Source organism: Pelodiscus sinensis, chromosome 2 (genome assembly GCF_049634645.1).
Source record: "Pelodiscus sinensis isolate JC-2024 chromosome 2, ASM4963464v1, whole genome shotgun sequence".
NCBI lineage: Eukaryota > Metazoa > Chordata > Testudines > Trionychidae > Pelodiscus > Pelodiscus sinensis.
The window spans coordinates 150,430,499-150,502,587 of record NC_134712.1 but is presented as its reverse complement, the minus strand read 5'-3'; the positions used below and the strand labels follow the sequence as shown (position 1 = coordinate 150,502,587).

General features: G+C 45.0%; 1 protein-coding gene and 1 long non-coding RNA gene across 3 annotated transcripts; both read left to right on the top strand.

The window, feature by feature from the left end:
* The first annotated feature begins 25,145 nt into the window (after positions 1-25,145).
* LOC142826795 (uncharacterized) lies at positions 25,146-44,477 on the top strand. 2 transcript variants are annotated; one of them, XR_012901045.1, is made up of 4 exons: positions 25,146-25,957; positions 26,872-27,007; positions 43,013-43,121; positions 43,709-43,932. It is a non-coding gene; the product is annotated as an uncharacterized LOC142826795 (long non-coding RNA). The 2 variants fall into 2 exon arrangements; XR_012901046.1 differs by lacking the exons at positions 43,013-43,121; positions 43,709-43,932 and adding an exon at positions 44,402-44,477 and having other exon boundaries at positions 25,155-25,957.
* A 180-nt stretch (positions 44,478-44,657) lies between these two features.
* On the top strand, positions 44,658-71,688 carry LOC142826880 (succinate dehydrogenase [ubiquinone] flavoprotein subunit, mitochondrial-like). The gene is made up of 11 exons (XM_075919829.1): positions 44,658-44,666; positions 46,823-46,971; positions 48,783-48,907; positions 54,263-54,431; positions 55,351-55,546; positions 57,186-57,357; positions 61,648-61,766; positions 67,571-67,682; positions 69,186-69,316; positions 69,972-70,085; positions 71,280-71,688. The coding sequence occupies exons 1-11, from the start codon at positions 44,658-44,660 to the stop codon at positions 71,364-71,366; spliced, it is 1,383 nt and encodes a 460-aa protein (XP_075775944.1). The 3' UTR covers positions 71,367-71,688.
* The last annotated feature ends 401 nt before the right edge of the window (positions 71,689-72,089 follow it).

Here is a 72,089-nt window from a genome sequence, read left to right as displayed (position 1 = left end):
TGTGCTTTTCTTGGTCTTCCCTCATCCTTGGGGCTAAGACCAAAGGGGGCCTTTTCCTTTGATTTTATGGATGTCAAATCTAGCTGCAATGGGTCTTCTCTCTTTCCACAGGCTCATATTTTAAAATTTTAGCATTTTGGAGATTACTATAAATGCACCATAACACAACTGTGACGGGGCGAACAGGCCCCGCACTGCAGGGCTGGGAGTAGCCCAGGCCCAGCTGGCTGAGAGGGCCCCGCCCTTCCGGCCCTGCTGGGCATGCTCCCAGCAGAGGCCAGGTATAAAGGCAGAGGGAGCCCAGCAGGCAGGAAGACAGCTGGGGGAAGGAGGAGACCAAGCCAGGCCAGTGTTTGTGCAGCCGCTGGGACTAGAGCTGCTGCCAGTGCTGGACCCAGACACCGAAGAAGCAGACCCCGACTCCAGGAGACCGGAACCTGCCCACAACCCCAGCAGGTCCTGCCTCGGAGGACAAGGGGCCCCGGGGGAACCAGGGCGCGGTAGGAAGCAGCCCAGGGCAGGGGATACAAAATTTGGCTCGGCCTGTATCGGCCGGATTCCCCGCCGAGCTGGCAGGAGCCACAGACCCTGCCTAAAAGGGCCCTGGGCTGGGGCCCGGTGGAGAGGGAGGGCCCGGGTCCCCCTACCACGCAGCCCCCCCCCCCCCCCGGATAACCAGGCCTGAGGCCGGGAGAGGCTCCTCAGAGGGACTAGGCCTTGATACCGTATATCCCCTGATAGAGGAGCCGGGACTTTGTGTTGGGACATTGATACCGTATATCCCCTGATAGAGGGGCCGGGACTTTGTGTTGGGACATTGATACCGTATATCCCCTGATAGAGGGGCCTGAACTTTTGGAGACTTTGGGGTGCGGTATGGGCCCGGAATGAGACGCGGGTCAGTATAAGGGGTTCAGCAGCCCCCGTCAGGGGCGTACCCCCTGACAACAACCCTCCCCTGTCTGTTAGAACCAAGCTGTTAGGAGAGTTCTCTTTATCATATTTCAAGCATAGTTTCCTCGCAAAGCTTGGCTTGTTCAATGTTGCATTTTTTATTTATTTTTTTAAGCATTTGAACCAATTGTTGTCCAGGACTGGTTCCTTTTGCTTTGCTCTTTACTCAATTGACTAAACACGTAAGAAATTATTAACTAAGCTAAACTAACTTTAAACCTTCTATTTTAAAACGATCCTGTAAAAGTAAACTTAGTGCATGAGATTGTCAATTAAATATTCAATGCATTAAAAGCAAGACTTCTATAAATAAAAGCACTCCAACGGTCACAGATCTGACTTAACGTATATAGCTTTATTATGAGGAACCAACAGTGAAGGATTGCAGAAAACAAGACAGTTGATTTCTCTTGCAGATTGTATTTGGGGAGCTGGTGGGGCAAACTCAGGGAAGTCTCTGCTTGGACTGTGAGTTCTGACACATGATACCTCTGTCGTTATTGCACCAAATTGTGTGTTTGCAATACCATCTGCCTACGTTAGCATAACATCGTAAGTAGCCTTCATCTTACTGCATCTTTAACACATTAATATTACCGCAATTACATAATTTAAAATAAGGTTACTTTGCAAGCATTTTGTAAATTTGTTTTTATGAAAGCAATCGTGTTCAATGAGAGATCGATCAGTACATACGTGGTAATGAAAGAATTGCCACCAAAGAATTGAGGGGATCTATTCCTTCTGAGATATGGGTCTGTTGCGGAATGGGAGAGCAAGATTCTGAAGTGTGCATGTCAGAGTAGACTAAAAGATCATGGCCATCCTTTCTGGCTTTAAAGCCTGCTTTGTGGCACTGATCATCCTGACTGATCTGTTGCAGTGACCAAGAATTAAGTACTGGTTCTCTAGTGCCTTAAAGGCATCTTTTAGCTTTCACATTACGTCTAGACTGCAAACCTTTTTCGAAAGATGCTCTTTTTCTAAAGTATCTAGACTATAACCAGTACTTTCAAAAAAGCAAACCGCTTTTTCAAAGAGAGCACTCAGGCAGTCTGGATGCTGTCTTTTGAAAAAGCACAGTTTACATTACATAGCGCCTTTTTTCGAAAGGTGTTATTCCTCATAAAACGAGGTCTTCCGCGGTCAAAAAACCTGCCATAGTCTTTTGATTTACTTTCGAAAGAACACGGCAGCTGTCTAGATGGAGGGGAAGAAAGGCCACTTTAAAAAAAAAAAATCCCGTAGTCTAGACCCACCCTAAAATACTTAATTTTTAAATCCATGTGATTCACCTTGTGCTGCATTAATTTGAGGTACCGGATTAGTGGCAAAAATTGTGGGCAGAGACTGAAAATTAAGCTGATTTCCTTCTCACTCTCGTTCTACAATACAAGCTGTGATCAAGAATTTTTCTATTGCTTCCTTTTCTCCTGCATTCATGACACTGCTATTTTTTCAGCATAACAGAACCGCCTATGACACTGTACCATTAGTATTGGTTGCCCAATTTAACCGGAGACAGATTCACACGTTAAACAAAATAAGCCATTTCTGTATAGTGCAGGTGATTATTTTGAAAGTATTATTTTTTCTTAAACACCAAAGAAGTTTGAAAGAAATAGTACCTCTTCAATTTGGAAATGTTAACATTAGAAGCACAGAAAGGAAACAAGTTATATTTATCTAGTGATTGGGGGAGAGGGATAGCTCAGCTGACTGAGCCTTGGCCTGCTAAACCACAGGATTGTGAGCTCAATCCTGGAGAGGGCCATTTTGGGATCTGGGGCAAATCTGTCAGGGGTGGTACTTGGCCCTGCTGTGAGGGCAGGGGACTGGACTCGATGACCTCTCAAAGTCCCTTCCAGTTCTACGAGATGATGGCATATCTCCATATTAAAAATTATCCTTACAGGACCAATTCTCTGCTATCCAGTTCTACATCTTAATTATTTTATGGGAAAAATAAGATGGAGAAGGTAGCTGTGGTCTACGGTAGTGTTTACAAAACACATTACACAAACATCTTCTCAGAGAGGGCTGCAGTGCTTTTTGGGGGACGGAGGCAAAAAACCTAGCTAATCGTGTTTCCATTTAGCCAACACATTTTGTGGGACTGGGTATCAATCCTTAAAAGACTTAGTGAATGTCATCACACCAAGCATTGCATTCCTTTACTACTTTTAATGTCTTCTCTAAACATGTATTGTGGCAGGTTTGTGCATGATTGCATTAAGCCACTTACTATTTACGACTATTCCAATGAAGAGGTAAATTAGGTTGCTGCTTCTTTGCAGGAATAAGAAGTTACTGTGGTATTTATGAATTAGGTTTGCGTAAATAACTTCAAAGCCTTACAATTAACAGAATAGACCCTGGTAACAAACAAAAAGTGAACACTGTTGCTTCCATTTCTTGGGGAAGGAAAAAATGTACTTCTCTCTAATTGTTGCATATAGACTATGCAAACAGATAGATGGCGTTTATAAGCAGAACGTAGAAAATATCAACCAGAACACACAGATTGGCTTTAACTGTAGAGAGAAGTTCTGCAACTGGTTTTCATGCTAGGTTTTAAAATTTTGCCTAATCATTTCTATATGCAGAAGAACTCGGATGCCTACTGATGAATAAGAAGCCTAATATTTTCCATCATTACATCGCTTTGATAACTTTTTTATTCTTCATGTAATATTGATTAGGAAAGTGTTTTGGAAAAACAATGCAGGCAAAATGGTCCTTGTAACCTGATTAAATGCGTCAGGTGTTTTAGTACTAAATATTGGCAAGTGGTTGCAGCAGTTACTCTCAACTGTCATCTCGTTTGACCAGGGGGATATTCTGGGAGGACATTTTAAAATGTGCATCGTAAACTAGGGCTCTGATAGTGTACAGTTAACCTTCACAGTTTTATGCAAGCCACCCCGCCCCCCAGCCTCTGTATCAGAGGCAGCAGAACGGTGGGGTGGTTCCCTGCACAAACCTGCTCCTGTAGAGCCTCCTCCTTCCCCCTGACATATAAATGTGCAACCGCTGAAAAATTCAGCAGTTACATATTAACCCCCTAATCATTTTTGTTGCCCTCCGCTAGACACTTTCCAATGCATCCACATCCTTTCTGTAGTAGGGAGGGCCCCCGAACTGGATGCAATACTCCATATGTGGCCTCACCAGTACCGAACAAAGGAGAACAACAACTTCTGTAGAGCTGCTGGAAATGCTCCTCCTAATGCAGCCTAATATGCCATTAGCCTTCTCAGCTACAAGGGCATGCTGTTGACTCTCATCTCCCTTCTCTTCCACTGTAATCCCCCGGTCCTTTTCTGGGCAACTACTGCTTAGACAGTCGGTCTCCAGCCTGGAACAGTGCTTAGGATTCTTCCATCCCACATGGAGGACTCTGCACTTATTCTTGTTGAACCTCAGATTTCTCATGACCCAAACCTCTAATTTGCCTAGGTCAATCTGGACCCTATCCCTGCCCTCCAGCATATCTACCTCTCCCCTTGGCTTAGTGTCATCTGCAAACTTGCTGAGGGTGCAACCCATCCCCTCATCCACGTCATTAATAAAGGTGATGGGGAAAAAATGACCTTAGCACTGATCCCTGAGGCACGCCACTTGAAACTGACGGCAAACCAGACATCAAGCTGTTGATCGCTAGCTGTTGGGCCTGACAATCTAGGCAGCTTTCCAGCCACCTTGTAGTCCATTTATCCAATCCATACTTCCTTAACTGGCTGCCGCGGATCCTGTGCTAGACCGTATCAAAGGTTTTGCTAAAAGCAAAGTCTCTCAGCCACCAACCTCCCCGTGTCCAGACAGCAAGTTACCTCATCATAGAAGCTAATCATTTTGGTTAGGCATGACTTGCCCTCCTTGGTGTATCCATGTCAACTAGTCCTGATTGGTTCTTTCTCTTCCAAGTGCTTCAAAATGGATTCTTCAGGACCCTCTCCATTATTTTTCCCGGGACTGAGGTGAGGCTGACTGGTCTGTAATTCCCTGGATTGTCCTCCCCCCTCTCATTACCCTTCACATCCCTAGCCAGCTGCAATTCCAATTGAGCTTTGGCTGTCCTAATTACACCCCCTGTATAAGAATGGCCGTACTGGGTCAGACCAAAGGTCCATCTAGCCCAGTATCCTGTCTGCTGACAGTGGCCAACACCAGGTGCCCCAGAGAGGGTGGATCGAAGACAATGATCAAGCGATTTGTCTCCTGCCATCCCTCTCCAGCCTCTGACAGACAGAGGCCAAGGACACCATTTTATCCCCTGGCTAATAGCCTTTTATGGAGCTAATGTCCATGAAATTATCTAGCTTCTCTTTAAACTCTATTATAGTCCTAGCCTTCACAGCCTCCTCTGGCAAGGAGTTCCACAAGTTGACTACACGCTGTGTGGAGAAGAACTTTCTTTTATTAGTTTTAAACCTGTTACTCATTAATTTCATTTGGTGTCCTCTAGTTTTTCTATTTTGGGAACTAATAAATAACTTTTCTTTATCGGCCCTCTCCACACCACTCATGATTTTATATACCTCTATCATATTCCCCCTCAGTCTCCTCTTTTCTAAACTGAAAAGCCTCAATCTCTTGAACCTCTCTGTTCCAAACCCCTAATCATTTTAATTGCCCTTTTCTGAACCCTTTCCAAGGCCAAAATATCTTTTTTGTGGTGAGGAGACCACATCTGTACACAGATGTGGGCGTACCATAGTTTTATACAGGGGCAGTAAGATATTATGGGTCTTATTTTCTATCCCTTTCTTAATAATTCCTTGTATCCTGTTTGCCTTTTTGACCGCTGCTGCACACTGTGTGGAAGTTTTCAGAGAACTGTCCACGATAACTCCAAGATCTCTTTCCTGATTTGTCGTAGCCAAATTAGCCCCCATCATACTGTACGTATAGTTGGGGTTATTTTTCCTGATGTGCATTACTTTACACTTATCCACATTAAATTTCATTTGCCATTTTGTTGCCCAATCACTCAGTTTGGTGAGATCTTCTTGGAGTCCCGCACAGTCTGCTTCTGTCTTGACTATCCTAAACGGTTTGGTATCATCTGCAAACTTTACCACTTCACTGCTTACCCCTTTCTCCAGATCACTTATGAATAAGTTGAAAAGGATTGGTCCCAGAACTGACCCTTGGGGGACACCACTAGTTACCCCTCTCCGTTCTGAAAATTCACCATTTATTCCTACCCTTTGTTTCTTGTCTTTTAACCAGTTCTCAATCCAAGAAAAGACCTTCCTTCTTATCCCATGGCCATGTAATTTACACAAGAGTCTTTGGTGAGGGACCTTGTCAAAGGCTTTCTGAAAATCTAAGTATACTATATCTACTGGATCCCCCTTGTCCGCATGTTTGTTAACCCCTTCAAAGAACTCTAAGGGTACGTCTAGACTACATGCCTCTGGCGACAGACGCATGTAGATTAGGGTACCGGACATAGTAAAATGAAGCGGCGATTTAAATAATCGCCGCTTCATTTAAATTTACATGGCTGCCGCGCTGAGCCGACAAACAGCTGATCAGCTGTTTGTCGGCTCAGCGTGACAGTCTGGACGCTCCCCTGCCGACATCAAAGGTATTTGTCGACCACCCAGGTATGCCTCCTGGGATGAGGCATACCTGGGTGGTCGACAAATACCTTTGATGTCGGCAGGGGAGCATCCAGACTATGGTGCTGAGCCGACAAACAGCTGATCAGCTGTTTGTCGGCTCAGCGCGGCAGCCATGTAAATTTAAATGAAGCGGCGATTATTTAAATTGCCGCTTCATTTTACTATGTCCGGTACCCTAATCTACATGCCTCTGTCGCCAGAGGCATGTACTCTAGACGTACCCTAATAGATTAGTAAGACAGGATTTCCCTTTACAACAGAGTTTCCCAAACAATGGGCCTCAGCATGGCTCGTGGTTGCCGGAAGGGCCGGCCTTAGGGCTATTCGAGCCCCACGCTCCTGAACCCGGAAGTGCCGGCGAGTTACAGAGCTGGGGGTCCTGTTCCACCGATATGAGGAGCTAGGTCTCTCCCCCGGCTCTGCCTGGCGCGGGTCCCCCCGCTCGTCCTCCCACCCCACCCCCAGAGTATCCCTGCCATGCGTGGCTCCTCCTCACCGCCTGCTGCTGCCCATGTGCGGCGTTGCACGTGGGTGGGGAGGACGCCCGGGCGTGACGCGAAGTCACGGCCTGGGATTTTAAAAGTCTTCGGAGGCATGTGGCGGGGCCACGCTGACTCTGGCAGCCTCCGGCCCCACAATGTGGGAGGCAGAAGGTAGGGAACAGGCTTGGGTGGAGGCAGCAGCGGCAGTGGAGGCGGGCTTGCGTGGAGGGGGAGGAGTGGAAGGAGAAGGGGCTTGGGCAGGGGGAGGGGAAGGCACCAAGGAACAGGGTGCAGGAAAGAGAGACAAATGCCAGGGGGCCAAGTGCAGACAACGAGGGAAAGGGCAGGAGGGGAGGTGTTAGTGGGCGGGGGGACAGGGTGATGTTGGGAGAGGAGAGGAGAAGGGCATTGGGGGCTGGAGGAGGAGGTGGTGGGAGAAGGCTTGAAAGAAGGGGTGGGCATGTGAGAGGTGGGGATGGAGCAAGTCAGGTGTGAGGGCACAGAGGGGCAGGAGGGGATGTGGCAGAGAGTGCTGAGGGGATGGGTATCAGGGAAAGAGAGGGCAAAGGGGGAGGCACCAGGAGGGTGCAGGGCTAAGGGGATTCTGGGGTGAGGAGGAGGGGAGAGCTGGCCACTAGAAGCAGCACTGGACGGGGGAATCGGGGCAGGCTGGGGAGATTGGGGGGCTGGTGGAAGCAGGGCTGCCAGGGGGTGCAAGGTTGGGGGCAGGGAGCTGGCCAGGGAAGATGTGGGGAGGGGGGAAGAGAAGAAGCAGCTGCTGGATAGAGGGCTGGATGCAGACAGCAGGGCTGGCCAAGGGAGATTGGGAGGAGAAGGGGGGGTACCTGGCTGCCCGGGAGTGGGTTGGGGGAGTGGGGCTGGCCAGAGGCACGCTGGGGGGAGCAGGAGGGAGGAATGAATCGGCCTGAGGGGAGTGGGACTGACCCGGCCATATGTAGATCTTGGGACGCTGTCCCTGTTCCCTCCTTCCCCCTCGCAAAACATGAGTTAGTCCGGCCCGGGGTTTCTATTGTCCCCCCACACACACAACCTCCCTTGAGTAGTTGCGAACTGTCTGGCTGGTAGACACACTTATGGAGCCTGAGCACATTTACCAGCCAGGCCGTTTGAAACTACAAACTGATACATCTAGTAGTAATACAACTTACCTAAAGAGAAAATACCAGACATGTATTATGTCTGGTATTTTCTCAGTTTGTTTTTTATGTGTTTATATTTTTGGGCTGCAAAAAGCAGTATTTAAAAAAAAAGGGTTCCAACTAAAGTAAAAAGTTTGGGAAACCCTGGTCTAACCAGCTTTCTGTCTGTCTTACTGTCCATTTATCCAATCCATATTCCTTAACTCTCTGGCAAGAATATTGTGGGTGACCATATCAAAAGCTTTGCTAAAGCTGGCACTGGGGGTTTTGGGAGGACCAGAAACAATTTTTTGAATATTCATCATTTGATTAATGAATATGCAAATATGCAAATGAATGTTACCGGGCCTCCAAAAGTTCGTGAATGGATTTACTGGTCCCCGCATCAAAAAGTTTGGGAACCCCTGCTTTACAAAAACCATGTTGACTTTTGTCCAACAAATTATGTTCTTCTACATGCTTCACAATTTTATTCTTTACTATTGTTTCAACTAATTTGCCCGGTACTGAAGTTAGACTTACCGGTCTGTAATTGCCAGGATCGCCTCTGGAGCCCTTTTTAAATATTGGTGTCATGTTGGCTACCTTCCAGTCATTAGGTACGGAAGCCGATTTAAGGGATAGGTTACAAACCACAGATAATAGTTCAGCAATTTCCCATTTGAGTTCTTTTAGAACCCTTAGATGAATGCCATCTGGTCCCGGAGATTTGTTAACATTAAGTTTTTCTATTTGTTCCAAAACCTCCTCTAATGACACTTCAATCCGGGACAGTTCCGCAGATTCATTACCCACAAAGGACGGTGCAGATTTGGGAATCTCTCCAACGTCCTCAGCCGTGAAGACTGAAGCAAAGAGATAATTTAGTTTCTCTGCAATGGCTTTATCGTCCTTGATCGCTCCTTTTATAGCTCGATTATCTAGGGGACCCACAGAGTTTTTTTTAGCAGGCTTCCTGCTTCTAATGTACTTAAAAACATTTTGTTATTTCTTTTTAAGTTTTTGGCTAGCTATTCCTCAATCTTTTTTTGCTTTTCTTATTAGATCTTTACACTTGACTTGACAGTGTTTATGTTCCTTTCTATTTATCTCACTAGGATTGGACTTCCACTTCTTAAAAGATACCTTTTTGTCCCTCGCTGCTTCTTTTAAATGGTGGTTAAGCTACGGTGACTCTTTTTTAGGTCTCTTGCTATGTTTTTTAATTTGGGGTATACATTTAAGTTGGGCCTCTATTATGGTGACTTTAAAAAGTTTCCATGCAGCTTTCAGGGATTTGGCTCCAGCCACTGTACCTTTTAATTTCTGTTTAACTAACCTCCTCATTTTTGTGTAATTCCCCTTTTTGAAATTAAATGCCAGGGTGCTGGACTGCTGAGGTGTTCTTCCCACCACAGGAATGTTGAATGTTGTTATATTATGGTCACTATTCCCAAGCGGTCCTGTAATGGTTATTTCCTGGACCTGATCCTGCGCTCCACTCAGGACTAAATCGAGAATTGCCTCTCCCCTTGTGGGTTCCTGCACCAACTGCTCTAAGAAGCAGTCATTTAAGCCATTGAGAAATTTTATCTCCACTTCTCTTCCTGAGGTGACATATATCCAGTCAATATGGGGGGTAATTAAAATCCCCCATTATTATAGAGTTCTTTATTTTGGTAGCCTCTCTAATCTCCCTCAGCATTTCAATGTCAGTATCGCTGTCCTGGTCAGGTGGTCGGTAATATATCCCTACTGCTAATTTCTTATTATTGGAGCATGGAATTACTATCCATAGCGATTGTATTGAACATGTTGATTCACTTAATATTTTTATTTCATTTGATTCTACATTATCTTTCACATACAGTGCCACTCCGCCACCCACCCAGCCTACTCTGTCCTTTCGATATATTTTATATCCTGGTATGATTGTGTCCCACAGATTTTCCTCATTCCACTAGGTTTCAGTGATGCCTCTTATGTCAAGCTCCTCATTTAATACGAGGTACTCTAGTTCACCCATCTTATTAGTCAGACTCCTAGCATTTGTGTAGAAGCACTTTAAAAATTTGCCACTGCTTATTTGTCTGCCCTTCCCTGATGCATTGGATTCCTTTGTATGCAGTTGTTTGTCTGCTCTGGCCCATGATTTGCCCTCTCCCCTCCTCTCTTTCTGACTACAGCTTAGAGAATCTCTATCAATGGATTCTCCTCTAAGAGAAGTCTCCCTCCGATTTACGTGCATCTCTGCACCAATCGGCTTTCCCCCATCTCTTAGTTTAAAAACTGCTCTACAGCCTTTTTAATGTTTAGTGCCAGCAGTCTGGTTCCACCCTGGTTTAGGTGGAGCCCATCCTTCCTGTTTAGGCTCCCCCTCTCCCAAAAGTGTCCCCAGTTCCTAATAAATCTAAACCCCTCTTCCCTACACCATCATCTCATCCACGCATTGAGACTCTGAAGCTCTGTCTGCCTACCTGGCCCTGCGCGTGGAACTGGAAGCATTTCCGAGAATGCCACCATAGAGGTCCTGGATTTCAGTCTCTTTCCTAGCAGCCTAAATTTGGCCTCCAGGACATCTCTCCTACCCTTCCCTACGTCATTGGTACCTACATGTACCACGACCACTGGCTCCTCCCCAGTACTACACATAAGTCTATCTAGATGCCTCGAGAGATCCGCAACCTTCGCACCAGGCAGGCAAGTGACCACATGGTTCTCCTGGTCATCACAAACCCAACTATCTATGTTTCTAACGATCGAATCGCCCACTACTAACACCTGCCTCTTCATAACTGGCATTCCCTCCCCCTTAGAGGTATCCTCAGTGCGAGAGGATACTGCAACATCCTCTGGGAGGAGGGTCCCAACTATGGGATGGTTTCCCTCTGCTCCCATTGAATGCTCTGTTCCCTTGAGACTTTCATCCTCCTTAAGAGCACTGGGGCTCTCAGACTGGAGGTGGGACAGTACTACAGTGTCCCGGAAAGTCCCATCAACATAGCTCTCTGCCTCCCTTAGCTCCTCCAGTTCAGCCACGCTGGCCTCCAAAACCTACAGGCTTCTACAGGCTCTGGTACAAAAACTTCACCCCAAAATCCTAATACCCAGATTTTGGGGAATCCGCTGCCCCCACCCAAGTAATTCCAAGAACACCAGGGAAGAGATCACTTGGGAAATCTCCTCCCAAAGGTAAAACTCTCTCCCTGCCCCAACCTCCCTTTTGCTTGGAGTTGGGAAACACGGAAGGACAACACAGACAACAATGGACTCTGCCCTTATAACTGGGCGCTGAGTCCTAAGGACACAGCCATCCACCAATCCCGGTTATTTAGAAAAAAAGACACAAGCTTTTATTATCAAAGCAAAACTACAGTTGCAAGCATAGGAAAGTGTCTAGATGGAAAGAGCAATCAATTGATAAGGATACTCAGGGAAACCCCCTGGGCTAAAATTCAGTTACTCCAGTGGGTGCGGAGAGGAGGGGTGCGTGAGAAGCTGCAGCCCTAGGTGAGGAAAGCGGCCTTTGTGCGAGCGCAGAGCTGAGCCTTTCCCGTTCAGCTGCCGCGGGGGCCCATGGCTCGGCCGTGATTGTATAGCGGTTAGTACTCTGTGCTGCCGCCGCAGCAACCTCGGCTCGAGTCGGAGTCACGGCATGGCTTTTTAGCGAGGGATCTTCAGAGCAGCAGGCCCTGGCTCAGCCTAATTGCACCCATGTGCACAGAGAGCCGGCAGGTGGCCCTGACTTTGGCTTGGGAAGGGACAGCGAGTGGGGGGTATGTCTACACTACAGCGCTAATTCGAACTAACTTAGTTCGAATTACTTAATTTGAACTAAGCTAATTCGAACTAACTCATCCAGACTAAAAAACTAGTTTGAATTAGCGTTTTGCTAATTCGAACTAGCATGTCCACGCAGAGTGGACCCTGAACCAGGGTTAAGGATGGCCAGAAGCAGTGCCAGCAGGGCATCAGATGAGGACTTAGAGCGTGGAGCTGCTGTCTCAGGCTAGCCGAGGGCTGTGCTTAAAGGGACCCGACCCCCCACCCCGGACAGACAATTCTCAGGGGTGCCCCGCTTGCAAAGCAGTCCTGGCTTGGATTGCCCGGAGTACCCACACTGGGCACATCACAGCGCTCGGCCATCAGACCGGCTGCACTTGCCGCAGGCTGCCATCTGGGGAGAGGGGGCAATTGGGGGGCTGCAGGAGAGCTTCCACCCCCAGAAGCCCGCAGAGCCAGCCCAGTCCTCCCCGTTGGGGGCTCGTACCCCATTCCTCCCTCACCTCCTTCCACTTACCCTTCCCTAGCCCCCCTTCCTGATGTACAAAATAAAGGACAATTGTGTTCCAAAATAGAATCTCTCTTTATTGAACAAAACTGGGGGAGACTGGGAAAAGGAGGTGGGAGAGGGGAAGAGAGAGGGTGGGAGAGGGGAGGGCAACTACAATGATGAGGGGTTTGGAACAGGTCCCATATGAAGAGAGGCTAAACAGACTGGGACTTTTCAGCTTAGAAAAGAGGAGATGGAGGGGAGATATGATAGAGGTCTATAAAAGCATGAGTGGGGTGGAGAGGCTGCATCAAGAAAAGTTGTTCATTAGTTCCCATAATAGAAGGACTAGAGGACACCAAAGGAAAGGAATGGGTAGCAGGCTTCAAACTAGTAACAGAAAGTTGTTCTTCACAAAGCAAAGAGTCAACTTGTAGAACTCCTTGCTGCAGGAGGCTGTGAAGGCTAGAACTAGAACAGAGTTTAAAGAGAAGTGAGATCAAGTCATGGAGGTTGGGTCTATGGAGTGGTATTAGCCAGGGGGTAGGAGTGGTGTCCCTGTCCAAAGTTTGTGGAAGGCTGGAGAGGGATGGCACGAGACAAATGGCTTGGTCCCTGTCTTCGGTCCATCCCCTCCAGGATCCCTAGGGTTGGCCACTGTCGGCAGACAGGCTACCGGGCTAGATGGACCTTTGGTCTGACCCAGTACGGCCATTGTAAGCTCAGGGCTCAGGGTCGGGGGGTCTCAGTGGACCACCTTGATTTTCATGCACACCAGCTCCTGGGTGGCCAGGCTGGCAGCTCTTCTGCCCTAGACGGCCACTTTCCTGTGCCTAGTGCCGAGGTCGTGGACGAGGTCCACGATGTCCGCACTAGACCAGGAGGGTGCCCGCCTCTTGCGGTCCCGGGCAAGCTCCCGGGAGCCGCCAGCCCTATCCCGGGAAGAGGGGGAGGGCTGGGGGGCATCGGGTGGCTGGCTCGAGCCGTGCCAGGTGCAGGGTCTGCTGGCTGGGTGCTGGCAGGCTTGCACCTGGCACGGGCATCGTAGCCAGCCCGTGCCCCTTTAAGGGGTCCGGGGCCGGGAGGGGGGCAGTAGAGTTTCCTTGGTGTTGGCCAGAGTGGCCACCAGGGAAAGCTGGGGAGGGCTAGCCTCCCACTAGTTCAAATTAAGGGGCTACACACCCCTTAATTCGAACTAGTAAGTTTGAACTAGGCTTAGTCCTCGTAGAATGAGGTTTACCTAGTTTGAACTAAGCGCTCCGAGCGTGTGTAGCGCCTATCAAAGTTAATTCGAACTAATGTCCGTTAGTTCGAATTAACTTTGTAGTGTAGACATACCCTGGAGTAGCTCCATGGGAAGGAGAGCAAGAAGACTTCTTCCTGGGTGCCAAAGTCCATGAGCAGCTCTTTGGCTCCTGGAAAGCTCTGTGTTTGGAACGTGTGTCCTGCGGGCATGGAAAGGAAGGATGTGCGGGCCTGAGAAGATGCGACCCTAAGGAAGCGCTTGGAACACCGTGGGCTCCCGTGCCTGAGTTTGTGACGGCGTGAGTTTGAGGAGCGTGGGATGTGAGGAAGGAGAAGGGCAGAAAGCAAGGGTTGTGAGAAGAGGATGAAGGTGTTGATGAGGCTGTGGGCGAGGGAAAGGCTGGGAAGAGGGAGCGTGGGAGGAGCTGAGCAGCCCCTCAAAGGCCTTCCCCACAGAGCAAGTGGTCGAGAAGAAGGAGGGGGCTACTGGTGTGTGCAGCCAAGGGTTTTTGGAAGGCAAAGTGTACAAGTGGCGGTGTTGCCCAGCGCAGCTGGTGCTGTGTGGTACAGTGGCCATAGCTGGTCTGGAGAAAGAGGCTGGAGCAAGAGGCCCTTGTAACGTCACAAGCAGCTGCTCTCCAGATCAGCTCCCAGTAGCGGTTACTGACATACTAGTATGTCAGTTTTGACTTTGCTCAATTTTCGCTACCCATCCTTTTATGGCTACAGAGGGAGCTAATCCTGATAGATGGGGGTGCACTATGTTACACTTTGCTGCCTTTGCACCTGCCAGTGGTCCACAGGGGCCTTTCACATCCCGGGTCCAGAGGGAGCTAAAGGTGATAGATGGGGCTTCACTGCGTTAGACTTCGCTGCCTGTGTGCCTGCCACTGGTTCAGAGGGGCCTTTCACATCCCCTGGTCCAGGGGCGCTAATGCTGATAGATGGGGGGTTCACTGTGTCCTATTTGGCTGCCTGTGGCCTGCCACTGGTCTAGAGAGGCCTCTCACATCCTCTTCTCTTCAGCACTGCCCTTCCCATGCCACCCAGTGTTCTAGCAGTGATTTACAGGGTTTGGGCTCTTTTAAATCACTGGGCCCTGGGGTAACTGCTCTTTCCCTCTCCCTCCTAGTCGTTGTGAGCACCGGTTATACACTTTCAAGGCTAACTCCCCACTCTGGCATGCAGAAGTGGGGGCCTGCAAAACTACCCTAAAAACCTCCGCTCCCGGGTGCGCAATGCAGACATGTACGGCCGGATGGCTGAGGATCTGGCTGCATGGGGCCACCCCTTCCCCCAAACTTTGGAACAGGTACGGAGCAAAGTAAAAGAGCTCTGCCAGGGCTACGCCAGAGCCCGTGAGCAAAGCTCTCGCTCCAGGGCAGGACCCCACAGGGTTGAGCTGTGATTGTCGCTCGGCCTGCTCGACCTGGACATTGTGCTGCAGTCCATGCACGTGAAAGCACGTGCTGTGCCGGTCTGCACAACGTGGTCTCGTGAGGCAGCCCCAGAGCACCCCTGGACTCCTGCTCATGGGCTCTGGGGAGGCCACTCACATGTCTGACCCACGCCCTCCCACCACCAGCCACCGCTGGAAGGAGGCTGGGCACAAGGGCGCACGCAAGACCCCACACAGTCCAAGGAGTGCCGCACACGGGTATGCCTGCCTGCATGCGTGAGGCAGCGCAGCCAGGCGCAGGTGTGCGTGTGAGCCCCATGGAGGGGCAGGCTGCTCCAGGGCCCTCTCCCACCCATGGGATCCCAGTGTGGCCAGACACTTCCCTTGTCTGCTTGTTTGTTGGATGGGGTGGAGGGTGGAAGCATGGTCCCCATACACCTCGAGGCCCCTGTGAGGCAGGGCCTGCTGTGCAGGCCACACATGGCCTTGCTCCCAGGACATCCCCATCCTCCGGCCCAAAGACTGTTGATTGCTGATCACAGAGGAGGGCAGGGCCTCAGGGACAGTGTCTGCTTAGATTAATTACCACCTCTCCCTCTTTATTCTCCACAGCCAGACCAAGCGTCTCTGAGGGACGAGCAATGCCATTCGAGGCAGCCGCCCGACACCAGGGCAGCCGCAAGTGCAGGAGGGTCCACGAGGACCTCACGAGACAGCACGTGGCCATCCTCTGTGACATGCAGCAAACCCTGGCACAGAGGGTCCGGGATGACGCCCAGTGGCAGACCTGCATGTGGGATCAGATTGTGCGGTAGGGCAAAAACATGTGTTCCACCATCCATGAAATGATGCCACCATCCATGAAATCCTGTCTCTGCTCGCGCCCCCCCCCTGCACCATACCTGACCCCTCTCTATGCCCCCCTCCTGTCTACCTTTGTTGTCCCAGACCCCACCCACCGCCGAGGTCCCTGGACCTGAGGCTGCACTTCTAGCTGCACCATGCGCCGCTCCCAGGCCTGAGCCCCCCTCCCTGTCATAACCAGGAGGGCTGACCAACAGCCTGGTGGCTAAGGGGTTAACTATGTCTCCTGTCCCTAGCCAGGTATCAGCCAATAGTAATGCAGGTAGGGATTTCAAACTGAGACAAAGGAACTTTTATCTTTTCCCTCCTTTGTCTGAGTCTCACCATATGTAAGTAGGGCAAAGTTTAGTTAGCCCATCAGGTTTTATGGTTTGGGAATTTGGAATTGATGTCTGAGCTGTTAACAGTGTTTTTTCTCTCTTTCGCAATCAAGCGTTCTAACTCACGGAATTTTCTCTGAGTATATCAATTAGTGGCCCTTACCATCTAGCCATCTCAACTATGCTTGCAATGGTAGTTTTGTTTTGATAATAAAAGTTTGTTTTCTTTTTCTTATTAATCAGTATTGGTTCATTTTTGTGTCCTGAGAGGTCACTCTGTCTGTTTGACTAGGAGTCAGCTACCACAGACTGTAGCTAGTTTCTTTTTTCTTTTTTCAAGCTCTTTGGGGGAAAGAGCTTCAGGAACCCCTGAGGTTTTAGGGAGGAGGTTTCCCAAGTGATCTTTTCCCTGGTTCCTTGGAATACTTGAGTGGTGGCAGCGGATATTCCCCAAAGTCCGGGTATCAGGAGTCTGGGGGGAAGTCTTTTGTACCAAAGCCTGTAAAGACAAGGTTTTGGGGTGCTTTTGCAGGGCCCCACTTCTACAATCATCATGCCAGAGTGGGGAACAGCCAGGTTCTCAGTTCCCCTCCATTCTCCCCCATCCAGGTTCTCAGTCCCTCTTGCCCATCCAGGTTTTCAGTCCCCCTCCACCCTCCCTCTCCAGGTTCTCAGCCTGCCCCCCTCCTCTACACTTCCCAATTACTTTTATTATGAAAAAATACAAAGGTTTTGTTTTTCAACTCAAAATCGGTGTCTTTATTGACAGTATAGGGAATGGGAAAGGGAGGGATTGTGGTGAGAAAGGCAGAGGGGGGCAAGGCACAGGCCCCTAGTGGGGAGGCCCTGGGGAGAGTTACTGGGGTCCTTGAGAAAAACTCTCCCTCAGGACATCCCGGATGCGCACCCCCACCTGATGGGCCTGGCGGATTGCAGCTGTGTGTGGCTACTCGAAGGCCCTTCCTTCCCGGCCAGCTTCTGCCCTCTACCCCAGTAGGAAGGCCTCCCCCTTTCTCTCCTTGATGTTGTGGAGGCCACAGCAGGCCGAGACCACCTCAGAGATATTGTGCTCCCCCACATCGAGGAGGGTCAGGAGGCACCGGAGCTACACCTTTAGGCGCCCGAAGGCGCATTCCACCTCCATGCGGGCTTGGCTGAGGAGGGCATTTAATTGGTCCTGCTGGGGTTCAGGTGGCTGGTGCAGGGCTTCATGAACCACGGCTTGAGGGGGTAGGCCTTGTCCCCCACGATGCACAGTAGCATCTGCACGTCTCCGATGCGAAGGTCACGCCGAGGGAAAAAAGTGCCAGCCTCCAGTTTGTAGTAGAGGCTGGAGTTTCGGAAAATGCGGGCTTCGTGCACCCTGCCCAACCACTCGACGAAAATGTCCGTGAACTGTTCACAGCGGTCGACCAGGGCCTGCAGCACCATCCAGAACTTGTCCTTTTGGTTGATGTACTGGGTGGTTCGATGATGAGGTGCGTGGATTGGAATATGGGTTACATTACATCAATGGCTCCCACGCAATTGGAAAGCCCAGGGTAGCAAATCCGGTGACAATAGGGTCCAGGTCTCCCAGGCGGATGACCCTGTGCAGCAGGACAGAGTTGATGGCCCTCACCACGTGCATAAGGAGACAAATAAATATACAAAACAGAGAATGAGAGGGAGTGCCTGAGCTCTTGGGAGGTGCCTACTCCCCTTCGCTCTTCCCCCCAAACACCCCAGGAGTCACCCCCCATGAGGCCGCCATCCCAGGAGGGCTGTGTGAAAGCAGGACGGCACAACCTCCCAGGAACAGGGCTTCTCCCAACCCTCAGCCCACCCCCGCCCCTCCATCCCGCTTTCCTTAGGGTCCCCCTTTCCAGAACTCCCCCGCCCTGCAGAGACAGCAGCTCAAGAGTGCCTTACCTCCATGAGGAGGGCCCTGACGGTGGACTTTCCCACGCCAAACTGGATGCCCATGGACCGGTAACTATCTGGGGTGGCAAGCTTCCAGACAGTGATGGCAACCTGCTTCTCCAGGGGGATGGCAGGTCACATATGGGGGTCCTGTTCTCAGAAGGCAGGGGTGAGCCAGGCACACAGCTCCATAAAGGTGGCCTTTTGCATTCGGAAGTTTTGGTGTCACTGCTGGGCGTCCCACCGCTCCATAACCAGCCGGCTATTCAGGGAGAGTACGTTGACACAGCCACATTATTTCAAAAGAATTTAGTCCGCATCTACACAGTAAGCAGTTATTTCAAAAGAGCGTCAAAATATTGCCAAGCTGGAGAACTTCTTACTCTGACTCTTATAACCCTCATTGTACGAGGAGTAAGAGCAGTCAGAGGAAGAATGCTCTGTTTCAGAATAAGTGCTGGGTAGACACTCCCAATTTCGAAATAAGCTACACAATTGAAGTAGCTCAATTTGCGTAGCTTATTTCGAGGTAAGCCCTGGACAGGTAATGCTAGTAGAGATATATAATGACGTGTTCAGAGTAATCTCTCACTATATATATAAAAGAATTCTTATGCTGGACTACAGAATGACATCATCATCTCATCAGCGTCCACATGCCGCTGCCATTGCAGGCAGCCTTGGCGCCGAGCCCTCCGGGCATGGGCTGCTCCAGCCCTGGCTCCCACTTCACAGCCCGGGAGCAGGCGGGGGCTGCATCACCAGGGAAGAACTGCTGGGGCTGGGTCCCCTACACTGTCCGAGACCCCAGTGCGTAACCGCTTATTCATTGCTATGTGTAATGTCTCTCTTCACACAGAACCTTGCAGGGTCTCTAATCATTGCCAGTGTTTTGATTGGAAATTTCTTCATGTCCGCTACATCTTTTTGGAGTAGGGTGACCAGAAAGGAACGCAGCCAGCAGTACAGGTGAGGGCAAACTCTCAACTTATAGAGTAGCATGAAAATTAAGGGGCTCAATTTGTTGAAGCGATTAATGCAAAATAAATTAGATGGATTTTAAAAGCAGTGGAAGACGGGGACTGAGCTATGGTGCTGGGAGCCAAGTGAAAGCAAGTAAGTGGCCCCAACTTCCCAAGCCGAGACCCCACAATCCCAGCCCGCTCATTCACCCCTCCAGACTACAGGGGATTTGGTTGGTAAGCGTAGCACGCAGAGGACGCAGCCCTGTAATAAGAGTAAAAGAAATAACATTTGTAAAGGAGCAAAGCTACCGTTAAAGTGGGGTAGAAGGACAGGAATGCAATTCAGGGAATCACAGCAAGAGATAAGACAAATATTTGAACAGTTATGAGACTTCACGTATTAACTGATGAGAGACTTTTAAATCCTCAGAATGTGTTACATGCTCCCTCACAGCTGCATGTGGGATGGGAAGCTTGCAGCATTTTGCCCCATGGACTGTAGCAGTCAGTGCAGAGAGGGAGGGACTGCAGGGGCTGGCAGGGAAAGACAAGACATTAGGGCAGCTATACCTTTAAGAGCAGACGGGAAGCTGCCCTGCGCTCAGGCACGTGTCTCTCTGAAAAGGGAACTAAAAACCCCTCTCTGGCCCTCTCCTAGATCTGCACCCTTGGCAGGGGGCTCACTCTCTGGGTAACAGTTACCCCCGTTGTCCTTCCTTGTGTGGGAACAAAACTCCGGTAGAAGGGCTCGCCCCAGCTCCAATCACACTCCCCTCCCTGCCCAATTTTTCTTTCCAGCCCCCTTTCTGCCCCACCAGAAAGTTAATTGAAGCCCCTAGGCTGGTACATTTCTGCCCCCTGCTTACACCCTGCCCCCTCCCCCTGCTGCGATGCACCCCCGAGTCTCTTTTCAATGATGGGAAAGAGTCGGGAGCAGCCTCTGAAGCCACGTACGGACAGAGTGAGGACAGCAGCAAAGAACAGAAGCTCTTACGGAGAATGTACACTACAGCCTAGGTATGACATTCTGAAAGGCAGCTGTTTGTGATGCTACGCCGGCGCTGAACAAGCCCAGCTCAGTTCCGTTTTGCGCCCGGTCCACGAACGCTGTGGCTCTGCATTTTAAATTACATTTAAAAGGCAGCGCCACACCGGGGATAGATCCCAGACCCAGTGCGAGCCGGGACTAAGCAGTCCTGACTTCTGCTGGTCCGGACTGCTTCACTTCTGCTTTTTGTGGTCTTTACTATTATGCGTCTCAGTAGGATAAAGTAAATTAAACCATTTAAGGTGTTGTTATATATGAAGCTTTTAACTCTTCTGATTGAAAAGAGTAGTTTATACATAGTGAATTTTGGAGCAGCAAGGTTTGCACGAAGGAGAAACACACAAGGAAATTTGAATATAAATAGGCAAGGAAACATTTTACATTAGCTTGTAGTTTGAAAAGACAGTATGAGGGTTTTTAAAAATACTCACACTTTGAAAACTGAAATAGTTGACTATTTTCCTCCATCATTTGTTTTATCCAAATTCAGTGGTATTTGGTGTGGAATTTTTATTTTACAGAAAAAGGCTAAGTAACATTTACTTAAAACACCTGTTCGCAATTCTCTAGTATGGGAAGGCGGTAAGATGTGTCGGATGTGGAGCACGTCAACCTTCTCTGGTTCCGTTACTCCTTGCATAAAATGTAATTTTAAATGCTACTTGAGAACCTATTGAATGAGAACATTCATAGATTATAAAGTCGGGAGAGACCACAGGGATCGTCTAGTATGACCCCCTGAATTAATTCCTGTTAGAATTAGAAAAATTTGGAAGTGCGGAGGGAGGTGGGGGGGGGGGGGGGGAGGAAGGAGAGAAAGCTTAGCTGTCAGTAATGGAAAAGAATTCACTGGGGCCAGTAGTAAGTTGTTCCAATGGTTATTACCGTACCGTTCTAAAAACGAATACCCTGTGCTTTCTAGCTTCAATTGTCTAGCATCAGCTTCCAGCTTTCTGATCTTGTCATACATTTGCTAGATTGAAGAGCCCTCTCTTTGTGTCTCATGGGGATACTTATGAACTGATCAAGTGACCCCTGAGCCTTCTTTTGGTTAAGCCGAAGGACTGAGCTCCTTGAGCCTTTCACTCCAACACATGTTGCAGTCATTCTCCTGCTCTTTTCTGAATCCTCTCCAATTTATCAAAATCCTTCCTGAAGGGTGGGATATCAGAACTGAAAATACTATTCCGGTGGGTGTCACACCAGTACCAAATAAAGATAATGCAGTCTTCCCCATCCTTCTAGATATTCCTTTGTGTATACTTTCAAGGATTGCATCGACCCTTTGGGTCACAGCATTTCACGTGGACCTCGTATTTAGCTGATCATCTATCAAGATCCCCAAGTCCTGGTTCATATTACGAAGGAGAAAAGGTATGAGAGGGGTAGCCATGTCAGTCTATAAGGTGCCACACAACTTCTCGTTGTTTAAGGAGAAAAGGGTTGACTGTGTCCCACCTGTGGAAAGGTCTGCTTTATTTTAACCTGGCGGGCATCTGCATGGACTTGCAGTAACATTACAAAGGTACTGGCAATGGAAAATAGACACAAACCTGATGCCAGCTAAGGAGTTGGTGCTACGATGGGTTTTTCCTACAGTCTCCAAGACTTTTAGAGCCTGAGTAGACAGTGACAATTTGGTCTTCCACGCCGCTTCTGATTTAACTGCTGATAGCAATGCTTGACATAGGGATGTTAAATGGTAAGCGGTTACCCAGGAAACAATCACCTGTAACTAGAGATGTTAAAATATATTTACACGCAGGGGGCAGGCATGAGCATGGAAAGAGGCAGCAGCCTAGGGGGCAGGTGGCTCTGCAGAAAACGGCACACGCAGGAGCCACCTTAAAAGCCAGCTCCCCGCACGTACTGGCTCCTGACAGCAGCGCAGGCGATAGGAGCGGCGGGCGGCTCTGGCTTCCCACGTACATTGGCTCTTGCCTTCCCCCACCCCACTCTCCGTGCTGCTGCCTCTCCATGTGCACCAGCTCCTCCCTCCTCTGTTCCCTCCCTACTTATTAGTTAACTGTGTACAGAAGTACACCTGAACATCCCTAACCTTACCGGTTGGTAATGGGATCTTACATCCCTGCCGGATAAGGAATTTTCTCCTGGTTTTGGACTAGTGAGAGAGTAACGTTATTGCCAAAATGGCAATATTTGGCTTGGCTTCTGTGTAAACAGATTTTGGCACAGAGACCAGTCCCGATTCCTTTAGTGGCCGCATCTTAACTTCACACTGTATGCAATCAGAAACCAGATGAGCCTTGAACTACCAAGCGTCTCTCCCTTCTAGTGGGGACAGGAGGGAGTGAAGGTGTGGCACGCCACGAGCTATGCAAAATCCAGTAGATAGAAAGTCCTGGATGTGTAAGGTGAGTCAGGAGGTAATACACCTTGAAGAGCTTGGGGCCCAATTTGGTCCTAGTGGAGAGTCAGTTGTTCCCCAGGACAAGGGCAGCCTGTGTACTCTAAAGTAACTATCTGAATTGCACGGACGTTGCACCCCTCAGAGGATGGTGTGGCTTTTCAAGACAGTGCCTAAGCTCAACATCGAAGTACGAGATCCTGCAAGTGGGTATAGAGAGTCTGCTGCAGCTGATTGCCACCGGGATCAGATTTGGATATGGATAAAGATCTCTAATGTTTTTATTGAACTAGATACTGCTGGCACTCAAGTAATGATAGGAGACTGTAATTTCCAAGATAAAAATTGGAGGGTAAGTGCTCCTAATAATGGCAGGACTCAAGTTTTTCTGGATGTGTGATAGCTGACAGTTCTTCACCATAAACTCACCGTTCCAACAAGAGGTGATGCAATTTTAAATTTGATATCGAGGGTTTAGCGAGACCTCACAGAAAGGTTGGTTGTAGGGGAAAACCTTGGTTCAAGTGATCGTGAGCTAATTTATTTTAAATTAAATGGATGGATACATAAAAGTAAGTGTACAACTAAGGTTCTTGATTTCAAAAAGACAAACTTGAAAACATATGAGGAATTAGTAGTAGATGTGGACTGGAGTGAAGAACTTGAGGATCCGAATGTGGAAGAGGTTTGGCATTTAAATCAAAGTTGCAGACCAAGTTGAATGAGCGAGGTGTCAATCAAGCATGTTATTAAGAGAAAGCAGAAAGCCTGAGAGCAGTGGAAGAGAGACGTACCAGCACGAAAACCAACCTCTTGGTTAGAAAGTGTAGCGGAAGAATGGACTGCCAAAAGCCAGGCAGAGCTGGAGCTTGCAAAGGAACTTAAAACCAGTAATAAAAGAGCTGCTACTCTTGGGTTGCCAGGGATGCTAAGTCTCAACCGGCCCCGGGGACCTGACTTTCTGAACCCGGGGCTCTCTGATCTAGCAATAGCCATAGTCGTGCCAGGCTAGCGTGTCCCAGATATGAGCGAGTCAACCTGTGCCTGTTTATTCTTTCTAAAACAAAAAATTATGATCTAAGAAACTATAGCATGTCTAATTTAACCTCCATTGTATGCAGGCTCTTGGAACAAATTTTGAAAGAGTCGTTAAGAACACAGAGGTTAAAAGCTAACAGAGAAAATACACCATGGTTTCACAAAAGGTGGATTACGCCAGACCAACCTGATCGGTCTGAGGAAATTGACTTTTTTACATGCAAGCAATCCAGTACATCTGATCTACCTGGATTTCAGTAAGGCATTTGATAGATGGGAATTAATGAGACTTGAAAGCTGGATAAAGAACTGCTGGGTTATAATGAATGGTGAACTGTCAGGCTGGAGTGAAGTTATTAGTGAAATTCCTTAAGGATAGGTATTGGAACCAATCTTCTTTAAGATTTGTATTCATGCTCCTGGCACAACAAGTGGAAATAGCCTCATAAAATTTGCAGAGAGGTAGTCTGGTCCTCCGCCATATTGGCAATATCATGCAATAAAATCTGGATGATCTCCAAAACTGGAATGGAATAAAATTTAGCAGTGCAGTTGGTAACAAAGATTTTTTTGGCTCTAAGTTGGGGACTTGTCAGTTGGAAGCAACAGAGAAGGAAACTGGTTTGTTACGAGATGACCACAAGCTGCCAGCATGAGGCAGCTGTGAAAAAGGCCAATGGAATGCTAGGATGCATCAGGCAAGGTATTTCCAATAGCCCTAGTGAAGCATTAATGTCATTATACACGACATTGGGGAGCTCTCAACTGGATTAGCGTGTGCAATTCCGGTTTCCCGGATTAAAGAGAGATTAGTGCAAACAGGGACAGGTGCAGTGAAGAGCCGCTAGGATGATCAGAGGAATGGAAAACCTTCCTTAGGCAAGAGAGGCTAAATGAGCTTGGCTTGTTGAGCCTAATCAAACAACAGCTGAGGGGAGATGCGCTCGCACTCCTTAAATACAGCAGAGGGATAAATACCAGGGAGGGAGAGGCATTATAAGTTAAGCACCAGTGTGGACACAAGAAAAAATGCAGACAAACTGGCCATCGATACATTTAGGCTTGAAATTAGACAAAGGTTTCTAACAATCAGAGGCGAGAATTTCTGGATTAACTCCTCAGCGAAAAGCACGGAGGACCTAAAACCTTACCGGCTTTAAGACTGTGCTTAATAATTGTACGGAGAGGGTGGTATGAGGGGACTGTTTACAGTGGCACGTAGTCACGCTGCAACCGTTAACAGCAAATACCCACCGTGGCCAGTGATGAGACTCTAGTCGTGGAGCTCTCGGAGTTACTACAATGTCTTTTTACCTAGGAGTCTGAAGCTACATCTACGCTACGCGGCATACCTTTTTCCAATACATCAATGTAGTGTAGACATTGTCTGGATGTTTGGATCTTGCTGGCACGTTCGGGGTCCAGCTGACCACCATATTTAGGACTGGGAAGGAATTTTCCCTTGGGCCAAATTAGCAGTGTCTTGGGGGGTTCACCTTCTTCTGCAGCATTGGGCATGGGTCACTTGCACGGTTATATGAGTAAATGGTGAATGGCCTGTAACTTTAAAACAGGATTTGAAGACTTCAGTAACTCAGTCAGGGGTTATAGGTCAAATGTTGTTCCAAAACTTTCAGAAATATTTGGAAACCGTGTTATGGTTGCTACACGGACACGGTAGCAAACGTAAGTGTTCGGCACACTCTCAAAAAGCCCATCCTGCAAATACCTCTCATCCTGAGGGGCATCAATGTAATCAGATGGGAATGACAACTATCTTTGGCAAACATGGGTTATTTACACAGTATAACAAGTGATTGCATTGCCAATTGCTTTCTTCTGCTACGATCTAAATTTGGGCAAGCTGGGGTTGTGCTTTTCTTGGTCTTCCCTCATCCTTGGGGCTAAGACCAAAGGGGGCCTTTTCCTTTGATTTTATGGATGTCAAATCTAGCTGCAATGGGTCTTCTCTCTTTCCACAGGCTCATATTTTAAAATTTTAGCATTTTGGAGATTACTATAAATGCACCATAACACAACTGTGACGGGGCGAACAGGCCCCGCACTGCAGGGCTGGGAGTAGCCCAGGCCCAGCTGGCTGAGAGGGCCCCGCCCTTCCGGCCCTGCTGGGCATGCTCCCAGCAGAGGCCAGGTATAAAGGCAGAGGGAGCCCAGCAGGCAGGAAGACAGCTGGGGGAAGGAGGAGACCAAGCCAGGCCAGTGTTTGTGCAGCCGCTGGGACTAGAGCTGCTGCCAGTGCTGGACCCAGACACCGAAGAAGCAGACCCCGACTCCAGGAGACCGGAACCTGCCCACAACCCCAGCAGGTCCTGCCTCGGAGGACAAGGGGCCCCGGGGGAACCAGGGCGCGGTAGGAAGCAGCCCAGGGCAGGGGATACAAAATTTGGCTCGGCCTGTATCGGCCGGATTCCCCGCCGAGCTGGCAGGAGCCACAGACCCTGCCTAAAAGGGCCCTGGGCTGGGGCCCGGTGGAGAGGGAGGGCCCGGGTCCCCCTACCACGCAGCCCCCCCCCCCCCCCGGATAACCAGGCCTGAGGCCGGGAGAGGCTCCTCAGAGGGACTAGGCCTTGATACCGTATATCCCCTGATAGAGGAGCCGGGACTTTGTGTTGGGACATTGATACCGTATATCCCCTGATAGAGGGGCCGGGACTTTGTGTTGGGACATTGATACCGTATATCCCCTGATAGAGGGGCCTGAACTTTTGGAGACTTTGGGGTGCGGTATGGGCCCGGAATGAGACGCGGGTCAGTATAAGGGGTTCAGCAGCCCCCGTCAGGGGCGTACCCCCTGACAACAACCCTCCCCTGTCTGTTAGAACCAAGCTGTTAGGAGAGTTCTCTTTATCATATTTCAAGCATAGTTTCCTCGCAAAGCTTGGCTTGTTCAATGTTGCATTTTTTATTTATTTTTTTAAGCATTTGAACCAATTGTTGTCCAGGACTGGTTCCTTTTGCTTTGCTCTTTACTCAATTGACTAAACACGTAAGAAATTATTAACTAAGCTAAACTAACTTTAAACCTTCTATTTTAAAACGATCCTGTAAAAGTAAACTTAGTGCATGAGATTGTCAATTAAATATTCAATGCATTAAAAGCAAGACTTCTATAAATAAAAGCACTCCAACGGTCACAGATCTGACTTAACGTATATAGCTTTATTATGAGGAACCAACAGTGAAGGATTGCAGAAAACAAGACAGTTGATTTCTCTTGCAGATTGTATTTGGGGAGCTGGTGGGGCAAACTCAGGGAAGTCTCTGCTTGGACTGTGAGTTCTGACACATGATACCTCTGTCGTTATTGCACCAAATTGTGTGTTTGCAATACCATCTGCCTACGTTAGCATAACATCGTAAGTAGCCTTCATCTTACTGCATCTTTAACACATTAATATTACCGCAATTACATAATTTAAAATAAGGTTACTTTGCAAGCATTTTGTAAATTTGTTTTTATGAAAGCAATCGTGTTCAATGAGAGATCGATCAGTACATACGTGGTAATGAAAGAATTGCCACCAAAGAATTGAGGGGATCTATTCCTTCTGAGATATGGGTCTGTTGCGGAATGGGAGAGCAAGATTCTGAAGTGTGCATGTCAGAGTAGACTAAAAGATCATGGCCATCCTTTCTGGCTTTAAAGCCTGCTTTGTGGCACTGATCATCCTGACTGATCTGTTGCAGTGACCAAGAATTAAGTACTGGTTCTCTAGTGCCTTAAAGGCATCTTTTAGCTTTCACATTACGTCTAGACTGCAAACCTTTTTCGAAAGATGCTCTTTTTCTAAAGTATCTAGACTATAACCAGTACTTTCAAAAAAGCAAACCGCTTTTTCAAAGAGAGCACTCAGGCAGTCTGGATGCTGTCTTTTGAAAAAGCACAGTTTACATTACATAGCGCCTTTTTTCGAAAGGTGTTATTCCTCATAAAACGAGGTCTTCCGCGGTCAAAAAACCTGCCATAGTCTTTTGATTTACTTTCGAAAGAACACGGCAGCTGTCTAGATGGAGGGGAAGAAAGGCCACTTTAAAAAAAAAAAATCCCGTAGTCTAGACCCACCCTAAAATACTTAATTTTTAAATCCATGTGATTCACCTTGTGCTGCATTAATTTGAGGTACCGGATTAGTGGCAAAAATTGTGGGCAGAGACTGAAAATTAAGCTGATTTCCTTCTCACTCTCGTTCTACAATACAAGCTGTGATCAAGAATTTTTCTATTGCTTCCTTTTCTCCTGCATTCATGACACTGCTATTTTTTCAGCATAACAGAACCGCCTATGACACTGTACCATTAGTATTGGTTGCCCAATTTAACCGGAGACAGATTCACACGTTAAACAAAATAAGCCATTTCTGTATAGTGCAGGTGATTATTTTGAAAGTATTATTTTTTCTTAAACACCAAAGAAGTTTGAAAGAAATAGTACCTCTTCAATTTGGAAATGTTAACATTAGAAGCACAGAAAGGAAACAAGTTATATTTATCTAGTGATTGGGGGAGAGGGATAGCTCAGCTGACTGAGCCTTGGCCTGCTAAACCACAGGATTGTGAGCTCAATCCTGGAGAGGGCCATTTTGGGATCTGGGGCAAATCTGTCAGGGGTGGTACTTGGCCCTGCTGTGAGGGCAGGGGACTGGACTCGATGACCTCTCAAAGTCCCTTCCAGTTCTACGAGATGATGGCATATCTCCATATTAAAAATTATCCTTACAGGACCAATTCTCTGCTATCCAGTTCTACATCTTAATTATTTTATGGGAAAAATAAGATGGAGAAGGTAGCTGTGGTCTACGGTAGTGTTTACAAAACACATTACACAAACATCTTCTCAGAGAGGGCTGCAGTGCTTTTTGGGGGACGGAGGCAAAAAACCTAGCTAATCGTGTTTCCATTTAGCCAACACATTTTGTGGGACTGGGTATCAATCCTTAAAAGACTTAGTGAATGTCATCACACCAAGCATTGCATTCCTTTACTACTTTTAATGTCTTCTCTAAACATGTATTGTGGCAGGTTTGTGCATGATTGCATTAAGCCACTTACTATTTACGACTATTCCAATGAAGAGGTAAATTAGGTTGCTGCTTCTTTGCAGGAATAAGAAGTTACTGTGGTATTTATGAATTAGGTTTGCGTAAATAACTTCAAAGCCTTACAATTAACAGAATAGACCCTGGTAACAAACAAAAAGTGAACACTGTTGCTTCCATTTCTTGGGGAAGGAAAAAATGTACTTCTCTCTAATTGTTGCATATAGACTATGCAAACAGATAGATGGCGTTTATAAGCAGAACGTAGAAAATATCAACCAGAACACACAGATTGGCTTTAACTGTAGAGAGAAGTTCTGCAACTGGTTTTCATGCTAGGTTTTAAAATTTTGCCTAATCATTTCTATATGCAGAAGAACTCGGATGCCTACTGATGAATAAGAAGCCTAATATTTTCCATCATTACATCGCTTTGATAACTTTTTTATTCTTCATGTAATATTGATTAGGAAAGTGTTTTGGAAAAACAATGCAGGCAAAATGGTCCTTGTAACCTGATTAAATGCGTCAGGTGTTTTAGTACTAAATATTGGCAAGTGGTTGCAGCAGTTACTCTCAACTGTCATCTCGTTTGACCAGGGGGATATTCTGGGAGGACATTTTAAAATGTGCATCGTAAACTAGGGCTCTGATAGTGTACAGTTAACCTTCACAGTTTTATGCAAGCCACCCCGCCCCCCAGCCTCTGTATCAGAGGCAGCAGAACGGTGGGGTGGTTCCCTGCACAAACCTGCTCCTGTAGAGCCTCCTCCTTCCCCCTGACATATAAATGTGCAACCGCTGAAAAATTCAGCAGTTACATATTAACCCCCTAATCATTTTTGTTGCCCTCCGCTAGACACTTTCCAATGCATCCACATCCTTTCTGTAGTAGGGAGGGCCCCCGAACTGGATGCAATACTCCATATGTGGCCTCACCAGTACCGAACAAAGGAGAACAACAACTTCTGTAGAGCTGCTGGAAATGCTCCTCCTAATGCAGCCTAATATGCCATTAGCCTTCTCAGCTACAAGGGCATGCTGTTGACTCTCATCTCCCTTCTCTTCCACTGTAATCCCCCGGTCCTTTTCTGGGCAACTACTGCTTAGACAGTCGGTCTCCAGCCTGGAACAGTGCTTAGGATTCTTCCATCCCACATGGAGGACTCTGCACTTATTCTTGTTGAACCTCAGATTTCTCATGACCCAAACCTCTAATTTGCCTAGGTCAATCTGGACCCTATCCCTGCCCTCCAGCATATCTACCTCTCCCCTTGGCTTAGTGTCATCTGCAAACTTGCTGAGGGTGCAACCCATCCCCTCATCCACGTCATTAATAAAGGTGATGGGGAAAAAATGACCTTAGCACTGATCCCTGAGGCACGCCACTTGAAACTGACGGCAAACCAGACATCAAGCTGTTGATCGCTAGCTGTTGGGCCTGACAATCTAGGCAGCTTTCCAGCCACCTTGTAGTCCATTTATCCAATCCATACTTCCTTAACTGGCTGCCGCGGATCCTGTGCTAGACCGTATCAAAGGTTTTGCTAAAAGCAAAGTCTCTCAGCCACCAACCTCCCCGTGTCCAGACAGCAAGTTACCTCATCATAGAAGCTAATCATTTTGGTTAGGCATGACTTGCCCTCCTTGGTGTATCCATGTCAACTAGTCCTGATTGGTTCTTTCTCTTCCAAGTGCTTCAAAATGGATTCTTCAGGACCCTCTCCATTATTTTTCCCGGGACTGAGGTGAGGCTGACTGGTCTGTAATTCCCTGGATTGTCCTCCCCCCTCTCATTACCCTTCACATCCCTAGCCAGCTGCAATTCCAATTGAGCTTTGGCTGTCCTAATTACACCCCCTGTATAAGAATGGCCGTACTGGGTCAGACCAAAGGTCCATCTAGCCCAGTATCCTGTCTGCTGACAGTGGCCAACACCAGGTGCCCCAGAGAGGGTGGATCGAAGACAATGATCAAGCGATTTGTCTCCTGCCATCCCTCTCCAGCCTCTGACAGACAGAGGCCAAGGACACCATTTTATCCCCTGGCTAATAGCCTTTTATGGAGCTAATGTCCATGAAATTATCTAGCTTCTCTTTAAACTCTATTATAGTCCTAGCCTTCACAGCCTCCTCTGGCAAGGAGTTCCACAAGTTGACTACACGCTGTGTGGAGAAGAACTTTCTTTTATTAGTTTTAAACCTGTTACTCATTAATTTCATTTGGTGTCCTCTAGTTTTTCTATTTTGGGAACTAATAAATAACTTTTCTTTATCGGCCCTCTCCACACCACTCATGATTTTATATACCTCTATCATATTCCCCCTCAGTCTCCTCTTTTCTAAACTGAAAAGCCTCAATCTCTTGAACCTCTCTGTTCCAAACCCCTAATCATTTTAATTGCCCTTTTCTGAACCCTTTCCAAGGCCAAAATATCTTTTTTGTGGTGAGGAGACCACATCTGTACACAGATGTGGGCGTACCATAGTTTTATACAGGGGCAGTAAGATATTATGGGTCTTATTTTCTATCCCTTTCTTAATAATTCCTTGTATCCTGTTTGCCTTTTTGACCGCTGCTGCACACTGTGTGGAAGTTTTCAGAGAACTGTCCACGATAACTCCAAGATCTCTTTCCTGATTTGTCGTAGCCAAATTAGCCCCCATCATACTGTACGTATAGTTGGGGTTATTTTTCCTGATGTGCATTACTTTACACTTATCCACATTAAATTTCATTTGCCATTTTGTTGCCCAATCACTCAGTTTGGTGAGATCTTCTTGGAGTCCCGCACAGTCTGCTTCTGTCTTGACTATCCTAAACGGTTTGGTATCATCTGCAAACTTTACCACTTCACTGCTTACCCCTTTCTCCAGATCACTTATGAATAAGTTGAAAAGGATTGGTCCCAGAACTGACCCTTGGGGGACACCACTAGTTACCCCTCTCCGTTCTGAAAATTCACCATTTATTCCTACCCTTTGTTTCTTGTCTTTTAACCAGTTCTCAATCCAAGAAAAGACCTTCCTTCTTATCCCATGGCCATGTAATTTACACAAGAGTCTTTGGTGAGGGACCTTGTCAAAGGCTTTCTGAAAATCTAAGTATACTATATCTACTGGATCCCCCTTGTCCGCATGTTTGTTAACCCCTTCAAAGAACTCTAAGGGTACGTCTAGACTACATGCCTCTGGCGACAGACGCATGTAGATTAGGGTACCGGACATAGTAAAATGAAGCGGCGATTTAAATAATCGCCGCTTCATTTAAATTTACATGGCTGCCGCGCTGAGCCGACAAACAGCTGATCAGCTGTTTGTCGGCTCAGCGTGACAGTCTGGACGCTCCCCTGCCGACATCAAAGGTATTTGTCGACCACCCAGGTATGCCTCCTGGGATGAGGCATACCTGGGTGGTCGACAAATACCTTTGATGTCGGCAGGGGAGCATCCAGACTATGGTGCTGAGCCGACAAACAGCTGATCAGCTGTTTGTCGGCTCAGCGCGGCAGCCATGTAAATTTAAATGAAGCGGCGATTATTTAAATTGCCGCTTCATTTTACTATGTCCGGTACCCTAATCTACATGCCTCTGTCGCCAGAGGCATGTACTCTAGACGTACCCTAATAGATTAGTAAGACAGGATTTCCCTTTACAACAGAGTTTCCCAAACAATGGGCCTCAGCATGGCTCGTGGTTGCCGGAAGGGCCGGCCTTAGGGCTATTCGAGCCCCACGCTCCTGAACCCGGAAGTGCCGGCGAGTTACAGAGCTGGGGGTCCTGTTCCACCGATATGAGGAGCTAGGTCTCTCCCCCGGCTCTGCCTGGCGCGGGTCCCCCCGCTCGTCCTCCCACCCCACCCCCAGAGTATCCCTGCCATGCGTGGCTCCTCCTCACCGCCTGCTGCTGCCCATGTGCGGCGTTGCACGTGGGTGGGGAGGACGCCCGGGCGTGACGCGAAGTCACGGCCTGGGATTTTAAAAGTCTTCGGAGGCATGTGGCGGGGCCACGCTGACTCTGGCAGCCTCCGGCCCCACAATGTGGGAGGCAGAAGGTAGGGAACAGGCTTGGGTGGAGGCAGCAGCGGCAGTGGAGGCGGGCTTGCGTGGAGGGGGAGGAGTGGAAGGAGAAGGGGCTTGGGCAGGGGGAGGGGAAGGCACCAAGGAACAGGGTGCAGGAAAGAGAGACAAATGCCAGGGGGCCAAGTGCAGACAACGAGGGAAAGGGCAGGAGGGGAGGTGTTAGTGGGCGGGGGGACAGGGTGATGTTGGGAGAGGAGAGGAGAAGGGCATTGGGGGCTGGAGGAGGAGGTGGTGGGAGAAGGCTTGAAAGAAGGGGTGGGCATGTGAGAGGTGGGGATGGAGCAAGTCAGGTGTGAGGGCACAGAGGGGCAGGAGGGGATGTGGCAGAGAGTGCTGAGGGGATGGGTATCAGGGAAAGAGAGGGCAAAGGGGGAGGCACCAGGAGGGTGCAGGGCTAAGGGGATTCTGGGGTGAGGAGGAGGGGAGAGCTGGCCACTAGAAGCAGCACTGGACGGGGGAATCGGGGCAGGCTGGGGAGATTGGGGGGCTGGTGGAAGCAGGGCTGCCAGGGGGTGCAAGGTTGGGGGCAGGGAGCTGGCCAGGGAAGATGTGGGGAGGGGGGAAGAGAAGAAGCAGCTGCTGGATAGAGGGCTGGATGCAGACAGCAGGGCTGGCCAAGGGAGATTGGGAGGAGAAGGGGGGGTACCTGGCTGCCCGGGAGTGGGTTGGGGGAGTGGGGCTGGCCAGAGGCACGCTGGGGGGAGCAGGAGGGAGGAATGAATCGGCCTGAGGGGAGTGGGACTGACCCGGCCATATGTAGATCTTGGGACGCTGTCCCTGTTCCCTCCTTCCCCCTCGCAAAACATGAGTTAGTCCGGCCCGGGGTTTCTATTGTCCCCCCACACACACAACCTCCCTTGAGTAGTTGCGAACTGTCTGGCTGGTAGACACACTTATGGAGCCTGAGCACATTTACCAGCCAGGCCGTTTGAAACTACAAACTGATACATCTAGTAGTAATACAACTTACCTAAAGAGAAAATACCAGACATGTATTATGTCTGGTATTTTCTCAGTTTGTTTTTTATGTGTTTATATTTTTGGGCTGCAAAAAGCAGTATTTAAAAAAAAAGGGTTCCAACTAAAGTAAAAAGTTTGGGAAACCCTGGTCTAACCAGCTTTCTGTCTGTCTTACTGTCCATTTATCCAATCCATATTCCTTAACTCTCTGGCAAGAATATTGTGGGTGACCATATCAAAAGCTTTGCTAAAGCTGGCACTGGGGGTTTTGGGAGGACCAGAAACAATTTTTTGAATATTCATCATTTGATTAATGAATATGCAAATATGCAAATGAATGTTACCGGGCCTCCAAAAGTTCGTGAATGGATTTACTGGTCCCCGCATCAAAAAGTTTGGGAACCCCTGCTTTACAAAAACCATGTTGACTTTTGTCCAACAAATTATGTTCTTCTACATGCTTCACAATTTTATTCTTTACTATTGTTTCAACTAATTTGCCCGGTACTGAAGTTAGACTTACCGGTCTGTAATTGCCAGGATCGCCTCTGGAGCCCTTTTTAAATATTGGTGTCATGTTGGCTACCTTCCAGTCATTAGGTACGGAAGCCGATTTAAGGGATAGGTTACAAACCACAGATAATAGTTCAGCAATTTCCCATTTGAGTTCTTTTAGAACCCTTAGATGAATGCCATCTGGTCCCGGAGATTTGTTAACATTAAGTTTTTCTATTTGTTCCAAAACCTCCTCTAATGACACTTCAATCCGGGACAGTTCCGCAGATTCATTACCCACAAAGGACGGTGCAGATTTGGGAATCTCTCCAACGTCCTCAGCCGTGAAGACTGAAGCAAAGAGATAATTTAGTTTCTCTGCAATGGCTTTATCGTCCTTGATCGCTCCTTTTATAGCTCGATTATCTAGGGGACCCACAGAGTTTTTTTTAGCAGGCTTCCTGCTTCTAATGTACTTAAAAACATTTTGTTATTTCTTTTTAAGTTTTTGGCTAGCTATTCCTCAATCTTTTTTTGCTTTTCTTATTAGATCTTTACACTTGACTTGACAGTGTTTATGTTCCTTTCTATTTATCTCACTAGGATTGGACTTCCACTTCTTAAAAGATACCTTTTTGTCCCTCGCTGCTTCTTTTAAATGGTGGTTAAGCTACGGTGACTCTTTTTTAGGTCTCTTGCTATGTTTTTTAATTTGGGGTATACATTTAAGTTGGGCCTCTATTATGGTGACTTTAAAAAGTTTCCATGCAGCTTTCAGGGATTTGGCTCCAGCCACTGTACCTTTTAATTTCTGTTTAACTAACCTCCTCATTTTTGTGTAATTCCCCTTTTTGAAATTAAATGCCAGGGTGCTGGACTGCTGAGGTGTTCTTCCCACCACAGGAATGTTGAATGTTGTTATATTATGGTCACTATTCCCAAGCGGTCCTGTAATGGTTATTTCCTGGACCTGATCCTGCGCTCCACTCAGGACTAAATCGAGAATTGCCTCTCCCCTTGTGGGTTCCTGCACCAACTGCTCTAAGAAGCAGTCATTTAAGCCATTGAGAAATTTTATCTCCACTTCTCTTCCTGAGGTGACATATATCCAGTCAATATGGGGGGTAATTAAAATCCCCCATTATTATAGAGTTCTTTATTTTGGTAGCCTCTCTAATCTCCCTCAGCATTTCAATGTCAGTATCGCTGTCCTGGTCAGGTGGTCGGTAATATATCCCTACTGCTAATTTCTTATTATTGGAGCATGGAATTACTATCCATAGCGATTGTATTGAACATGTTGATTCACTTAATATTTTTATTTCATTTGATTCTACATTATCTTTCACATACAGTGCCACTCCGCCACCCACCCAGCCTACTCTGTCCTTTCGATATATTTTATATCCTGGTATGATTGTGTCCCACAGATTTTCCTCATTCCACTAGGTTTCAGTGATGCCTCTTATGTCAAGCTCCTCATTTAATACGAGGTACTCTAGTTCACCCATCTTATTAGTCAGACTCCTAGCATTTGTGTAGAAGCACTTTAAAAATTTGCCACTGCTTATTTGTCTGCCCTTCCCTGATGCATTGGATTCCTTTGTATGCAGTTGTTTGTCTGCTCTGGCCCATGATTTGCCCTCTCCCCTCCTCTCTTTCTGACTACAGCTTAGAGAATCTCTATCAATGGATTCTCCTCTAAGAGAAGTCTCCCTCCGATTTACGTGCATCTCTGCACCAATCGGCTTTCCCCCATCTCTTAGTTTAAAAACTGCTCTACAGCCTTTTTAATGTTTAGTGCCAGCAGTCTGGTTCCACCCTGGTTTAGGTGGAGCCCATCCTTCCTGTTTAGGCTCCCCCTCTCCCAAAAGTGTCCCCAGTTCCTAATAAATCTAAACCCCTCTTCCCTACACCATCATCTCATCCACGCATTGAGACTCTGAAGCTCTGTCTGCCTACCTGGCCCTGCGCGTGGAACTGGAAGCATTTCCGAGAATGCCACCATAGAGGTCCTGGATTTCAGTCTCTTTCCTAGCAGCCTAAATTTGGCCTCCAGGACATCTCTCCTACCCTTCCCTACGTCATTGGTACCTACATGTACCACGACCACTGGCTCCTCCCCAGTACTACACATAAGTCTATCTAGATGCCTCGAGAGATCCGCAACCTTCGCACCAGGCAGGCAAGTGACCACATGGTTCTCCTGGTCATCACAAACCCAACTATCTATGTTTCTAACGATCGAATCGCCCACTACTAACACCTGCCTCTTCATAACTGGCATTCCCTCCCCCTTAGAGGTATCCTCAGTGCGAGAGGATACTGCAACATCCTCTGGGAGGAGGGTCCCAACTACGGGATGGTTTCCCTCTGCTCCCATTGAATGCTCTGTTCCCTTGAGACTTTCATCCTCCTTAAGAGCACTGGGGCTCTCAGACTGGAGGTGGGACAGTACTACAGTGTCCCGGAAAGTCCCATCAACATAGCTCTCTGCCTCCCTTAGCTCCTCCAGTTCAGCCACGCTGGCCTCCAAAACCCAAACTCGGTCTCTGAGGGTCAGGAGCTCCTTGCAACGGGTGCACACATATGCCACCCACCCACAGGGCAGGTAATCATACATGTTACACTTGATGCAATAAACAGGATAGCCCCCACTCTGCTGCTGGGCTTCTGTCTCCATTTTTCTAATGAATAAGTTTAAGTATAAATTGGGATTCTTTTTAAACCTCTGGAATATAGATTATTATACGAGTTATGTTTTAAAGAAGGTCATAAGTCACTAGTGCCCTCTAACCTCCCTCTCCAAACTCCCTGTTAGCTGTTCCTGTTCGCAAGCTCCTTGGTCGCTGAGTCACAGGCTTATATAGCTCTGGTAGTCCCTTCCCCTGACTGAGGCTCAGCCAATTAACAGAGGCTTCTAGATTTCAAACCTTTTAGAATCTCCTTCAAACAAACCAACCAAACAGACAAACACAAGCTCAGCACACAGTAAATAACTCCCTCACACACAAACACACACTCCAGACAGCCACTTACCACAAGGGTCCCGTTTTTACTCCTCTTTTACCTGGAGAACTCCCTCTCCAAACAATACTCCAGCAATATATTTATACTCCTTCCTAGACATCTGTTCAAGTTGCCACTTCTTGTAAGTTTCCTTTTTATGTTTGAGCTCACCAAGGATTTCACTGCTAAGCCAAGCTGATGGCCAACCAGAGTTGCTTTTCTTACTGCACATCGGGATGGTTTGTTCCTGGGCCTTCAATAAGGCTTCTTTAAAATACTGCCAGCTCTCCTGGACTCTTTTCCCCTTCATATTAGCATCCCAGGGGATCTTGGCCATAATTTCTGATGGAATCAGTCTGCTTTTCTGAAGTCCAAGGTGTGTATTTTGCTGCCCTTCTTTCTTCCTTTTGTCAGAATCCTGAAGTCGATCATCTCATGATCACTGCTTCCTAGGCTGACATCCATGTCTACTTCCCCTACTAATTCCTCTGTTTGTGAGCAGCAGCTGAAGCTGTATATAGCCCCTTGTTGGATCCTTCAGCACTTGTACCAGGAAGTACCCCAACATTCTCCAAACACTTCCTGGATCGTCTGTATATTGCTGTATTGGTCTCCCAGCAGATGTCCCCCGTGAGAACCAGAGCCTGTGATCTGGAAGGTTCTTAGTTGTCTGAAGAAAGCCTCGTCACCTCATCGACCTGATCTGGTGATCTATAGCAGACAACAAGTACAACATCACTTCTGTTGTTCTTGCCTCTAAGCTTAACCTAAAGACTCAACGGGCAAGTAATCTGCCTGCAAAGATTCTCTTCCCTCTCTTCATTAGATGAATCTCATCTTTTCCTAGCAATCAATGAGCCCAGAACAGCATCCTATGGTCGAAAAACAAAAGCCCTCTCTGAAGACCACCTCCACAAGCAAGCATTTACTTCCAAAATTCAAAGATGCCTGCCTGGACCATTTCCTTCAATAGAGAGGATTGACAAGACCACCACCTGCACCTCAAACTCCTTGATCCTTCTTCCCATCACTGCATAATCTGCAGTGACCCACTCAAGGTCATTCTTGGCAGTATCGTTAGATTCCCCCATAGAGAAGTAGGAAGGGGTAGTGATCCAAAAGTTTGATCAGTCTCGGAAGACTCCGTCACATCCTGAATTCTCCAGGTAAGCAGCACACTTTGAGATTTATGATCTGGACAGCAGAGGGATGACTCCATCCCTCTTAAGAGGGAGACCACGACAACCACCACCACCCCTCTCCTCCTCTTGGGACTGGTGGTGGTGGAACCCTCGAGCCTAGGCAATCCATGCCTTCTGGTCAATGGGGTCTCCTCCTGATGCCTTCCTTTGGAGGTCTCTGCCAAAGCATTTCCCACAGTAATACGTGTGAAGAGACCCTAAGAGCGGTTACTTGCTTCTATCAGGATTCTGGAGTTGTCGTCTCCTGGAAGTCATATGCTGCCAATTTTCTTCTCTGTTCTGGGCTCCCCTCAATGGTTTTTCAGCATGTAGTGTATGCAGTATTAAATGCTGTCTTCTATCCAGATGAAATTTCTTCAATCTTCCGGGAGGAAGACAAACATAGCACATGCTGTGCAACTCCCAACAGCTTATCTTTATTTATTCTACCTTCCTTCTGAGAGGCTCCTATGTTTTTATTGCCCCCTGAAGGCTGAAGAGAAGAAAGAAAAAACAAAAACCAAGAAAAAGTACAACCTCTGTGGGGCTGCCTCTAAGCAAACTTGTGTGTTGGCTGCTCATTTAGTTTGCTCTGGCTGCCTCTGGTAGAAGGTTGCTGTCTCCAAGCCTGGCCTCCAACCCAATCAGCCTCTCTAGGCCCCCCCATCTGCAACAAAGCACTTTCAACTGCCAAACACATGGTCACACACTCCCTGCAACTAGCACCACTGAGACAGACACTAGGATACTCATCCCACCAGCCCACAGCACAGCTCCTTGTCTCCAACACACCTTCCATGCCACCCCGTCACGCCAAAAAAGCCACGCTTACCTGAGAGCTCCTATCGGATGTTTCCCAGGCTATCTCTGAAATGCTTCCAGTTCCACTCACAGGGCCAAGTATGAAGGCTGCACTGCAGAGTCTCTATGCATGATGAGACCATGGTGTAGAAAGGAAGGATTTAGCTCTATCAGGAATGGCGGGAACTTTGGAGAAAGGGGGATCCTATACTGGAATGATGTGCTCTATCTAAATCAACATGGAACCCGACTGCTGGCACATAACATAAAAAAGGTCGTGGACCAATTTTTAAACTAAGGGCTAGGGGAAAGCTGATGGGTTCAGAGGAGCACATGGATCAGACAGAGACATCTCTTAGGGGAGCGATATTCCACTCCGTGTTTCATTTGCATAAGCTTTTCCACAAGAAGGCTACGGTGTAGACGTAGCCTCTGTGTTTCTCTTATAGCACTTGCTACCTTTTATTGTTATTGTTATCATAGAATTATAGAATCCTAGGGCTGGAGGAGACCTCAGGAGGTCATCGAATCCTACACCCTACCCAAAGCAGGACCAACCCTAACTAAATCATCCCACCCATTGTGAAGCTGGGACTTAAAAACCTCTAGGGATGAGATTCTGGCACCTCCTTAGGTAACCCATTCCAGTGCTTCACTGCCCTCCTAGTGACATCGTTTTTCTTAATATCCAACCTAAACCTCTCCCACTGTAACTTGAGACCATTGCTCCTTGTTCTGCCATCGGTCACCGAGAACAGCCTCTCTCCATCCTCTTTGGAACCTCCCTTCAGAAAGTTGAGACTGCTATCATATCTTCTCTTCTGCAGACTCAATAAGCCCAAATCCCTCAGCTTCTCCTCATAAGTTATGTGCTCCGGCCCCCTAATAATTTTGGTTGCTCTCCGCTGGACCCTCTCCAATGTGTCCACATCCTTTCTATAGTGGGGAGCCCAGAACTGGACACAGATGTGGCCTCACCAGTGCTAAACAAAGGGGAATAATAACTTCTCTAGATCAACTGGAAAAGCTCCTCTGAATGCAACCTAATATGTAATTAGCCCTCTTGGCTACAAGGGCACACTGTTGACTCATATGCAGCTTCTCACCCACTGTAATCCCCAGATCCTTTTCTGCTGAACTGCTACTGCTACTTAGCCTGTAACAATGCTTGAGATTCTTCCGTCCCATGTGCAGGATTCTGCACTTGTCCTTGTTGAACCTCATCAGATTTCTTTTGGCCTAGTCCTCCAATTTCTCTAGGTCACTCTGGACCCTATCCCTATCCTCTAAAGTATCTAGCTGAATGTTCTCTGCAAACTTGCTGATGGTGCAATCCATCCCCTCATCCAGGTCATTAATAAAGATGTTGAACAAAACCGGCCCTAGAACCGATCCTTGAGGCACTCCGCTTGAAACCGAACACCAGCCAGACATTGCGCCATTGATCACTACCAGTTGAGCCCGACAGTCTAGCCAGCTTTCTATCCACCTTATAGTCCATTTATCCAATCCATACTTCCTTAATTTGCTGGCAAGAATACTGTGGGAGACCATATCAAAAGCTTTGCTAAAGTGACTTCCCAATGTCAACAGAGCCAGTTACCTCATCATAGAATCTAATCAGATTGGTCAGGCATGACTTGCCCTTAATGACTATTCCTGATCATTTTCTCCTCTTCCAAGTGCTTCAAAATGGATTCCTTGAGGATCCCCTCCATGATTTATCCAGGGACTGAGGTAAGGCTGACAGGTCTGTAGTTTCCTGGATTGTCCTTTATAGTGCTGCATTCTTGAGGGTATAATATCCAGCCATGCAAAAGTAATGAAAAACCTCCCCACTAGCCCCTCCCCAATATCCAATATACTGAATCTGCCTAATTGTATGAGGAGGTCCCGCTAAAGCAGGAATGGGGAATCTATAGTTGGCAGGCTGGGATTCTCTGGACTCCTTCCTGACCCCTGTGTAACCTGCTTTTTCCTCCCTGGGTTATGCGGCAGCATGCCACGCTCACCTGTGTGCCTAGGTGCCTGATAGTTTTAACATAAAAAGATATCCTGAGTACCCCAGTGGCAATGTTGTTTAGTTTGGGATTCCCTATCTACCCCCTTGCTGCAGTCCCTTGCTCCTAAAGGAACATACAATGGCAGTGCCTCCACCTGGCTGGCCCTCTAGACACTTAATGGTATGCCGTAGGAGTCTCCAGGAATAAAATTATTCCAGTAATAATCTGGACCTAACTCCAAAACAACAATTATAAATAACAATCTAATTGATTAAATTAGAATTAACTCACCTTTACTTAATGACTTAAAGAAACAGGGTTTCACAGACTAAAAGCGAATAAAATCAATTCAAGTACACCCAAATACCCTCCCAGATCCTACACCCCAATCTCATGACCCAGATCACAACCCCCTTCTTCACCCAAACTCCAGACCTCACACTGTCTCCTGCGCCCGAGTCCCATAGTCCATGCACTCTTCTGCATCCAACCTCCATCCTAGTCCTGGCACCCCCTCCACAGAAAAGTGTGGCCCTTGACCACTGTGGAGGCAGGAAAAGGGAATAAGGGAATTTGTGTGCAGCCATCTTGGTCTTGTTAACAAGAGAGCAAGAGTCAGGCTAAGTCTGTGGCCTGACAACGCGAGATCTGTAATTAGACGCTGCCTTTGCCTCTCGCCTCCATACGGAGATAAGGACGAATGCTGACTCTGGCAGGGACCTTGAGATAAGGAGCATCTGGGTGGAACTAAATAACTGTTAGCCATTGGTGTTTGTAATGGGAAGGAGACTAATTGTTATTGGTATTATATCTAATAGACAGTATATAAACTGCTTCATAATTGCTTGTATTCGAAGATCTGCCTCGGAGGGGGGGGGGCTTCTCCCCTGTCCGAACCAGTTTTTCCCTTGCTGCAGCTCGTAATAAAACTGCCTCTGGCTACTTGTTGCTACAAACTCAGAGTGAGGACAATGTTTTCTTCCACACCACTTTCCAAAATCTTGGAATGGCCCCCCACCAAAAATTATTGCTCACCCTTGCTATAATTTTATCAGCAATGTAAATATAGTCTGCATTGCTGTATTTTTACAATTGATAAGATGTGTTTGATGTTTACAAAAATAATTAGAAAGCTGTTAAATCATCATATTCCAAATACCATGTGGATAAATGGTCACTTATAGAGCTGGTAATAATTGATCCCCTGGGCAATGAAATAAAGCATGAAAGACAATTCCTGAGGAATTGGAAGGGATCTTTCTAGACACTTAGTTTCATAGTTCACATGCAGGGCCGGCTTCAGGCCGATTCCCCGGAATCGGGCCCCGTGCCTATGTGTGGGGCCCCACGCCTAAGAGGGCCCCACTCCCAGGCATGCGGCGCATGTGTGGCTCCCGCCCCGGCCGCACGGTGCATGTGCGGTGCCGCCCCCGTGCATCAGGCCCCGCACTTCCGAAAGCCGGTCCTGTTCACATGTATAGTTATTGTGCAAGCTGTTTTAAAAACTAGTGACACTGAGGAAGACTGTGCTTCATAATGGACATTGAGTCAACTTGTGAAATCTGATCATGGCCAACTTCTTCATTGAAAGTGGGCAGAAAACACTAGCACATAGTATGAGTCATAGGAAGTTAGTAGCAGCACTGATACGATTATATGAAACCAAGTGAATAGATGTGTTAATTTGATTGTTTCAAGGTAGAAAAAGAAAGGGTTACAAAACATGTTGAGAAACTGCAACAAAAAAGAAAGCACTGTTATACAGTTGGCTACTGTACATCCTTCAAATTTCAGGTCTTTCCTCTTTCAAAGAAGCGAAACACCAACAGGGAATTGGAAAACAAAAATGGTAGAACACAACAGATAAACGGATGGGTTCAACTGTGGACCACTAATCCTCAAGGTATTCAGTGCCAGAAGTCAACTATTTTTATAATGTTCATCATTGTTAATAGTGATACATGAGTTAATTTTTTTCTAAGTGGAAGTGTAATTAGTTTGCAGAAACATATTTATAGTTTAAAGACATCAGCAGAGTGCAGACTACACAAAAGACGCTAAATGCAGTCAGAAGAAAAATACAATTTTTTTAAATAAAAGAATCAGGTTACAGTAACTGTGCCACATTCTTAGTGGGACTCTAACATATTATAACAGATTTAGTTCTATAGTGGTGATTCTGCATGAATAATATCTGGAAGTACTGTTAAAAATGTGGTGGGAGTGAATGGGTGCTATAGATTCAGCAGGGAAATCTCTTTGGATACCATTATATCCACCATCCATAAACCAAAATGGATAGAAATATAGGCTGGGGCTCCAAATATACTTTGACCCATGAGCACTCCCCTCCCCCCACACACACACTCAAAGGAAAAGTTTGCAAAACAGTTAATTTTTAATGGAATTAATGCTACTGAATAAGTCAAGAATTCTATTTACAATTTACAATGTAACCATGCTTTGTCCATCTTTCATTGTTTTTTCCAGAGAGTAAAGGACTATTGTTTATATTGCAATTCTGTGACTTGCAGTAAAAAAAGTACAGCTGGAAGGATGGTAAGAAAGAAAAAGCTACGAGAAATTGAGCCCTACAAATCCACAGATATCTGATTTGTATCTGTGGGTATCCACATCCACGGATGCGGATATATGCAGTTCATTTTTGCAGATTTAGATGTGGATACCAATTTTGTATTCGGGCTGGAGTCTAATGAGAAAAACACAAGCAGTGCAAGCACAAAGTTGGTGGCCAAAAATGTAACCAGTTGCATATTGTGCCAATTTAATAATTGTTTAAGGATCATGTTTTTTGTAATAAATTTCATAGACTCATAAAATACTAAAATTGGAAGGGACCTCAAGAGGCTGTCAAGTCCAGGCCCCTGCATTCACGGCAGGACCAAGCACCATCTAGCTCATCCCTTACAGAGGTATATCTAACCTGTTCTTAAATATCTCCAGTGATGGAGATTCCCCAGTCTCCCTAAGCGATTTATTCCAGTGCTTAACCACTCTGACGGTTAGAAAGTTTACATTAGCAAGTATTTCCACTAATGCTCATAGTCATCTTCAGCGGGGATTATATTCTGAAGGAATATTATTTTGTAAATTGTACCATTTTATCAAAATTATCTGTATAATTGTGACTTTTTAATTTAGTTTTCTCATGTACTATTAAAGGTGCAGTGTGATTCTTGTGAGAGGTGAGCACACGTGTCTTGCATTCCTGAGAAAATTACTGAAAAGAACGTGAGTGGTGAGAATAAACAGTACAGATTCAACAAGTGTGCTTAGTCCTGTTATGTAACTAAAATGTACATTTTTACAGTGATTTTGTGAAAAGTTTTCTGCAAATAAGACTTCTGATTATATAAATGAGAACTAGAGAAGTGCAATGTTACTCTATACTTCAACACAGTAAAAAGTATTAATAACAATGTACAAGGTACAGACTGACACGGCTACTAGAGACGTTTTAACTATCTATAAGTATGTGCAAATGTGTACTGTTCCAAAACTGTTGAGATGCTCCATTTAATAATACGAGACAATCCAAGAAGTTCCGAGTAGACACTGAATAGGCTTAAACTATGTACATAGTAGTTTTTTGCCTTTTGTTTCATAATTTTTATTTATATAACCCTTTTGCTGATTTTTAAAGTGTTACATAAACCGGACAGGTGAAATATTATCATGTAAAGCAACCATAAACACATGAAAAGACCTAGGTTTACAATTTATGATTAAAACTCTATCTACACAATATACATAGACGTAAAATGTAAAAACTTAAATATCTTTGAAACACTAGCCAATCAGTTGTTTTAATTGTCATATTTGAATTCAGCACATCAAAAAACATAATAAATAGCACATTTTATCTCTGAAGCAGATGGCGTCTAAAAAATTGTATACCGGTGTTGTGTCCAGAGAAAGCTACTGTTTCTTCCTTTTGCTGCTGTCATGATACACTCGCCTACTGCTGCTCTCTCACACACTCACGCACTCACTCTCTCCTACCCTGGCAACTCAGAAGGAGAGCTTCAGAGGGTAGCAGAGTTAGTCTGTTACAGAAAAAAAAACAAATAATGGTCTGGTAACACTTGATACACTAACAAAACATGTAGATGGTATCATGAGCTTTCGTGGGCACAGCCCACTTCTTCAGATGACTGGAGTTATGTGTTTGGGATGTGAACACTCGGAGGGAGGAGGAGAGGGAGAGAGTGTGTGTGTGTGTGTGTGTGTGTGTGTTTCAGTAAGTATCTGGAGAATGGGTACTTAAACCTAAGCAGATAAAAATCACGGTTGATAGATCGATTCCTATGTCAGGAAGGACTGACTTTGATTTTTATCTGCTTATGTTTAAGTATCCATTCTCCAGATACTTACTGATCTGTCTCCCAGCCCCTCCCTTATTCCTCCTCCCCCCTTCCCTGCTCCTATTTATTTCGAGTGTTCACATCCCAAACTCATAACTCCGGTCATCCGAAGAAGTGGGCTTTGCCCACGAAAGCTCATGATACCATTTACATGTTTTGTTAGTCTATAAACTGCTGCCAGACCATTTGTTGGTTGGTGGGGTTTTTTGTTTTTTTTTAAATCAGAGTTCATCTTGATCTTTTCATGGGTCAAGTAGAGTGGCAGGACACCCCAACAAGGAAGTATCAAGTAAAACTAGCCTCCACGATCACAGCAAGAAAAATGGGCAGTTACAGTAAGCGTGATTCTGACAATGAAAAAATGCTACCACCACGCTGCTGTGCAAGGCCATAAAAAAGAACAAATACCCAGCATACCATTAAGAACTAGTAAATGGCTTCTAGACCTAATTTAACAGCCCATGTACTTCATGCATTGTTTACTGAGCCTTAGCTAATTGTTCCTCTCAATCTTGAATGAAGTCTGTATGTGGAACCATAATACAGAGAAATAGTATGGGGGTGGGTGAGGGAAGGTGAAGAGAGATCAGAAACCTGCTTCAATTTGCTATCTGGTTCTTTCAGAAATGAAGGGAGCGCCAGGGATCCACTTATTGCTGGCACTCTGTATCCTCAAAGTGGCATTTGAAATGCAAAATCTCAAAAGCCAGTCCATTCCTCAGTCCCATTAAAACACACACCATTAACACCCCCTTATAGTGCTTGAAGTGTAAAGTGAAGTTTCCCCTTGGTAAATTGAGGGATAACATGCTAGTAGTGTATGGGATAGAAACAGATCACCTAAAAAGAGAGATTCACCATATACTAGGTATTGTCAAACACACAAAGTAGAATGAAAAATGTATTTTTTTTTCTCACCTAACTTCATGTTGATAGGTTAAACATTTTCAGACAAGTTTGATGTGAGACTGTATTCCTTTAAATAGTTTGGTAATTAAATGTGACCTCTTCAATCTAAAAGTTTTTATATTCTAGAATACAATCATCCTAAAAGAGCCACAGACTTTCTGCATACAGGCTTATCTGGAAAATAGTTTCCATGAAAACAGAGTCTGATTTTATTCTTATGTTAACTAAGCCCTTTAATGAGACATTGAAAAAGTGGGGTGGCTTTAACTTTTGCACATTCCTTAACTGTTACAAATGTTTTCTTTTCTAGTCTCTACGATATGATACCAGCTACTTTGTTGAGTATTTTGCCTTGGATCGCCTGATGGAAAATGGTGAATGTTGTGGGGTCATTGCACTTTGCATAGAAGATGGATCGATACATCGTTTAAGAGCAAAGAACACTGTTATTGCCACTGGGTAATGTAATGGAAAAATGTTTTATAATGTGAGGTAGCATAATCTAGAAGCTAGAGGAGAAAAATACGGTTGTAGGCAAGGGTTCGAGTTCAAATTATGCTATTGGAACACTGTGACCTAGCACAATACGTATTACTTCATATTTCTTCATTTCCCTATCTGTTAAATGAGAATAATACTGCCTGTAGTTCAGTGGTTCCCAACCTTTTCTAGATGGGGACCCATTTTGACAATTCAGGAAGACTTGGTGACCCAAGGCAATTCAAAAACGGGGTGAGTAGGGAGGGCAGAACTACCTGGGGGAGACACTTGGCGATCCTTTTGAAATGTAATGGCGACCCATATTTGGGTCCCGACCCATAGGTTGGGAAACCCTGCTCTAGTTAAATCACTTTTTATCTTTTGGGTAAAAAAACAGAATACATGCAATTTAATTACTCTAATTAGTTTTAGTTCCATGCTTTAATATACTGCATTGATTGAAGTTTGAATTTTAAGGTTGAGTAATTTAAAAGGCTTTAAGTTATGAAGCTAGAGTCTGTGGAGGCAGTTAATGTAGTCTGTGAAGTGAAGGATAATCTTTAAATATTTTAGTTACATTGTACTTTCTTCTTTTACTTAAAATGCTAGATGTAAACTGGCTATGGCAGGAAAACATATATGTAGGGCCTACTGCAGGCCTGGGCAGAATATGGCCCATGGGCTGGATCCGTTTCGCCAAGCCACTGGCTCCGGCCCATGAATGCTGCGAGGAGTGCCAGGCAGGCTTCCTGCTTGCCTCGCCTCACCCACACAAACCGCTCAGAAATGCAGCTGTGGGGCAGTTTTTCTTTAAAAACTGTGAGTCCGGAGGGGAGGGGAGAAGCTTCAGGAGTTGCTTCTACCCCCAGCACAATGCCATTGACTGGTTTCTAGCCAGAAACTGGCCAATGGGAGCTGCCCATTTAAATAGTAGGCAGCCATGAAGCACAAGGTGCTCCAGAGCACATGGCTGCGGCCTGTGCAGGGGCGGAGCAGGCAGGGAGGATGATTCGGGAACTGCTGCTGGCTGGTAAGTCTCCTGACAGAGCCTACCTCTGGCACCCCAATCCCTCCCTTCCCCAACCCTCTGCCCCCCTCCTATATCCATATTACCTCCCAGATCTGGCGCCCCAGTCCCCTGCCCCAGATCAGTCCCCTCCTGCCCTAGCTCACAACTCAAATTTCTGCATCCTTTCCTGTACCCCGATTCCCTCCACCCGTGTCCAGTGGATTCTATTGACAGTTTATGAAAAGAACTCTGGTTAGAAATTGTGAAGAAAGGGTAGTGCTATTGCTCTGCCACCTGCTGGTCTCAAGTTATTTCTCAGATACTAATTGAGCTAGATCAGCAGTTCCCAACCTTTTCCAGATGGGCACCCATTTTGACAATTCAGGAAGATTTGGTGGCACAGGGCAATTCAAAAAATGTGTGAATGGTTCCTTAAGAGCCACCTGGGGACCCTTTTGAAATGTAAAGGCGACCCATAGTTTGGGAAACCCTGCGCTAGATGATGCTCTCTGTGGTCAAGTTACATAGCAGATAATCTATCAGTTTTGTTCACCGTTGATTCAATTTAAATGTGTGAATATCTTAATTGTGTGATACATGATTACAGTGGCTGACTGAATGCTGTGTTGAAATTATCCTCTGCTTTAGTTGAATTATAAATCTGCATTGCACAAAGTGCAGTGAATAAGCTGAATATCCTAATGATATCTGACTGCTTCTCTACTGATTTCTTAAGGAAACTATTGCAGACAAATTTTAATTTTTGAAATGTTTTCTCTAGTGGATATGGCCGCACCTTCTTCCGTTGCACATCTGCTCATACCAGCACAGGTGATGGCACAGCTCTGGTCACACGAGCTGGCCTTCCTTGCCAGGACCTAGAATTTGTACAGTTCCATCCTACAGGTACAATATAACATTGGCTCTCAACCTTTCCAGACTACTGTATCCCTTTCAGGAGTCTGATTTGGTGTGCATACACCCACGTTACATTTCACTTGAAAACAATTAGTTTACAAAATCAGATGTAAAAATATAAGTGTCACTGCACACTATTACTAAAATTGTATACTTTCTGACTTTTACCATATAAAGCTATTGGAATATAAATATTGTACTTTTCAGTATATAGAGAAGTATGAATAGATAATTGTATGAAATTTTAGTTAGTTCTATCTTTGATAGTGCTTTTTGTGTAGATGATTGTTAAATCTAGAGAAAAATTTAGATGAGTTGATGTACAGTACCCAGGAAGGTCCCTATGTTCTCCCCTAGGGTATGTTTGTCCCTGGTTGAGAACCACTTGATTACAAGTCTAGGAAGGCAACCTTTGTTTTCCAGGAACTTAAAATATTCAGAAAGAACATCTCTGAAATATTAAGCCTCACAGTTTTACATTATTAAGATCTGTGGTGTGTTAAACAGCTTAAAAGCTTTACCACTTACCCTTACCACCTCTTTTCAGGCTACAGATTCTCATGCAAAAGTTAACATTGTAAGCAACTAAATGGAGCAAAGAATTTCCATTCATTGAAATTGTTTAGATGTTTTTGATATCTGCAATTGTGGTAGGAGAAATATAGATCCCTCAATTCAGGAGTCTTATGAAGTAAAGTGGGAGAAACTTTTACAATTGCATAGAAATGTACTTACGTACTTTTGGTACTTGCATTCCGTTAATTTTGGGCTTCAAATACTGTAACAAATCTCTCTCTATATAGTAAAGTTTTTTCCTGCGGGACAACAGGGTGATGTTATCACGTCACTCTGCATCCTGCCTCCTCCTTCCCCCCAGCTGAAGCTTGACCTCGCTGCTTCCTCTCACCACTTGCAATTGTTTCTTTAAACCAAGCACCTACTCACCTTCCTCTATCCCACCCCATAGGTTTTTCAGTGTCAAGAAACATGGCACAGTGGCTGGCAGACCCCACATTGCAGCTGTGATAGACCGGGGTGGGAGTGTTTGTGCAGTGCTTGGGACAGCAGCCTGGTGACAAGTACTAAGAGTAAGGCTCCTCTGCCACCAGGCTCTTGGGGAGCTGGAGCGTGGTGCCCGACTTCCTGGAATCCATCTACCCCCATGGAGACTGACCCCCTCTCCAGCAGCTGCACTTGCCGCAGCTGACAAAGCACCCGAGCCATCCGGGGAGCCATCACACTGGCCTGTAGGCTCTTTCCCTTCTGCTCTCGGTGGGTGGATGGCAACCCTGGGCTCTGTGGGTAGGGATAGGGCAGTGAGCAGCACAGGCAGGACTTCATGGGGAAGAGGTCGGGACAGTGGCCCTCACGCTGCTGCTTTTCCCACTTCAGCTGGCTGCAGTGCCCCAAAGCACTGTGTGTGCACAGCACTACCTGTGCCTCCCTGGCCACCAGGGTTAGACCTGAGCCTGGCACACACCGCAGCTGGGAGAGGCGAGGTGGGGGGGAGGCATGGGGGAGAGAAGGGGCCTGGGCTGGCTGGGGAGTGGGGGGAGGGAGAAAGGGCCCAGGCTAGCTTGGCGGGGGGGGGGGGAGGGGAGAGGGATGGAAAAGGGGTCCAGGCTCGCGGGGGGCAGGGGCCTGGACCATCAGAGGGAAGGGAGAAGAGAAGGGGCCTGGGTTGGCGGAGCCACAGCCCAACCTCCCCGGTGGCTGTGGGGAGAGTTGGGTTTGCCTAACCCCCACAAGAAGGGGGATTGGTGAGCATGGGGCGCAGCCCCCTAGTAATAATTTTATACATCAATTTATATTCACCTTTCAGAATTGTAATTTATTGCCTCCATTTGAGTCTTTCTTTAAAATAACAAATGAATTCTTCCTTTCATGTTTTAAATTTTAGATTGTACACTTTAATCTTATTTCTTTAGGAATTATCAACTGATTTCTTGACACTAATGCTTCCCAGAATTAAGAAACAAATTAATCAATACTGTATTTTTGAACTTTAAAGACATCCTAATAACTGAAGTCAGGGTTTTCATAGTTCAGGCCCCTGCACGTTTGCCTTTGTATTTTCCATGTTACGTCCATTTCATTCATCAAGTATTCTGGAGGAAGTTTTAAGTATTAATATACATTATTTTCACAGTTGTGGGAAATTAAAGGGAATTTTGGGATTAGAGCAGGGCTGCAGGGGGCTCTCTCCATGGCCAAGGGGTTAGACGCACCCAGACAGAAGTTGTAGGAGACTCTGGTCCTGGTCTGGGGAAGAGAGATCCTTGGCCAGGGATGTTAAGGAGAGTGATGAACCCCCAGTTGTAGAGAAGGCCACACAGCTGCTGAAAGGTTCTTCCTTTGACAGTCCCAGTGCCCTCCAGTGAGTGAGCAGGCTTTGACCAGTGTTCCCTCTAAGCCCATGGTCACCAACCAGTAGATTGAGCTCTACTGATAGATCTTAGAGCCTCTGACAGGTGATCGTGACTGGCTGGCTAAGAGGCTATCAAGCACAGCACTTGAGCTGCACTCCCCCCACTGCCATGCTGCTCCTGCCCTCTGCCCTTGGAGCTCTCCCCTCCGCCCTCCCACCCAGAGCCTCCTGCTTGTAGTGCAGAGGAGGGGCACTGATGTCAGGGTGCCCCTTCCCACCATGTATTCTATCCCCACAGAACGGATGGGGGGCACAATAGGGCTTGGGCTGTAGGGAGTTTGCTAGCTGCTTTTGAGAGTGGGGCAGGGCAGGGGTGAGCCTACCTTAGCCCCACTGCACCACCACCCAGGAGCCACAAGAGGTATGAACCCCCTTCTGCACCCTAAACTCCTGTCCTAGTCCTGAGCCCCCTGGACTCAAACTCTTACACATTCTGTAACCTGAACCCTTTCCTGCACCCCCAACTCTGTGGTCAAGGCTCCGCTCAAAGCCCCTGACGCTCCAAATCCCTTAGTCCAAGACCAGAGCCTGTGCCCAAACCCATCTGCCCCTACCTGGTGAAAGGGAGGGAGGATGGAGTGAGCAGGGGCAGGACCTCGGAGAGGAGAGGCATGAAGGAGGAAGAGCAAGGGTATTTGGGTTTGAGCTATATCCTGGGTTGCATTTACATTCAAAAAGTGATCTTGGGCTTAAAAAGGTTGGAAACTGCTGCTCTAAGCTGTGTGGTGGCACAGCTTCCCAGGGCTCCTTGCATGGAGCTGACTGACTAATTAATCACCTGTGAAGCTCTGCTGCCAGGCAGCTTAGAGAAAACACTGACTGGATCCTTGCAGGTGCAAGGTATGGAGAAAACTCTGGTGATGGCAGAGAGAGCAGAAGCAGTTGGTGAGGGCCATGATGACTAACCCACAGCCATAGGGAAGTCCAACCCAGCTGCTTAGTGGATTCTGTCTGAAAGCAGCCTCTGTGCTCCTAGCAGTTAGCAAGTGGAATCATAACATCAGGACTGTAAAAATTGCCTATATGATTGCAGGGCCTACAACATGAATTCCTGTGGGTGCTATGTGAGAGGGAGGATGTGTTTGAGACTGTCATCTATTTATTTTCCATTAATTTCTATTAGGAGAAGCCCACCTTTATGGACAACTATCAATTTAAATTGCATCCTGCCAGGCCTGTCATAAGTTTATTGTTGTGCAGTTTGTGTGATTTCAGAAGGTGTGGGGACATAATTACCAAGTAAATTGGCTAGATATCTGAATTGTAGTGAGAGTGGGAAGGGGAAGATGTATTGAAATATCATGACGTCTTCCAGCAATTGTTCATTTTTAGGGTAGGTGGAAATCTGTTGGACTGCTTCTTATATTGTAATTATAAAAATGTTTATGGAAGCTAAGAAACTAGGTGTTGGTGTTAAAGTGAAGTACAGTGTGTCTTTCGGATTATCCTTGTTATTTGTAGTAAAGAACCTGTATTTAACGTAGGGGTAATGAAGGCTAATGGTCCACATTGAAAAGTGAATGAGATATGGTTACTTGATCTTTGAATTTCTTAACTGTCAAAGGTGTTATAACTACAATTTTCTGACTATTTCATTGTGTGGTGGTACATATAATATATATACACATGTATAACATTAAGATTTTTTTGGTCAAAGAATGTTAATTAAGCTTTTGAATTACCAAAACCAGTATTCCTTTAAATTTTGTAAATCAGTCAACACTGTCACTTCCCAGGATCACCCAGAGGAATGAAGAGGGTCTTGCTAAATTTGAGGGAAGAGAAGATAATACTGAGCTAAGTCTTTACTCCCTGGGTGATCCAGGGAGCCACAGAAGCATATCTGTTGCACTCCTCCTCCTTCCTTTTAGCTGTAAGGAGTAGAGCAGCAATTATGTGGAATTGCAGACTGTCATAAAATCAGTCCAAGGGTGGAATATAATAGAAAGCAATTTAAAATATTAACTTTCTAATATTCAGAGGTGTAACAGTTCTCGTGGTAGCCAGTACTGTGAGTGACCTTATTATTCCCCGCTTCTGGGAAAAGGGACTGTCTTTTATTGTGCTGGGTGTCAGGTTTCTGACACCTTCAGCCTTTCAAACACATAAGCATTCTTCTCTAGGCTATGTCAGCCCTGTATTTACCTTGCTTGAACAGGTCATCACTAAGACACAATACCCCATGACTAATTTTTACTCCAAGTCCATAAAGCATACTTTCAGAATAAATACATTTTCAGTAAATATTACTTTTGTATACATCTCACAAGTATTGAGTCTTAACAAGTCAAACATTTCTGTAGATACCTTAGGGTACATCTAGACTACATGCCTCTGTGGACGGAGCCATGTAAACTAGTTTACCCAGCATAGTCAATGAAGTGGGGATTGAAATAATCCCAGCTTCATTAAAATAAAAATGGCCACCATGCTGTGCTGACGATCAGCTCATCCGGCACAGCGCGGTAGTCTAGATGCGGCATGGTCGACAAGGGAAGCCATTGTTGACTGCTCTAGTATGCCTCGTGAAACGCTGCTGCGCTGTGCCAGATCACCTGATCGTTGGCACAGCGCAGTGGCCATTTTTATTTTAATGAAGCGAGGATTACTTAAATCCCTGCTTCATTGACTATGCCGGGTAAACTAGTTTACATGGTTTTGTCGACGGAGCCATGTAGTCTAGACGTACCCTTACATTTTACTGTTTTATAGATAAACATCCTATAAGATATTTTTGTCGGTCTGAAGTGAGAGCAGTTTGCAAAGAACAGGGGACCTTTTGCCAGAGATCTGTGTCACTTTTGTCTTATGGAATCCTCCGTATCTTTTAAATTAAATACTTTTGTTTTTACAATAACTTGATTACAAAATTATCTTGTAAGTATTTCATAACATTGCTGCTTCTTGCTTTGCAGGCATCTATGGTGCTGGCTGTCTTATTACAGAAGGTTGTCGTGGTGAAGGAGGTATTCTTATTAACAGTGAAGGTGAAAGATTTATGGAGAGATATGCGCCTGTTGCAAAGGACCTTGCTTCCAGAGATGTTGTGTCTCGTTCTATGACGATTGAAATCCGCGAAGGAAGGTTTGTTTAATTTTTCAGTGACATAAGTTTTTGTATTTGGTAAAAGCAGATAGGGAGTTGCAATAGTTCATGGAAGATTTTGGATCATCTCGAGCAGCCATGTTAAACTGGTAGAAGGCTGAAGATTTTACATATATTTTAGGCAAAAATCTTGATCCCTTTTAAAAGGGTAATCAGAAAAGTTCTCTAGTCTTTTTTGTTTTAGTAAAATTAAAGCTTTAAGCCAGATTTTCAAAAACACTCAGAACGCATCAGCTCTCATTGGAGACAGCAAGAGCTGCTGTGCTCTTGAAAATCTGGCCCATACCTGTTTGATATTTTTCTGAAGTCAAAAGATACCACAGATGTTCTTAACATTCACCTGATGATTCACTAGATAATTTCTAAATGGTCTGATAACTGTAATCTACAAATTGTAAATTGCTGTAACATCAACATCTTTGCAGGACACTAGGAGACTTCATATTAAAGTTGTTTTAGAAATTCATTTAAAATACAGGAATTTCATAATTATGGTAGGAAAGACAGTAGAATGGGGAACATTTTACGTGTACTAAGGTTGGGGAAGGAGGTCAGTTATTGATGCTCTTCTCTGCTTCCAGATGCATCAGTTTTCTAAATAGGATGCATCTGTAAGCGCGTGCGCGCGCACACACACACACACACACATTTGGTTGTGAATATCTGTTTTGAACTCCCAAATGATTATTCAAAGCAGAAATAAAATGACTTAAATTCTGTTTTTCTGGTGTTTTTTGTGGTTCATGTTACCATGCAGATGACTGGATAAAATTGAAGTCTTTATATATAGTGTCTAGATAATATGGTCAAGATACTTTAGAAATGAGTGCTTTTATATAGGGGAAATTCTGTGGAGAGCAGTATTCCAACCTTTCACTCCTATTTCCTTTCACATTAGGGGTTGTGGCCCTGAGAAAGATCATGTATATTTGCAGTTGCACCATTTACCACCACAACAGCTAGCAATGCGCCTCCCTGGAATTTCAGAAACAGCTATGATATTTGCTGGTGTGGATGTCACAAAAGAACCTATTCCTGTTCTTCCTACTGTGCATTACAATATGGGAGGTATTCCTACTAACTACAAAGGGCAGGTAACTATCATAGATCAGTATCGTGAAATCTTGTTTTCTCTAGTAGAAATGAAATATTGGGTTCCTTATAAAATTAGTCTGAAGTGAGCTTGCTACTAAATTTATATGTACAAGTATGTTAAATGATATAATATTAAGATAACTTGAAAAAGTTATAACTTTGTTTGTCTTGTAAACAAGTTGTCACAGCATTCTTGGGATGTTTGAATAGGGATGGAACTCCAGAGACAATATGCAAAATATGAAATGTAGTCTTTTCAATATGCATTAAGTATACAGGCGTTCTTTAAACTGTCCATGTGAAAGTTTATTCAGACGAGGGTAATACTGTATAGTTAAAAATGGCTGTATAGATGGGCTTGAACTATAAATCATTAAAGGTTTAGGTGATATGGATTATTAGCTCCATTACTGCATTCTCTGCACTAAAATTGGTAACTTAAGTTCACTGCTGTGTAAATACCAATTTTAATGGCAACCAGTCCCTGTGTCAGGCTGAGCGAATCTGAGAATTTACCAGTCTGATTTCTTGGATTAGTTTATTTAGATCAGTTTTTAAAATAAATATAAAATTCTGCCTTGTCAACATGGTCTGGCATTATAGAGTCCAATTTTCTTCCCACTCTGCTCTGAATTTTACTACAAAAATATTTTGGTGAGCCATGCTGCTTTGTCTCACATTGATGCCGGTAAAACATCATAATTAACAAGGCTCGACAAATCACTGTTTCTACTCGCCCATGGTGAGTAGATTTCATCCGGTCACCCCGTTCACCAGCGGCGTGCGCATGCACAATGCGGGTCTTGCGCATCCGCAGCACGGAGCTGGCTAGTAGATTTCGCCCCGTTTGTCAAGCCCTGATAATTAAATTGCATAAAAGAATGTGATATTTTCAGTTAATAAATTATTTTCATGGTGTTCCCTTTCCCACCTTTAAATTGGTTGCTTACTATTTGAACTGACTTTGTGCTTTCAAGATAAATAACTGATATTCAAATACAATGAAACTTTGATGCTGTACTACAAATCTGTTACATATTTTGAAGAGTGAGTTTCTGGATTTATTAGTGCCAAATAGTCATACTTCATGCTTTCCTACCGATACCAAATTTTTCATAAAATCCTGCCACTTAAATTTGCTGAATGCACTACTTTTTACACCAGAATATGCTGAGTGAAAGATTTAAATAATTATTTTGTTTTCCATCAGAAAAAAGTCCTGGCTATTATGAGTAGAGTTCATCAAAATATTTGCTAACAAAATTAACATTGAGTCACCTATTCTACTGTAATTTTAGTGCAAAGAAAAGTTTTACTGTTGCAAATCACAAAATAATTCAAATTAATTACAGAAAGAGTAATGAAAGCTTTACAGGTTTCTGATTTCAAATTTACTATATATGGTAAATCAATAAAATGAATCTTTGAAGTTGAATTTTGCAGGATTTCAAAACTCTTTTACCTCTTGCAAGTACATGAATAAAATTTTCTATTACGTATATTTAATTTCTTGAACTTTCCTATGTTAATTTAGGCAATAAGATTTTGCCCAGACAAAAACGGGCCTCATCTGCTAGTGATCCTTATTTTACAGATGGTTTTGCAAACATGTTGAGTGAATTTCTTTTGAAATTACAGGTAATTACACATGTGAATGGCAAAGATCAAGTTGTTCCAGGCTTGTATGCTTGTGGTGAAGCAGCTTCTGCATCTGTTCATGGTGCTAATCGACTTGGAGCAAACTCTCTCTTGGACTTGGTGGTCTTTGGTCGTGCTTGTGCCCTTACTATTGCAGAATTATGCAAGCCTGGTAAGACTGTTCAAGTTTAACTCCTTAAATATTGTCAGAACAAATTGTTATCAATTCCCATCCTCTAAAAGGCATTCTATTACTTTATATCTTTACATCTTAGCAAGTAATTATAGGGTTAATAGCTATACTATTGAAAATATAAAGCTATTGCAATTTTCTATTGTTGCTGTACATAATGTGCAGTGTTACTAACGTCAAGAATTCACCATACTGCATTAGGGATGTTAAATTTAGATTAATAAACTAATCAAATTGTTGATGGGATTTCCATCAACTATTCAATTACTCTACAAGAGCGCCTCCGCCTTTGAACTGTAGCAAGAGTCCTTCTGAACTCTTGCTACAGTTCAAAAGTGGAAGCCGTGCAGGGAATTCAGGGCTTCCTTTAGAAATGGGGCTCTTGTACATTTCAATAGCAGAATTGCAGCAGAAGCAGTGTGAGCAGAGACTGCTTCAGTCCCCACTCATGCCATTCCCTGCTGTGACTCTACCTACCCTGCCCTCCGCAGAGATGGTGCTGGGGGGAACTGGCTTTTAAGCCGGATCTCCCCCACACCAGCTCCGGCTTCTCTCCTCCCTCCCCCTCTTCCCCCCCATTGCTGTCTCTCTCTGATAGAGGCAGCAAAGTGGGGGGGTGGGAAGTGACTCGTCACACAAACTTCTGCTTATCGGATAGTCGGCTAGTCTCATACGTCCCTATATTGTATCTAATTGTAGGGCAATATAATTCTGACAAAGCAATTGGACGATGTGATTGAGAGGATTTTCTTCCATACCAGAACAATTTAATACTACTGATGCTATCATGAGTTTTAAGAAACAAGGTCTTGGAGTGTACTACATTTTAAGATGGAAGATACAGTGCAAACTCACCTTATACTATTTGTTCTTACTTGAAACAAGTCTGAGATGATGACATTTGCTGCAGCCTTGCACGTATAACATGTTACATTTTAAAATTTTAACATAAAATTAATTCCTTTAGGTGCATGTCAGATGGCAACATATCTGATACTTTAGAAAGCAGTTTACAGAATGACTTAATACTTAGATCTTTCCACTGTAACTTCTGTTGTTCTACTTTTATATAAAAACATGAGCTCATTCTAAAACGGTTACCGTGGGTTTTGATTTTAATAACTTCTGATTTTTATGGATCAGAAGAACACTTTATTTTAGTTTATTTAAAAAGGTTAGCATAATGCCCCTCATTTCTGGTTAGTTTACATGTATAAATAAAATCTGTATCTAAAACAACATCCACTTACCTCTCTTCAGCCCTGTCCCACTAGGTATGTGGGCCAAGATATAGAAGGAATGTACTCTCAAACTAGGAATCTTAGTTGGATTAACTCTTTTATTAGAGAGGCTTTATTAATATTAGCCAGGGAGAAGAAACGGGATTTAAATATTGTATGATAGGCTCACTTCCTATGCCTTTCTGAAATTGGGAACAATATATAGTCATGAAACTCTAAGCATTAAGGTTGAGATAACTTAAATCATAATAGAACACTTTACATTTTCAACCAAAAAACAGATCTCTTATATCTAAATTAAATCAGAGATTCCTGTTCCCATGACCAGCGCTGACCTTAACTTTTGCCACTCATCCTCCCCATTGATAATTCTTCAGTACAAATATACATATTTCTCTGAGAACTGTGAGTCTGTCTACTAGGTATAGGCTTGAGATCTTTTCCCCACATCTTTCTTGTCAACAACGATAATCACTGCATTTTCTCTGTATATGGAGTAGATGTGACACTCCATCCTTATTTACCACTTCAGTTGGGCTTTACCACTCTTGTTCCCTCAGTATGAGTTTGAGTCTACACACATCATTTAAGTGCTACAGATCAGTTTGTGCCCAAATATGCTTGTGTGTGTCCTGTAGCCTACATTAACTTCTACAGCAGCGGTGGCCAATAACTTTTGATGGGGGGTGTGACGTAGTGGGGGTACTTGCTGGGCTGTGGTGACCTCTGTTGTCTGGAGCAAGACCCAGCAGGGAAAACCTCACTAGGCAGAGGTAAGGACAAACTGGTTGAACCAGTGGCCAGACACCCCCCATGGAGAGGAACAAAGGAAGGTGAATGCGGCCCTGGCTGGGGGGCAGGGCTGGAAGTGGGTTAGTTGGCTGGTGGCTGTCTGGGAGGATGGATGAGACAGCCTAGGGAGAGGAGCTGGAGTTTAGGGGCCCAGTCTCCCCCATCTCAAGGGGGCCTGAGGCCTCCTAGCCCAGTTCCTGTAACCAGATTACATCTGTGCTGCGCTGTGCTGGAGGAGCAATAAACCACCCTCAATTCCACTGGCTGGTACTGTCTGTTTGTGCCATTTCAGGGTGCAGGAGACGGGGAACCCCCAACGTGCCGTCACAGGGGGCCACTCCAAGATTTTGAAAAGTGGTCAAGGATTGCACTCTTCCATGATATTCATGGAGACATGGGTTTTGGAATGGAGGTTGGGTGCAAAAGGGAGCTTTGGGTAAGGGACTGGGGTGCAGGAGGGAGACTGGAGTCTGGGAGGGAATTGGGATGAAGCAGGCAGTTGTGACCTAGGGCAGGAGACTGGAATGCAGGGGTTTGGGATGTGACCTAGGGTGGTAGGAGATTGGGGTGCCAGGTCTGGGAGGGGGTATGGGTGTGAGAGGGGGACAGAGGGTTTGGGTATGTTGGGGGGGGCAGAGAGTTGGGGCAGGAAAGGGCTGGGGTGCCAGAAGCAGGCTGTGGCCAAGAGACTTACTTGTTAGCTGCCAAACTAGCCTGCCTGCCTGCCTGCCTACAGAGCTTAAAATGTTTCCCAGCCTGCTTGACTGGCCATGTGCTTCATGACTGTCTGAGCCCAGGAGAGGGGGCATGGTTCTTCTTAGCTGCCTGTTATTCTAACATGCAAGTTGCATTGGCTGATTTCTGCTAGAAACCGGCCAATGGGAATGTGCTGGGGGCGGGGCAGATCCTAAAACTGCTCCGCTGCTCTCCAGTTTCAAAACAGAAACAGAGCCCTGCAACTACTTTTCTGCATGGCACGCGGGGCAAGCAGGAGGTCCTGTCTCTGTGGGCCGGATCCAGTAGCTTGGTGGGCCGGATGCGGCCCGCGGGCCGTACTTTGCCCAGGCCTGTTCTACACCCTGGGATTATCAACTGTAGATCCCCCTTGGGACCTAATACAGAATGTAAATGGATAGATATTTGGCATAGGATAGCATACTTCCATAGTATTGATAAAACTTGGTTTCCTCTTTGGTTACAGCCACTTCCTGAGTTACGACCACCTCCACTTATGACCAAAGTAGTCGTAAATGCGGATCCGAGTTATGAACAGCAATCCGCACTTACGAACTGCGCGGTCTCTATGTAACTCTATGGGATCCGAGTTACGAACACTTCGAGTTACGGACCAAGTGTTGGTCCATAACTTGTTCGTAACTCGGGGAGCGGCTGTATTGATGAGGTCTTCTTTGACACAGTGTGAAGTGTTATCAAGGATAGTGTGAGTAAAGGCTGGAATTTTTACTGTTGTCTTACTTCTGAGCTTAACTATCTTAACATTCTATTTACACTTTTATTTAAGTTAAATATATTTTCAGAATTACAGTAGAATTAACACTAACATTTAAACCATTTTCAAGCTGTAAAACATTGTATACTTAATGGTAGTGTGGAAAGTCTGTTCTGAAATGTTTTGGTTCAATTATGCATCCTGACTTACCGCCTGTGATGCAAAACATACAAAAATGTATGTTCGACAGCATAGTTAATATATTGCACTCTGGTTCCTTTAATCCCAGAGTTCTCTGTAAACATAAATGAACTGAATATACCCATCCCCATGAAGCAGGTAAGTAGTAGCTGCACTTTCCGGGTGAGGAAACTCAAGCATAGTACTGTTAGGCTGGAACTTGACTGAAGTCACATGAAGTTAGTGGCAGACAGGAATGGAACATGGGTGATCTCATTTTATACTCTCTCTAGCCACTAAACATGCTTCTAACAAGTTCCGGTGGAGAATAAACACAGAGAATTGATGAATCCTGAACTCATGTTTTCATATAAGCATCCCACATAATACAAGAAAAAGTACATGTGTCTTGCTTCATAAAAGTGTATTTTATCACTTTCCAGGTTCTATTGTTTATTCATAGACTTTTACTTTGATGTATTAAAATGAAGAAAAAACACTTAAAATAATTATTGCTTTGTAAGATTGTGAAAGCCTGAGGATCGTTAAATCTTGATCTTATTGAAATAATTGAATAAGAAAAATGAAGATATTTACCCTTCATAGGAGAATCAGTTCCCTCAATTAAACCAAATGCTGGAGAAGAATCTGTTGCAAATCTTGACAAACTACGATTTGCCAATGGAAACATAAGAACATCAGAATTGAGACTTAATATGCAGAAGGTAAGGACCTCAGTACCAGTGACTGGAGCATAATATCTTGAGTTGAGGTTGATATTTAAGATATACTGTGGATATTTATGAAAGCTAAGTTGATATTTAGTAAAATGAAGCTCAGGCTTTGGAAAACTGAAGTTTATCAATATCAGCCTTTTTTCTACACAAAGATCTTTCTGCTTGAATCACCTGCCCAAAAGATCACCCTTGTCCTTTAAATTAGGAAAAAGAAATGCCGCTTGAAATCTCCAATGTTCCCTCAATTTACTCTATACCTAGATGGGAAAAAAATGTGCATTGAGGCATGAGCAGATGTGCACCTTCAATAGAATCAGAGCTGTGGGCGCTCTACTAATGAACTGAGCGGCATTTTAATCTGACTTGGGCAGCTGTCCAAGGGCTCAGATTATAGGGAATTCTATTCCTGTCTATTTGAAACAGTCATCCTCTTTTGATCTACTTTTTGTCTGATCTGATCAGATGCACCTTTCCCAATGAAATATTTTCATACTCACCAATGAAAATGCTCTGTTCTTGCTCTTTGGTCTATGCTTTAAGCTCAGCATCTGATAAATCATAGCGCGCACAAATTCTGAGATGTTGTGCATATATAAGGACTAGAGAGGAGGGTTGGGTTAAGGTACACAATTCCAGCTATGTAAAATACATAGCTGGAGTTGGCTTACCTTAAGATGTGCTTGGTGCCATCTTCACAGAAGGAAGACGACAGGAGTAAATGTTCCCATCAGCTTCCCTTCTCATGACTGGGACTGAGGGCATTGCTGACTGGAGCTGCCCTCAGCATTTGATTTATGGGTTTTAACTAGGCTTGCTAAACCATATGCCAGATTATCGGTCTCTAGCACGGCAAGTGAAAATGTGGCCTTTAATCTGTTTTCCAGAAGCCAAATCTATAACTATGTTTTTATAAGTGTTTAGACAAGACTTAAGTGATTAGTTTGCAAATCATTATATATGGATCTGATTGGTAGCCAAGATTACTTCCTGAAGGAAACACCTAGCTGTAAAAGTGAAATATAAACAAGGTGAATGAGGTAATATCTTTGATTAGACCAAGAAAAATATTGCATTGCCAACCTCATCTCTCTAGTATCCTGAGGCTAACATGGCTATAACTACACTTCATGCATGAAGTGAAATGTAGTAAGACAGCCACTTCAACAGTTTTAGGAACACGGGAGCTGATACTAGATGTGACTTGTGGTCCATTTAGTCCTGTATTCACTTCCAACCATATTTTATCATTTAGAGGAAGATACAAGAACCTTGCAGTAAACATGTGATGTAATTTCTACCTACATTAGGCCTTGCCATGATCTCTACTAAAGATTGGATTAAAACCTGAAGCGTAAGATTTAATCTCTTCCAAATGTTTTTATAAGTGGATATTCTTGTTATCCATACATATGTCCTTTCCCTTTCGGAATTTTGCTCACTATTACAATGTGCTGTAATAGTGAGTTCCACAATATAATTATATGTTGTATTAAAAAAAAAAATCCTTCTTACCTGTGTTGAATACCCCCTTTTTTAATTTCATGCAATGCCTTCATTTAATTTTCTTATTAATTATAGCAAAATCTAGAGAATTGATGCTGAACACAACATGAAGCTAAACTTCCAAGAACTTTAATCCACCTTAACTAACAGCCTAGAGATCATTCCATGTTGAACTTGTAGAGAGAGGGTATCCAGTTACAAACAAAAATGTGGGCCAAGTGAGTTTAAGCCCTTTTAGAAATAATTTAGGCTATAGTCATAACTTTAATGAGTCATTTTAAAGTGCTTCTGAACCTCACTCAGCACAGAATTGACTTATACTCGAAATACAACAGTTCTTTTTGTAAGTTGAGTTCACTGTGATTCAGAAACTTTCATTGATTTAGTCAGGACCTCTTGAAAATTCTGAACATCACAAATTAATAATTGGAGATTGCAAATGCATCAAGCTTTATTTGATTCCAGTCAGGGGTTATAGCAAAACAGGTGACTTTTGCACCTAGAATCAGTATATGCTGTTCAGGGATCCAGTTTTGTGTATAAAGTGTTGGTACTTTACCCAAACCCTACCCACAATCTTAGAATAATTGGAGTTTTCTGTCATTCAGTTCTGCTCTTCCTAGTTAAACTCCTTTATAGTCTTCCCTATTACATTGTGGAATCCTGGTAGCTTTTACATTTTAGGACAGTAGTCCCCCAAGCTTTTCGGGCTTGTGCCCCCCTCCCTTTTCTTCCCAGAACTGAGAATAGAGACATGAGACCAGGGGAAAATGCAGACATGGATAAGGGGGCTGAGGGCCAGGTCTGGAGCCAGACTTCAGTTGGGGGCAGAGGCTTCGGAAAGGTTTGGAGCAGAGCTGGGAGTAGAGTGGTGCTGTGTGGTTCTACTTTCCTACTGGTCCAGGCCCTACTCATAGAATCATAGAGCTGGAAGAGACCTCAGAAGGTCATCAAGTCCAGCCCCCTGCTCTAGGCAGGACCAATCCCAACTAAATCAACCCAGCCAGGGCTTTGTCAAGCCGAGACTTAAACACCTCTAGGGATGGAGACTCCACTACTTCCCTAGGTAACCCATTCCAGTGCTTCACTACCCTCCTAATGAAATAGTTTTTCCTAATATCCAACCTGGACCTCTTCCACCTCGACTTGAAACCATTGCTCCTTGTTCTGCCATCTGTCACTACTGAGAACAGCCTCTCTCCATTCTCTTTGGAACCTCCCTTCAGGAAGTTGAAGGCTATCAAATCCCCCCTCACTCTTCGCTTCTGCAGACTAAACAGACCCAACTCCCTCAGCCTCTCCTCATAAGTCATATGCTCCAGCCCCCTAATCATTTTGGTTGCCCTCCGCTGGACCCTCTCCAGTGTGTCCACATCCTTTTTGTAGTGGGGGGCCCAGAACTGGACACACTACTCCAGATGTGGCCTCACCAGAGCCGAATAAAGGGGAATAATGACATCTCTGGATCTGCTGGCAATGCTCCTCTTAATGCAACCTAATATGCCATTAGCCTTCTTGGCTACAAGGGCAAACTGTTGACTCATATCCAGCTTCTCATCCACTGTAACCCCCGGGTCCTTTTCTGCAGAACTACTACTTAACTGGTTGGTCCCCAGCTTGTAACTATGCTTGGGATTCTTCCGTCCCAAGTGCAGGACTCTGCCCTTGTCCTTGTTGAACCTCATGAGATTTCTTGTGGCCCAATCCTCCAATTTGTCTAAGTCACTCTGGACCCTATCTCTGCCCTCAAGCATATCTACCTCTCCCCCTAGCTTAGTGTCATCCGCAAACTTGCTGAGGGTGCAATCCATCCCCTCATCCAGGTCATTAATAAAGATATTGAACAAAACCGGTCCTAGAACCGAACCTTGGGGCACTCCGCTAGAAACCGACCGCCATCCTGACATCGAACCCTTGATCACTACCCGCTGGGCCTGGCCTTCTAGCCATCTTTCTATCCATCTTACCGTCTATTTATCCAAACCACATTCCCTTAACTTGCTGGCAAGAATATTGTGGGAGACCATATCAAAAGCCTTGCTAAAATCAAGGTATATCACATCCACTGACTTTCCCAGGCCCACAGAGCCAGTTACCTCATCATAGAACCTAATCAGATGAGTCAGGCACGACTTGCCCTTTGTGAATCCATGCTGACTATTCCTATTCACTTTCCTCTCTTTTAAGTGCCTCAAAATGGATTCCTTAAGGATCCCTTCCATGATTTTTCCAGAAACCGAGGTAAGACTGACCGGGCTATAGTTTCCTGGATCGTCCTTCTTCCCCTTTCTGAAGATGGGCACTACATTTGCCCTTTTCCAATCATACGGGATTTCTCCTGATCTCCACAACTTTTCAAAGATAATGGCCAAAGGCTCCTCAATGACATTTGCCAACTCCCTCAGTACTCTCGGATGCATTAAGTCCAGACCCATGGATTTGTGTACGTTTAGCTTTTTTAAATAGTTCCTAACCTGTTCTTTACCTACCAAGGGCTGTCCATCTTCATCCTATCTTGCGTCACTTAGCGTAGTAGTCTGGGAGCCCACCTTGTCCGTGAATACGGAAGCAAAGAAAGCATTGAGTACTTCAGCTTTCCCCACGTCATCTTTCACTAGGTTACCTCCTTCATCTAGTAGGGGCTGCACACCCTCTCTGATCACCACCTTCTTGTTAACATGCCTGTAGAAACCTTTCTTGTTATCCTTCACATCCTTAGCCAGTCGTAATTCCATTGTCGCCTTCCTGATAACCCCCGGCATCCTCGAGCTATACATTTAAACCCCTCTCTGGTCATTTGTCCAAGTTTCCACTTTTTGTAAGCTTCCTTTTTGTGCTTAAGTTCACCAAGGATTTCCCCCGTAAGCCAATCCGGTCTCCTACCATGTTTGCCTCTCTTGCTACGCGTCAGGATGGTTTCTTTCAGTGCCTTCAATAAGGCTTCTTTAAAATACTGCCAGCTGTCCTGGACTCCTTTCCCCTTCATGTTAGCATTCCAGGGGATTCTGCCCATCAGATCTCTGAGAGAGTCAAAGTCTGCTTTTTTGAAGTCCAAGGTGTATATTTTACTACTCTTTTCTTCCTTTGGTCAGGATCCTGAAATCTACCATCTCATGATCACTGCTTCCCAGGTTGTCACCCACCTCCACACTTCCCCTATTAGTTCCTCCCTGTTTGTGAGCAGAAGATCAAGCTGCGCACGGCCCCTGTTGTATCCTTCAGCACTTGTCAAGAAGTTATCCCCAACATTGTCCAAAAACTTCCTGGATTGCCTGTGTACTGCCATATTGGTTTCCCAACAGATGTCAGGGTGATTAAAGTCCCCCACGAGAACCAGGGCCTGCGATCTGGAAGCTTCTCTCGGTTGTCCAAAGAAAGCTTCATCTACCTGATTCTGTGGCCTGTAGCAGACACCAACCACAACATCACTGCTGTTGTTTGTGCCTTTAAACTTAACCCATAGACTCTCAACAGGTTTTTTTCCCTCTTTATACTGGAGTTCAGAGCAATCGTAGTGCTCTCTTACATATAGTGCAACTCCTCCCTCCTTTTCTCCCCTGCCTGTTCTTCCTGAACAGTCTATACCCTTCCATGACAGTGCTCCAGTCATGCGAGTCATTCCACCAAGTCTCTGTTATCCCAATTAAATCATATTTCTTGGACTGGGCCAGTTCCTCCTGTTTGTTGCCCAGACTTCTCACATTAGTGTACAAAAACCTCAGGTAACCAGTTGATCACCCTATCTTCTCCATTTGAAACAGGGGTCCTCCTTTCTTGCTAGTTCCTCTCTGCATTTCTTCCCCGTATCCGACTTTCCCATTCCCCTCAGGGTTTTGGTCACCGTCCCCCGCCGAACCTAGTTTAAAGCCTTCGTCACTAGGATTGTAAGCCTGCCCGTGAAGATGCTCCTTCCTCTCTTGGTTAGATGGATCCCATCTCTTCCTAGCAATCCTTGTGCCCGGAACAGAGTCCCATGATCGAAGAAACCAAATCCCTCTCTGCGACACCACCTGCGCAACCACGCATTTATGTCCTCAATTCGACGATCCCTGCATAAATATGTGGGGGATTGTTTGGCCCTTAGAACTTTTTCAGATTTCCTATTCAGAATGGAATCGTTGCATTATTTCACATACAGAATGGGTTTGCAACCACAATGACGGGAAATTATAAAAGAAAGCTTAATTCTGTAGAAACTGAGATTACAAAAGACATTCTAATGCCTTCCTTGAAACTTCTTACAGGTTTTGGAAGTATACTATTTTTTAAAACATTTTGGTGTCTTGTAGACAATGCAAAGCCATGCTGCAGTGTTCCGAACAGGTTCTGTACTACAGGAAGGCTGTGAGAAACTTGGCCACATTTATCGTGATTTGGATGACCTGAAGACATTTGACAGAGGTACAATTCTACAGTAGCTTGTGTGTTCATTTTGTTACCTGTGGGTGTACGTGTGTTTACTCAGTGTGGGGGCGCACTGTGTGTAAATCTCTACATTTCAAAGGTATTTTCAGTTACAATGAAGAGTTAATATAAAAATCAACTGACTTGAGCTGCAGTTTCAAAACTATTGTTGCAGTTGTCTTGACATTTGTGAATTTGCATGGAAACATTTTAAAGAGGTTCTGTTTGAATGTTTTATAGAATGCAAATGTAGATTAGAAAAAATCAGACGTGTAAATGTTAGTTAACTTACACAAACTAGAAAAAAACCTAACACTTTTCAATATAAGGAAAATATTATTCCTTCCCAGAAAACTTGTGTGTGTTCACCTCAAATATGCAGAAGGATATTAGTCTTAATTTATTATAAACAAATCCTGAAAATAGTATAATGTGTAAAGGTTAATCTATTCTTAACAATGTTCTGGTATATGTTTATTTGGGGAAAAAAGATACACAAATCCAGCTTTACTAAGCTCTCTAAGGAGGGTGTACACCTTTTCCTTTAAAAATAGGATACAACTCAAGAGTTTCTTAAATAATCGGTAAATTATTTTTTTCCTTTCCGCAACTTTTCTTTTTGTAGCTACTTGTAGAGATGGGCTTTGAACTGAACATTCTAAAAGAGGCTGTGTTACAGGCTGTAGTGATTGTTAGACACCAAGTTGAGGAAAAGCCTGTCATACAATTTAAGATCTTATGGATGAATGACATGATATCAGCGTATTGGTGATCCCTGCAATTGGATTATACAGTTTCTTAAAAACGTAGCCTGTATCCACTGGATACCAGTAAAATTCTGCTGGAAAAACTTTTTTGCCCAGCTAGCTCCAAAGATTTTTTTTTAAGTGACCTCATTTAAATTTGGAGCCAAGTTTTGTAAGCTGAAACAAACGCTGCTTGAGTATGAGGACAAAATTGTGTTTTGATGCATTACATGCAAGATTCAATCTCATTTTGGGCACATTTAGTCTTTAATAATTATTTTTGACTCAGATAATTAAGTTTGATTTCACAATTGTCTCTAGTAGTGGCAGGCACATGCCTCAAAACCAAAATATGCTACTTTTGCACAGTTAATCAGTATTATCAGACATGTTGCCTGTAAACCGTGCACTTGTGTGGCTGCTTAGGAGAGATTCCAGCAACAGCCAGTGATCAGCAGAAAGCTTGGTTTTCTCTTTCTGCTAGGGGCGCACACTTGCATATGCCTCAGTGCGCACACAGTTTATTCTGCACATGGATGGAAAAGAGGGAAAATTGATTGTCAGCTTATGAAAGATGCAAGACTGGCGAGAGATGTCTGCATGCTATGATGGAGATGCACTTTTTGCGTAGGAAAACATGTGTTGTGACTACAGTACTGTCTTCTAAGTACAGTACCAGCAAACAAAAGAGATTGATGAGAAGTACTTACACTTGTTGCTAAACATACTTCAATGTAGTGTAATGTCTTGCTAGGTATGGTGTGGAATACTGACTTAGTGGAGACCTTGGAACTGCAAAATTTGATGATTTGTGCTATGCAAACTATTTATGGTGCTGAGGCTCGCAAAGAATCTCGTGGTGCTCATGCCAGAGAGGACTACAAGGTGCTTGTGTACTTTAAACATGTTTCATAAATAGGGTTTTCATACATATGGGACAACTTTTCTTGGCAAACATATCTTGGTTTTAAATCACATATACTTGAGGTTTCAGTTTGCATTGCTTATTCCTAAAACTCTAAAATTGATTTAAGATGCTTGAAAAAGTGTTCCTGATATTGACTTCAAGCTTGTAAACTGATTTGTGGCCTCAATGGTTTAAGTAAATCTAAATGACCCTTTCACACCCATTGATCAGTATCTCAGTAACCAGAATCAGCTGGGTATTGATGCAATAAACACAGCTTCTAATCAGTCCCACTGAATCTTACTTTTAAAATATTGATAAAAAGAATAGCTATGATATGGTCACTGGCTAGCAATAAAAAGATTGAAAACAGTGTACGCATTATATGAAGATAATGCACTCTAGAATTTCCACACAGTTACAATCCTACTTAACTTGCTGAAATTCTGCACTAATTTTGAAATAAAAACAGGAATTAACATAAAATGTAGAACAAAACTTAATCTGGTATTACAGCATTAATTTGGTATTACAGCAGTATAATTAGAAGTGACCTAATCTTGTTGGTAGTTAAATTCATTTGGAAAATGCAGTTTGTGATCTACTGCATAATACTTTCTTTTTACTGCTTAGGTAAGGGTAGATGAATATGACTTTTCCAAGCCAATACAAGGGCAACAGAAAAGACCCTTTGAAGAGCATTGGAGAAAACACACCCTTTCTTTTATGGATGCCAAGACTGGGAAGGTATGTTGATTCTGGGGTTGGGGGGGGGGGGGGCTTTTGTCCCATCCTGTTTTTCAAGTGGAAATTGCATTAATGTAATGGAAGTTAGTTGAAATTTCTTTATGAAGTACCTCATTTAGTTAAATACAGTAAAACTCCAATAGTCTGGTGTCCAGTTGTCTGGTACTCCCAATAGTCAGGCAGTAACTGGAACGCGGAAGTGCTTCAGTCAGCCGCTCTCACGGCCGGGCCACTATAAACCGCATGCACACTCCCATCATGCGCCATTCCGCTCACAGTCCCCAGTGCACATAGCGTCCAGCCTGCATTTGCTAGCAGTTGGCTGCTGAGCATAGGGAGCTGCCTTGGAACCCAGACATAAGGTTGGGGCAGAAGAGAGACTGGGTTACAGCAGGGAGGGGAGGAGTTTGGCTCTGGTAGAGGGGAGGGGAGGGGAGGTGAGAGAAGGGGGATTGGGTTGGGAGTATGCTCCTTTATAGTACCTCCAGGTACTCGGACATATCTGGTAATACAGCACCACCTGGGTCCCAAAGGTGCCAGATTAGTGGAAGTCTACTGTACAGTAGTATAATTTAGGAGTATAAGAACTAAATGTGCAAGATGAGAGCCATTCCTGAATTGCTTTGTAGAAAATTGATTTTGTACTTGGCTGGGAACTGGAATAGTTTTTCATCTTACAACAGGCTAGTTCATAATTCTTATTACACAGATGTGTGTGGTGATGCTTAGTATAAATAATTTACAGCTTTAAAAATCTCTGCTCTTACAACCCCCTCCCTATATGCACACTCCCCCTGCAAGGTGATCTACAGTACAGCTCTAATACGAAGTACTCAGGATCACCTCCCCTTCCAGGTGATTAACCTCCTTAAGTGCCAGAAGGGTGATTTGTTGAGTGACATGAGGCATTTTATTCCCTTGAATACAGACTGTGCCTTCAAATGCTCCAAGATGTTACTGGTAGGGAAGCAAGAAGGAACTTAGAAATAAATCTTACTTAGATCTGGAAAGAGGTGGTTTTTTTTTCCCATTTGAGATGCTTTTGACTTAATGTTGCTTTTTGCAAGTTTTTTTTTGTCAATTTTCTAGTTCTGAATATTGTGATGGAGCAGTAGTTGCCAGTATTTTCTATGACATAATTTGTGATTTCTTGCTCTTGTTTGCTTTAGTTAATACTGTCTTTTGTATCTTTAGGTTACTTTAAAATACAGACCTGTAATTGACAAAACTTTAAATGAAGAAGACTGCGCAACAGTTCCACCTGCTATTCGTTCCTACTAATAATGGTTAGCTATGTAAATCATGTAATAATGTATGTCTGCCAGATCTTAATGATATATGTAAACATAAGTATTCTCATTGAGAAAGCTACTGTCATATTAATGATGGCATTTGTCACTGATATAATAGGGATATGCTGGCCATTGAGCAAAGTGCACACTGGTTCTCTTCCGTGCCTCTCAAAACATTTGAAGCGACGATACAAAACTAATGCCAAAATAAAATCTAAACCAGCCCTATTTGTTACAGTATTTAGCTTTTGTGATCTCTTGTTTTTCTTCGTTGTGGAGCCTCTCTCATGGAAATAAACTCAATGCACTTATTTTGAATGTGTAATCTGTTTTTCTTAAAATGAAACAGAAATGGTCATCTGTAATGGGCTGTTTGAGACATGTATTTTGTGATTGGGGGATGAGATTTAAAGTTATGAGATTTAAAGTTAAGCTTCCAGAACAGGAACTGTGCCCTATTAATCATTACTTACTTAGATTGTATTATAGTTACTGTGGGAAGTGTAGCTTTGAGTTTCTAGATCTAAGACTTAAAGCATCAATTACGATGTTTCATTAGTGTACAATAGGCTTTTATTTACTTGAACACTAGGTGGAGGATCTTTACCCAAAGAGCAAGTATGCCTTGTAGTAAAAATCAAAGATTAAAGAAACTCAACATTTTCTTAGTCAACTCAAAACTGTTAGAAATATTTAAAGGCTTACAGATTAC

Excerpts from the sequence above, each read along its gene's own strand:
- LOC142826880 (XM_075919829.1), top strand. Across the intron at positions 54,432-55,350 it reads ATTGAAATCCGCGAAGGAAG|GGGTTGTGGCCCTGAGAAAG; the intron begins GTTTGTTTAATT and ends CTTTCACATTAG. Across the intron at positions 70,086-71,279 it reads TGGATGCCAAGACTGGGAAG|GTTACTTTAAAATACAGACC; the intron begins GTATGTTGATTC and ends TTGTATCTTTAG.